Source organism: Oryzias latipes, chromosome 2 (genome assembly GCF_053564925.1).
Source record: "Oryzias latipes strain Hd-rR chromosome 2, Olatipes_Hd-rR_3.1".
Lineage (NCBI taxonomy): Eukaryota > Metazoa > Chordata > Actinopteri > Beloniformes > Adrianichthyidae > Oryzias > Oryzias latipes.
This window is the reverse complement of record NC_136238.1, coordinates 37,123,204-37,185,818: the sequence shown is the minus strand read 5'-3', so window position 1 is coordinate 37,185,818 and position 62,615 is coordinate 37,123,204. Positions and strand designations below refer to the sequence as shown.

The 62,615-nt window shown below is 41.0% G+C and overlaps 3 protein-coding genes and 2 long non-coding RNA genes across 7 annotated transcripts in view; 2 read left to right on the top strand and 3 right to left on the bottom strand.

The window, feature by feature from the left end:
• LOC144988357 (uncharacterized) overlaps nucleotides 1-1,651 on the top strand; it is a 15,297-nt gene extending 13,646 nt beyond the window's left edge. Inside the window, exon 4 of the long non-coding RNA XR_013652236.1 lies at nucleotides 1-1,651. This exon is cut by the window's left edge and continues 2,542 nt beyond it. This is a non-coding gene — a long non-coding RNA (uncharacterized LOC144988357).
• Nucleotides 1,652-11,200: 9,549 nt separating this feature from the next.
• LOC111946277 (uncharacterized) lies at nucleotides 11,201-23,916 on the bottom strand. 2 transcript variants are annotated; one of them, XM_078937026.1, is made up of 3 exons: nucleotides 22,894-23,147; nucleotides 22,499-22,799; nucleotides 11,201-13,274 (listed from the first exon to the last, which is right to left on the bottom strand). In XM_078937026.1, exon 3 carries the CDS (start codon nucleotides 13,255-13,257, stop codon nucleotides 11,752-11,754), a length of 1,506 nt encoding a protein of 501 aa, XP_078793152.1. In that variant the 5' UTR covers nucleotides 13,258-13,274; nucleotides 22,499-22,799; nucleotides 22,894-23,147; the 3' UTR covers nucleotides 11,201-11,751. The 2 variants fall into 2 exon arrangements, with proteins under 2 accessions (XP_078793152.1, XP_023818376.1); XM_023962608.2 differs by lacking the exons at nucleotides 22,499-22,799; nucleotides 22,894-23,147 and adding an exon at nucleotides 23,779-23,916.
• An 11,374-nt stretch (nucleotides 23,917-35,290) lies between these two features.
• On the top strand, nucleotides 35,291-37,659 carry LOC105358786 (G2/M phase-specific E3 ubiquitin-protein ligase-like). The gene is made up of 10 exons (XM_023962721.2): nucleotides 35,291-35,338; nucleotides 35,431-35,513; nucleotides 35,612-35,671; nucleotides 35,747-35,952; nucleotides 36,064-36,163; nucleotides 36,291-36,447; nucleotides 36,525-36,622; nucleotides 36,918-37,062; nucleotides 37,139-37,256; nucleotides 37,335-37,659. The coding sequence occupies exons 1-10, from the start codon at nucleotides 35,312-35,314 to the stop codon at nucleotides 37,622-37,624; spliced, it is 1,284 nt and encodes a 427-aa protein (XP_023818489.2). The 5' UTR covers nucleotides 35,291-35,311; the 3' UTR covers nucleotides 37,625-37,659.
• Nucleotides 37,660-37,782: 123 nt separating this feature from the next.
• On the bottom strand, nucleotides 37,783-42,256 carry LOC144987761 (uncharacterized). Of its 2 annotated transcripts, XM_078937117.1 has the most exons (7): nucleotides 41,695-42,256; nucleotides 39,903-40,573; nucleotides 39,754-39,799; nucleotides 39,542-39,633; nucleotides 39,200-39,310; nucleotides 38,204-38,480; nucleotides 37,783-38,062 (listed from the first exon to the last, which is right to left on the bottom strand). In XM_078937117.1, exons 1-7 carry the CDS (start codon nucleotides 41,713-41,715, stop codon nucleotides 37,853-37,855), a joined length of 1,428 nt encoding a protein of 475 aa, XP_078793243.1. In that variant the 5' UTR covers nucleotides 41,716-42,256; the 3' UTR covers nucleotides 37,783-37,852. The 2 variants fall into 2 exon arrangements, 1 of the variants encoding a protein (XP_078793243.1); XR_013651428.1 differs by lacking the exon at nucleotides 39,903-40,573 and having other exon boundaries at nucleotides 41,695-42,243.
• Nucleotides 42,257-49,248: 6,992 nt separating this feature from the next.
• Nucleotides 49,249-62,336, bottom strand: LOC144988162 (uncharacterized). Its single transcript, XR_013651991.1, has 2 exons — nucleotides 62,195-62,336; nucleotides 49,249-52,225 (listed from the first exon to the last, which is right to left on the bottom strand). It is a non-coding gene; the product is annotated as an uncharacterized LOC144988162 (long non-coding RNA).
• Nucleotides 62,337-62,615: the final 279 nt, after the last annotated feature.

The following is a 62,615-nucleotide window of genomic DNA, read 5'->3' as shown; positions in this document are numbered from 1 at the left end:
CTTATATGTTTCTGTAATTACTTTATTATTGAGGTGAAATATGATCTTTCAGCCTATTGATATGATATGATCATTGTGTTTTACAGTGCTGGTAGTCCTGTTCATTTTCTCTCCTTTTTTATTTGCAATGTCTAAGATGGCTGACTCGTAATCTTTATAAATACAGCAGTGTAGTAAAAATGCACTTGGGAGCAATGATGTATTACTCTGAAATGCAGAATAATGTTGGATTTTAAGTTTTCTAACCAAAATAAAGTCTAAAGCTTACTGACATAAGTTCTGAAAAAACACGTGTGCTTTGACACAGGGGCTTTATCTCTTTATCTTCTTGTTTACATTCTTTTTATTCCAGAAACTATTCAAGAGTTGACACAATTCCAGTGGATTCTTATGTGGAGAAAGCAGCCTCACACTGAGATGCAGCACTGCACAGTAGGGACGTGATTACGTAATCACCTTGAATCAGCTGATTCTGCAGCGCAGAAAAGAGGCTTTGTTACGGTATATCAGGATGACCCAAATTCAGGACCAGACTCCAACGTTGAGGGAAGATCCAGAACTCTTTTCATAAAAAACACCACATTCATTGGTTAAAACCAAAATAACCAGGGGGGTATTCCAGGAAGCTTGTTTAAACTAGCCTGACTTTAACCCTGAACTCTCGCTGAAATCCCCCTGAACTTGCTTACTCTGGGTTAGGCCTGGGCGATAAATCGATCAAATGAATTAATTCGAATTTTTTGTTACGGGCGATTTCAAAAATAACTAAATCGAGTTTTTATGTGGCGCAGTTTTGGCTCCCCAGAGCTTCCGTAGCGTTAGTTTCACGTGGCGACAATCGACACACGAAGCAGCTAGCGACAGCATGGCCACCGGTGAGAGTGGGAAGTTTGTTCCCAAGAATGGAATAAAATCATCTGTTGTTTGGAACTGGTCTGGGTTTACTGCCACAGACGTGGAGGAAGAGACACCCCCCCCCCACGCTGCCTAAAGCCCATCGAAGTCAAAAGCTCTCACACGCGCTCGCGTAGCACGCGCTCAGTCCTCTTAAACACGCACGCGCCCTGACACACACACACATATACTCATGCTACAACGCCTGTATAGTTAGTTAGTTAGTTAGTTGTTACTGTTATTTGTTAATAAAGAATACTGCGTTGTAATTATTAATTGTACCGGTAGATTCATTTGCGATGCGGCCGCCGTAGGATTTTGTTTTCGGAGGAGGCGGCCGCGAGGGGGGAGGGGGGGTTGACCGTGACTCCTGCTGCTTCATCCTCTTCTCCGTGGAGAAGACGGGGTTTCTTAATTTAATTAAAACCTTAGAGCCCAGATATGAGCTGCATTGTTAATCCTTTAGAAAATGGTGCTACTGTCAAGGTGAATGTTTGTCTCCTTTTAGTCTAGACTACAAAGTGGGACTGAAAACACAGCTGGGACTTTAAGTAAGGAAGTAACCTTTATATTTTGGATAAGTGAAAACAAGTTTAGAATAACGAAATTATACAAAAACAAGACAAAAATTATATTAAACAGGTTAAAATTATTTAAACACAAGTCCAAAAAGAAAAAGAAGAAAAATCTTATACTTAACTTTGATTCCAAGAGTGTGTTCATTTATTTATTATTCATCCCAGAAATGGGGGTTACATTTGTCTTGGGTTTTAAATAAAAGCAACATTTGCTTGAACTTGTCTGCCGTTTGTACTTATTGCTTTCCTTAAGTAGGGGGGGGGGGGTCGGGAAAAAATCGGAAATCGAATTAAAAAATCGAATTTATTTTTTAGGCCATATCGCCCAGCCCTACACTGGGTATGTCGGTTCCAAAAGACCGGATATGATTTGGTGTAATAGCGCTGGACTTGGTAATCCTGGGTTAATGCACGTGCACGTCATGTACATAAAGACATTCTCAATGGATCGCCGATTTCTGGAGTCACCATGGAAACGGGTGGTGGAAAAACGAGAGAAAGCTACACTTCAGAGAGACGGAGTCTGAGATTTTAATGATGGCGTATAAAGATTATAAACCCATCAAAAATTCTGATGGATTCTGATTATGATGGACTTCATAAAGTCAACAACCCGTCATCCACAGATAAGGGATGGAGGCACATTTGTTTGATCTAATTAAGCCCGTTTGGACTCTGGCGCTCCACGCGCTGATGAATAGTGGCGTTTGGAGGAAGTGCGGCTGCGCAGTCCGTCACTGAACACCGTCACTGCCTGGACCTCTTTCTGGGTCCTAGTGCCCTAAAGGTTACAGCTCCTGGTTATACAAGAAAAAAGTCCATTCTAGAGGCCACTCTGACGTCATCATTATCAGACAGTGTTACCTAGCAACCATAGCAAGACCATAGCAGCTATAGAGGGAAACCCAACAAACCATCAACGGCGGTTAAAGCAGTCAGACGTTTGTTCTGCAGCTCAGCAAAAATCTCTGCTTTAGGTTTTGGGGAGAAAATCAAAGGAAAACACACGGAGAAGGATTCTGCAAAGGAAATCCCAAGTTCTATTGGTAAGTCAGCGTCCTGGAAACATGCTTTGTTGGTTCTGAAGTGGCATGAATGCAGACTTAGATTGCTTTGTTTCCTTGGATTCTTCAGATTGATTCAAGCTGTAAATGTTGTCAGCATAAAGCAAGTTTGGACTAAACTAAAGCAGAAAGTGGCTTTGAAGATGGTCAGGAGAAATGAGGGCTTTTTTCAGGAATTCTGGGAAGAGGAGGACTTCTCCAAACAACCAGAATCTAGGAGGAGGTTTTTTCAGCATTGAGATCAGGATTTAGCATGAGCTTCAATCCCATTTTTGTTCAATCCAAATGTTTACCGTCATATTCAGGAGTTCAACTCTGAAAGCCACCATGACATCATAGACATTAAAGACCCTGTTACCTAGCAACCAAACACAACAAACTGTAGACTATTCAAACTGGACATTTTGGGGCAACAATTCTTTTCTAACTCAAGTTTTGATGAAAAATCCAAATGATGGAAACAGATTGTGTAAAGGAAATGAGGATCTATTGGTGAGTCACAGTCCTGGGGCCTGTTTCAGAAAGGAGGTTAAGTGTAAACTCTGAGTGCATTAACCCTGGAATCAGGGAAACCCTGGGTTTTCCGTTTCAGAATGGGAGGTTTGTTAAACCAGAGAAAACAGAGTAAGTCAAACCCGTTTCTGAAAGAGAGGTAACTTTTACTCGGAGTCAGTGTCCATGGTTACTTATGCTGTGAACCTAACCTGGTCGGGAGCAGGTTTTATTCTCCAAACTCAAAGTTTCTGCCGGTCCCCTCCCCTTTTTAAAGACGAAGCGGTATGTTTCGCTTTAACCTTCATTGTCCAAATTTCCGTCACACAGAGACGGTCTAAGTGACAAGAATGGCTTGTCCTTTTTTGGAGGACCCAATAGACGAGGAGGCTGCATTAATTCGTAGAGAATTATATTTACCTCGTACGAGGATTTTGAGAAGACTCAATATTTTGTCATTGCTCCATACGTTTTTGTTTGAGCGTTACCGTTACAAAATGAAAACATTAGGTATTGCTATGTATATGTTTCTTATGTCAAATATTGTCAACAAAGCCTACATCCATGACATGCTCACATTTGACCTGATTGAATTATGTTTTTATACTTCAGTTTTAGCTGCTGCCATGTTCTTTTAATTCCTGCAGGATTGCATCTACATGAAAATGAAATCAGGGACATTGAATTAGATTAATGTAACAATTAATTTTTGGAAACACAATTTGCTAGTACTGCTTACTTTCTTAATCCCATATAAACCTATACCACTTGATCAATACAAGGGTAGTGTTGCAGCGTGTGTGTGCTGAGCGGGGTGCAATCCACGAGAGACAAGGGGAGGGGCGAGTGCAGGTGCAGATGGGGGGGGGGGGGGGGTGAGCACGGAGCGAGGTGTGTGCGTGGTATATATTGTGTGTTCGGAGAACGGAGCACTTAGTTAAATAAAGAGAAGGTGTCATTCCCAGAATAACTGCTTTGGAGTCATTCTTAATCCGCTCTGGAGGTTGAGGGTTTCTAACGGGAAGTGAACCCCGAAAGAGAATTCCCTTCAGCCCTGAAGGAAATCTCCCCTGCGCTTCTGACCACGGTCGGAAAGACGAGAGAAAAGAAAGGAGAAGTCTTCGCGCAGCGAAAGGTTCAACAGTAGACAAAAGTTCACTTTTAAAACACAATTGCATGTATTAATATTAAACTGACCAACGTTTGCAAGAGGGGGAGGTTAACAAAAAAGTCCTCTAAACATTACCGCCGTTAAATGCATTTTCCCCCAGATTGGTTCTGTACACTATGCAGCATTTCATGCAATTACACCAGGAATAACACTTCAAAAGTACACCTAAATATCGCCATTTTTTATTTCACACCTTACGCTACTTAAAAAGTTATTACAGCCAATATTTTATAACAATGATTTAAATGCAAACTTAGGCATTAACTTGAGCAGCTATGTTTTCCACGCTAACTGTCTCTGTTTTGCAGATGCAGCGGTGTTGCTTTTCTTCTGGAATATGTGCTCATATTCACTGTAACTCTGCAGCAGCACGTCAAGTTCAGCTGGCGAAAAATATGCAGACCTCTTTGTTTTCACGGTTGCCATGGTGACTCGTAATATCTGCGCTCCATTGATAATGGCTTCTTATAGTCGCGGTGCGCACGCTTAACTCCGAATCAGTCCACTCAGAATTGATTGACCTAACTCGGATCAGCTTCTCTGAAACAGAAAACTCAGAGTTGTTAATCTCTCGATTGACCAACTCAGAGTTCAAGTTTAACCTCAGAGTTGGTTGAACCTCCTTTCTGAAACAGGCCCCTGGAAACATGAGTTGTGCTCTGATGAAGACGCCTGATCCAAATGTGGATTTTTGAAATGTTCTTCATGAGATTCAAACTGATTGAAGCTTTGAATTAAAGGTGTCAACACATTTCTGCATTGGATTCATTCTGTTTCAGTGTCTAAGGTTGGTTTTGTGGCAGAAACCAAGTTTTTGTTGAACAGTAGCGTTTGAAAAAGCAGAAAGTGGCTTTGAAGATGGTCAGGAGAACTTCTTTGAAGAGGAGGACTTCTCCAAACAACCACAACCTTAGAGGAAGTTTTCTGAGCATTCATAGAATGCTTTTCAAATGACTCATCATTTTCCACAAGAAGCTAATGAGTTTTTCCAAATGCATGCTGGATATTCTTAGTTCTAGCTTGGAAAGCACTTTGTGGGATTTCCCTGGAAAACCTGCTTTATCAATCATTTTGGTCTCTTTTTCTTCTTCTAAGTTCCAGCTTGGTGAGTGTGCAGGTAGCCATGGCAACCAGTGTCCAGGTCAAAGGGAGGACAACGGCCATCCAGTCTCCAGGCTTTTGGATTGATTTGGATTTGATAAACATTAGTTTCCCTCATTTTAATAGTAGAATTCAACACGGGACATATAGTGGATTGTAAGAATAGGAACAAAAACAGCAACAACAAAATAATCCTCCTCCCCTTAAAACATGCATTTGACTCTGAACAAGTCTAAAACAAATCCAAGCATAGACCAGCGCTGGGGCTCCTGCTAGTTTCTTTTAGAAGAGCCTGCCTCTTCAAAACATAGAATGTTCAACAACTAGAGCTAAAAATGTCTGTTGGTAGATTTCTGGATGTTGGCCGTATCCCAGCGAGCAAGGCCAAGTCAGCCCCATATGGTTTCAAAGTGGACAGAAAAGGTTTTTAGGAGTTTCTAGAATGTTCAACAACTAGAGCTAAATGAAACTAGTGCATGAAATGACAAAGAACTTCCTGTTTGAAAGGAATCTCATGATGGCTTCCACCTGTCTCTTTGCTTTTCCTTTCTTTTTTGGGTTTCTCCTCTTTGGGAGGTTACACAAAACTGCACTTTAACCCAGAAGGAAACAACAACCGCTCCACAATCCCTGAATCCCCTACAGCCTTTATCGAAACATTTACATTGACCATTATCACACATTTGATTGCATTTTCTCAGAACAACAAGCACAACTTCCCGTTTGTTTGTGTGTGAAATGATTCCAAAAAGCCATGTGTCATCCTGGAGGGACTGGTTTCTCATCAATGCAGACCACCAAGTTTCTCTGCTTTCTGACTATTTGGTGGCTGGTAGGCCTTTTGGGATTTTTGTCAGGGAAAGAAGTGAACCTGGGCTCCAAATATTGGAAGACACTGATCTAAAAGTACTAGGACATCTGGAGAAAGCTCTAGTTCTGCTCCAACTCAGTCCAAAGCACTGAAGATAGATGGAGTTGGATTTGGGAGAGGACTGAGCTCATTCAGATGAAGAAAGAACAAGTCAACAGATGAAGAAGATTTCAGGAAGTTTCCCATTCAACAATTTCAAGTTTCCAGAGAGCTAGTTTAGCATCCGTGTTCTGGACCAAACCACTGTCCCTCTGAAGGTCCAGACACAGAGAGGCCCAGAGTGACCCCCATTTCTCCTTTTTGCTCTCTCCAGTGGCTGACTCCGCCCCTTAGGACGTCCCCCTGTGTGGATCAGTGGTCAGTGTGAAGTCAGTTTCCTGTTTTTAGCTTTAGATTTCTGTTGAAATGTAAAGGTTCATTCAGAATTCCCCAGCGGCCTCATGTTGGAGGAGGGGCTTCATGAAACGCCGCTGGAGGCGGAGCTTGAACACACACCGCTTCCTGGAACCCAAACTCAGGCTAAGTGGAGGAAAAGTTGGGATTTCTGGTGTTTGTAAAGATCTGGAATGGTTTCCTCCCACAAAAAGGCCTTTTTCTAGTTTCCTGCAGATGAATTCTTTTCCTGCTGGGAGTTCTCATCTGGGTTTGCAGATTCTTAGTTGGAGGAAAACTTGGAGCAAATTCTTCCCAGAAAAAGGATTTTCTCTGGAGTGAATTGACATGAACAGAGTGAGTTTGGACTGAAAGCAGCAACAGGGAGGAGATGTTAGAGCTTCATCAGAAAACAGCTTTCTGGAGGAGTTGGAAGACGTCAACAGTCACAGTGATGGTGAGGAGGAGGAGCTAAGACTTCCAAAGTCAGAGCTAAAGATGGAGGAGCAGCAGGAGGAGGTTCTTCACTGAAGGAGAGCACAAGTCCAGCTTGTCAGTGCTTTGCTGATTGGCTAGTTGGATGTGTTCTTTGATGAGCTTTTCAATCTGACGTCTGCTTGGAGGACTGTTTTCATCCTTTTGGATGATTCCACTATTTGAACCAGACCTGGAACTAGAAGAGACTCAATGAGAACAGAAAGACAAGAAAGGATCCAAACCAAACTCTTCTTCTGTCGGGAGCAGGTTTAGTTGAAGCTTAGTTTGTTGTCAGAGAGGTGAAGCAGCATGGCGTGTCGATTTAAAGATGATTTAGTGGATGAAGAAGCTCAGATAATACTTTTTTCACCGTGAGAGGGTGATAAGATCACATATGGATGTTGAAAAATTAAACTTTTTTACTTTTATCTAACATAGTTATTTGCTTCAGTTAAGATAACTCCTTTGTTTGTTAAGTCAGTTTAAAAATAACACGCAGTTATCAGACAGTTATTTTACTTTCATTCAAAGTAATTCAATTAAGTAGATGTAACGTTGGTCCTGCTGTTAGATCGGCACCGCAAAAAATTGTGGGATACCTTTTTCTTTGCCTGTCTGGACGGATTTTGGTTTAAGTGTGGGTTTTTGACCAAATGTGTTTAGTTGTTTAGCTGTTTTACTGTGTTGTGCCATGTTTTGCTGAGATGTTTAGTCCTACTGTGATTATGTCTCTGCACCATGAGTAAGAGTGAATGAGAGGATGATGAGTTTATATAGCACCCCTACTGTTGAGAATCACATCTATCTGATCACAGATGGATTGGTCCTTCAGGAACCTTATCAGACACATCAGGAACCTTCACTAAGCCTCATCCTATGTTTCTCTTTATCTCATTTGCTGATTTTTTCTGTGTAATTTATTTCATTTTAATCAAGAAGTCTGAATAAAATGATTTTCCTAATGTTCTTCTGTCTCTAAATTAAAAAGGTAATGAGTGTAGAAAGAAGAACGGGATGTTTCTGTCACTTTGGATTGAGGTCAGAATGTGGTGATTTCAGGTTTTTGTTGGGACTTTGTGGAAAGTGTTGAGTCACTTTTGAAAACTTTCATCATCTATGTATATTTGTGCAAAAAAGAAAACTGGAAGGATTTTAAGGCAACAGAGAAGACAGGTTTGATGAACTTCTGCTCCCACAGTCGATGCAGCAGAGACAGAAACTGAAGCCTTCATCACATCACCATAGCTGGATTCCAGAGCGCTTTATCAAAGCGCCTTAAGCCCGTTTGGACTCTGGCGCTCCACGCGCTGATGAATAGTGGCGTTTGGAGGAAGTGCGGCTGCGCAGTCCGTCACTGAACACCGTCACTGCCTGGACCTCTTTCTGGGTCCTAGTGCCCTAAAGGTTACAGCTCCTGGTTCCACAAGAAAAAAGTCCATTCTAGAGGCCACTCTGACGTCATCATCATCAAAGACAGCGTTACCTAGCAACCATACCAAGACCATAGCAGCTATAGAGGGAAACACAACAAACCATCAACGGCGGTTAAAGCAGTCAGACGTTTGTTCTGCAGCTCAGCAAAAATCTCTGCTTTAGGTTTTGGGGAGAAAAACAAAGGAAAACACACGGAGAAGGATTCTGCAAAGGAAATCCCAAGTTCTATTGGTAAGTCAGCGTCCTGGAAACATGCTTTGTTGGTTCTGAAGTGGCATGAATGCAGACTTAGATTGGTTTGTTTCCTTGGATTCTTCAGATTGATTCAAGCTGTAAATGTTGTCAGCATAAAGCAAGTTTGGACTAAACTAAAGCAGAAAGCAGCTTTGAAGATGGTCAGGAGAAATGAGGGCTTTTTTCAGGAATTCTTGGAAGAGGAGGACTTCTCCAAACAACCAGAATCTAGGAGGAGGTTTTTTCAGCATTGAGATCAGGATTTAGCATGAGATTCAATCCCATTTTTGTTCAATCCAAATGTTTACCGTCATATTCAGGAGTTCAACTCTGAAAGCCACCATGACATCATAGACATTAAAGACCCTGTTACCTAGCAACCAAACACAACATACTGTAGACTATTCAAACTGGACATTTTGGTGCAACAATTCTTTTGGTTTTGTGGCAGAAACCAAAAGAATTGTTGAACAGTAGCGTTTGAAAAAGCAGAAAGTGGCTTTGAAGATGGTTGGAAAGCACTTTGTGGGATTTCCCTGGAAAACCTGCTTTATCAATCATTTTGGTCTCTTTTTCTTCTTCTAAATTCCAGCTTGGTGAGTGTGCAGGTCGCCATGATAACCACTGTCCAGGTCAAAGGGAGGACCACGGCCATCCAGTCTCCAGGCTTTTGGATTGATTTGGATTTGATAAACATTTGTTTCCCACATTTTAATAGTAGAATTCAACACGGGACATATAGTGGATTGTAAGAATAGGAACAAAAACAGCAACAACAAAATAATCCTCCTCCCCTTAAAACATGCATTTGACTCTGAACAAGTCTAAAACAAATCCAAGCAAAGACCAGCGCTGGGGCTCCTGCTAGTTTCTTTTAGAAGAGCCTGCCTCTTCAAAACATAGAATGTTCAACAACTAGAGCTAAAAATGTCTGTTGGTAGATTTCTGGATGTTGGCCGTATCCCAGCTAGCAAGGCCAAGTCAGCCCCATATGGTATGGCCTCAATCTTAGACATATAAGGGTTCAGGAAGTACTATAATTTAAGATGGAAAAACATTCAATTGAATTGGAGTAATACAACATTAAGTTCAGAATTAGGATTCTTTGTTGACATTTTACATGGTGATACAATGAAATTGCAGCAGCCTTGAAGTGATGACGTTAAATAAAATAAAGTATAGAAAAAAATGAAAGGATAAATGAAAATAGAAAAGTTAGTTAAATATGTAAATTTGAGTTGTATAAACAAATATTGAGTTGGATAGACACAATAAATTAGGTTGAATAAAAACTTAATTAATAGTTACCAATATTTTCTGTCAGTTATTTGTATCCTGTTATATATGTATTCATTTTTTGTGACTCTGACTTTAACTTCAGTTCTTTCAACATCATGCAGCAATAGGGATGCTAAATTAGCTCATCCTCCTCTCACTCATGGTGCAGAAAGAATTAAACATAGCAGGACAAAGACTAGACAAAACACAGTAAAACAACTAAACAACTAAACACATTTAGTCAAAAACCCACACTTAAACCCAAATCTGTCCAGACAGGCAGAGGGAATGATATCCCAGAATCCCTTGCGGTGCCGATCTAACAGCAGCACCAAAGTTACACCTACTTAATTGAATTAATTTGAATGAAAGTAAAATAACTGTCTGATAACTACTTGTTATTTTTAAGGTGACTTAACTAAATATAATTGATTTATCTAAACTAAAGCAAATAATTAAGTTAGATCAAAGTAAAAGTTTATTTTTCCAACATCCATATGTGGTCTTATCATCCTCTCACGGTGGAAAAAGTATTATCTGAGCTTCTTCATCCACTAAATCATCTTCAAATGGACACGCCATGCTTCTTCACCTCTCTGAAAACAAACTAACCTTCAACTAAACCTGCTCCAGACCAGGTTATGTTCAGAGCATGAGTTGTTATGGCAACTTGACATACCCGGAAACATACCTCCATTTCTGGAACCAAAAGCTCAGGTTATCAACTTCCTTAGCCTCAAACTTATCGTGGGAGCTAGCATAACCTGCTTTCTGGAATACCCTCCTGAACTCCCAAGAGAACAATTAACTTATCTAACCCTACAACTACATCTTTAAATAATCCACCAGATGAGCTTCATCCAGATGGAGTTAGGGGACGACTGAGGGTGCAAGACGAGCCAGAGGCAGGATCCACAGCCAGGTGTTAGAGCAGGAGCAGAGCCGACAGAATGTAATGTGCACCCTGTGACTTTGATCATGAAAAAAATGTAGCTTAGGTCACAACTTTAAAAAGGTCTAGACTAAGTTTAACTAACAGGTATTGGTTGATAGATCTATTAATTATAATTTAGTAAAGCTAGTAAATTATAACCATATCATTTCAAATAAACTGAAAAAATAAATTGCCAAATATATTGTTTTATTTATTTAAACGTTTCAATTATTAAAAGTGCAACTGCATCTAACCAAGAAACAACATTTTTGTTAGAAATGACAGACACACACAGAGGGCTTCAGAAACAGCTGAAAATCATTTATTTAGAAACATTTAATAAATATTTTCTCTGATGAACTAACCTGCTTCACTTGGAAACACAGGTGTAGACAAAGGTAAACTAGCTAGCAGGTAACGGTTGATGGATCTATGACTTGGTTATCATTTCAAAATTAATTAATTAACAATATTATTTCATATTAACTCCAATACAAACTAACAAATATTGTCTTTTATTTGACACTTTGTAACAGGATCCTAAAAGCAACTAACAAAAAAAACCCCAAAGTTTTTTGTTCAGAATTGACACACACAAGGTGCTTCTGAAATGGCAAAAAAAACAGTTATTTAGGAACATTTAAAAAACACTTTCTCTAATGAACTAACCTGCTTCAATTTAAACACAGGTCTACTTTACCTTAAAAAATGAACCTCTGTAAACAAAAATCATTTATCACAGAACATGAAGCTTACAGTGATACCCGTAATTTATTTATTTTTTGTGATACCTGCAATTATTTCTCCTGAAAAGGAGGAATGATTGTTGGACTGGAAATACAAAGCTGTTTCTACCATGTGTGGGTTAACATGTGTCGTGTGACAAGAGACCTTTGGGTGAAACCTTTGCTGCATTTTTTACAGGAATAAGGCTTCTCTCCGGTATGAGTTAACATGTGAGATGAGAGATTATACTTTTTCCTGAAATCCTTGTTGCATTCCTTACAGGAATATGGCTTCTCTCCTGTGTGAGTTAACATGTGATGAGTGAGGACAGATCTATACCGGAAACATTTGTTGCATTCTTTACAGGAATATGGCTTCTCTCCAGTGTGGGTTAACATGTGAGATGTTAAATGAGACCTTTGAGTGAAACTTTTGCTGCATTCCTTACAGGAATAAGGCTTCTCTCCGGTATGAGTTAACATGTGAGATGAGAGATTATACTTTTTCCTGAAATCCTTGTTGCATTCCTTACAGGAATATGGCTTCTCTCCTGTGTGAGTTAACATGTGATGAGTGAGGACAGATCTATACCGGAAACATTTGTTGCATTCTTTACAGGAATATGGCTTCTCTCCAGTGTGGGTTAACATGTGAGATGTTAAATGAGACCTTTGAGTGAAACTTTTGCTGCATTCCTTACAGGAATAAGGCTTCTCTCCGGTGTGAGTTAGCATGTGAGAAGAGAGATGAGTTTTATTTCTGAAATCCTTGTTGCATTCCTTACAGGAATAAGGCTTCTCTCCTGTGTGAGTATACATGTGATGAGTGAGCACAGAACTATACCGGAAACATTTGTTGCATTCCTTACAGGAATAAGGCTTCTCTCCGGTGTGACTTAACATGTGACACGTAACATGAGACTTTTGAACAAACCTTTTGCCGCATTTTTTACAGGAATAAGGCCTTTTTCCTGTATGGGTAAACATGTGATACTTCAAACTTTGAGCAGTTGTACAAGTTCTTCCACACTCTTGACAAGAGTACTTCTTCGTTTTCTCTTTTTTTTTCCATTTCTTCTTTGAAGCAATTTTTCTTAATGTTTTGTCATGAACACATTTTTCTGTTATTTCCTCCAAGTTGATGTCACACTGACCTGCTGACATGTGAAAGCTGTCCATACTTTGGACATGACTTCTGTCTCTTCTCTTCCTCTGACCTTTTTTCTGTGGATCTGTCTCTTCATCTGTAGTTGATGTTGGTTCTTCATGTTGGTTTCCTTCTTCATCTTGACTATCAGTTACAATAAAGCTTTGCTGATTGTTTAGATCTGCTTCACTGTTCTCATCTTCCTCATAAGTAGGAATCTCCATCAATGTATCAGTCTCCTGCTTCAGATCAAGCTGCTCTTCACCTTGACAGATGTAGAGCTCTTCTTGCTCCTCTTTCATATGTGGACGTTCTGGTTCCTGCAGTTCGTCTTTAGTTTCTGAAGGTTCTGGTTCCTCCTGTTCCTCTTGAATCTGTGGAGGTTCTGGTTCCTCCTGTTCCTCTTGAATCTGTGGAGGTTCTGGTTCCTCCTGTTCCACTCTGAAGTTCCTCTGCTGCTTGAAAAGATCTTCCTCTTCAGTCATCCAATGCTGGGGGAGGACTGCAGGGACACAAACACAACAAGAAGCCTGTTTACACTTTTAAAACAATTTGTTCTTTGTTAAGTACCAATACAATTTTTTATTACTTCAGTCAGAAGATAATTGCTTTACATTTTTAATTTAAAAAAGAATCCACCCATTCATCCATTTTCTGAACCCCTTTTGGGGTCATGGGAATCCTAGAGTTTATACCAGCTAAAGTTGGATGAAGCCAGGGTCCACCATGGACAGGTTTCCAGTCCATCACATGACCAAAAAACACACACACTCATATTCACATCTACGGGTGCTATGGCGGGGGCACGAGAAGAACATGCAAACTCCTTATAGGAAGGATCCAGCTGGGATTTCAACTAGAGCCTTTCTTTCTGTGAGGTGAAAGTTCGGGTCAAACACCTAACATAAAAAAACTCTTAAGGATTTCTGAAATATTACCCGCCAATTTCAATACCAACTACAGCTCTTAATTCACACACTCCCTACACCAACACACTATGAACACACGTTACACAAGAAGGGATGTGGTCAATGACCTTCTGTCCTCTACGCTATCCCATCTGGGGCATGTAAGACAATATTTTCAAGAACAGTTCGGCACAACACTTAAGTTGATGTCCAACATTTTTTCAGCTTTCATTATTTAGAAAATCTATTTTTTTTACATTGTAATGATTCTCAAAACATTTTTTTTTTCATTTTTCATAGATAAAGCTTTTTAGCACTGAAACCACTCAATTCAGGCTCAGATTATACTTCGGAGCTAAGAGATTAACTAAACACTGTAAACCAGATAAGGAACTACAAACTTATGACTATTGCAGGTAACTAAATCTAAGTGGACTAAATTGTTCAACACACACAGAAACCGCAGGTATTCTTTACAAAACGTTTGGTTTTCATTTTACAAGCCTTCATACGTTCAAGGGAACAATGTTACATAACTTAAAACATTTATGTAAACAGGCCTTCACAAAGGGACTTAACTTGACATCTGACCTCACTATATTCAACGGATTAGGACAAGTATTAAGAAAATTCAAGATGGCTGGACCTTAGTGAAGGATTCAACTGAGCAAACAAGAGAGGAAAAACATTTATATTCATTGAAGAAACCTGCTCAACACATTTTTGTCTTCAGGCACTTACAAACTTGTGTTATTATTGTTTTATCCTGACTTAAGGAATTAAAAGTTTTCTGTAAAACAAACAGCTGAGTAACATGACAAAAGTTCAGCAAAGGTTCAGTAACTTTCACATGGCAAGGCCATAACCTTTTGACCTTTTGTTAGATGCTGTAAATATTTGTAATGAAGTTGCAGTGAAACACTATTAAGACATAAGCGACTCGTCGCATTTCGGGCAGACACTCGGCAGAATTGCAGTTTACTCCCCTAGGGCGGGTCTGTTAATTAACCCACCTGCTTAGCGTCCTATTTAAGTCAGGTGTACAATTGTTCATTCTCTCTTACCTTCAGCGCTCATTCTTCGCCGGTCTCCGAGCCCGCGGGTCTCCTTCTCTTTCGGCGTCTTGCCATGTTCCCCCGTCCTTGGGAAGGATGATCCCCATCTTTCTGATGTGGGGTTTTGGTTTCGCCGCGTCTGCTCTCCTTAATTTCTCCTCCGCTCCGCGGGCGGCTGCCGATCCGCGGGCGGCTGACGGCGCACAGCGCGTTCGTTTCGCCGCGGTCGCGTGCATCTGCAGGGGGTGTGCTTTCCGCAATGTTCGGGATGTCCGTGCCCCCCGATCAGGAGTAGTCGGGTCTTCTCGTCTGCCGTGGTCACCCCAATTATCCACGGTGAGCATCGTGCGGTACTTTTCCCATGTAGTTTTCTATGGCTGCGTCTCACTTCCTGTTTACTTCGGTGACGTCACGCCCCTAAGGACCCTGGGAATTGTAGTTTTTTTCGGGTCCTTTATGATGCACTTCTGATTCTTTTTCTGCTGCGTAGTTCTGCGTCGTCCGGTTGTTTTATTTTTTTTTTTCAGGGGTTGTGGGGTCCTTTCTGTGGTTGTGAAGGCTGGCAGTCCTCGTTTGGACAGGTTTCTCATGCTGGCTGAATTTATCGTGGCTTTTAGCATTTATTTTCTATTGCTGTTTTGTTCTTTGGGAGCTGTGTGTAAATCTTGATTGTCTTTAATTTGATGCTGGCTTTATTATTATGGCGGTTCTTCTGTTTGTTTTCTTCGTTGTTGTAGCTGCTGGTTAGTTGGAATGTGAATCAGTGTCTCTTGGACCCGTCTCTGCGCTATGGACATTTTCCCTTATGATTGGTCTCTCTTATGCAGCGTCTATGGCTCATTTTATTCACTCAGCGATCCTCATTCATTGCCCCGCACGTTCTGCTCCGCCTGTTTTTTCCCTGCTCTGTGTACCCCAGTGGGTCCTGCCCTGTCCTCAGGGACTTGCGTCGGCCGCATTAGTGAGTGTGTCGGTCTCGTCGCGGCCTTGTTTTCTCGGCTGGGGGTAGTTCGATCCTGGGCCGCGTGTTCCTGTTCTGGATTTTCGTGTTTTGCGTTTGATCTTTCCCTCTCTATGCCTGGAGTGGTTTTGTGATGCATGTTGTGTCTTCAGGCTTCCTCCACTTGTTCTCCTGTGTCTGCGCCTTCTGGTTTGGGGGAAAAGGATTTAAGAAGAGTGGTTTTTGTTTGACCGGCCGCCAGAATCTACAGCTCTGATGGTTCTTAAGGGGTCGTCCGGTTATTTCATCCTTGGAGATTATATTAAGGCTGTTTCAATATTGAATGATAGTATTGTGTCATCGGTTGACTTGGTTAATTAACACTTTGAGCAACTTCTACCCTGACCATAGGAAATATATCACTTGCGCTCTCAAGCTTAGTTCAAGAGTTAAATCTTGTGTCCACAAGTCAGTCTTCGGTCTGACTTTTCTAAGCAGATGGCACTCTGCTAGATGCATCCCCATTTGGAGGCTTGTTATACTCCGCCTCTGAATGCTTAAGGTTCAGTCTAGAAAAAATAATATCAAAACCATGATCCCTCATGGCTCTCAAGTTCTCTTTTGCAGTATCCAGTCGCCCTTGGCTAAATAAAAAATCTGAGAACCATTAATATCATATACAAGGCATCAAATCCAGCCGAGCTGTAATCCTCTGCTACGTGGGATGTTGACCTTCCTCATCTACAAATCTCCTTGGCTACTCTTCCCATCTACTACTCCTACTCCTCGATGGCCTCCTGAAGGTGCGTCCCTCTGAAACTGTCAAAGGTTACTTTTATCATTGGAATATATAAAACAAAAAATTGGTGTTAAGATTCCGTGCAGGTCATATATTTCACTATTATTTCACTGTTGGAATTTGTAATTATGGTGGTTTCTAGGGTGCGATAAATCCACAATGGGTCTTTACCTTAACTATCTACTAAATTTCACTTTCTCAGATTTGTTTTTAAAAGCACTGTTATTTAATTTATCTCAATCATTTTGAAACTGATCAGTTTCTGGGTTATTTATATATTCTTGTCAAGACTAATACTGCTTTGTTTTTTATCTATGCATCGCATCCTGAGCCTGCGAACCCTCACGCCCCGATCAGCTTCTCCGTTTCCAGGAAATGATGTCACCCATGCATTCCCTGATCTGGTGCTGCAACGATGACTGCTCAACGTACCTATTGCTGCACTGAAAGTGAAGGGGTGGTGGACCTCCTCTGCGTTCCAAGGACACTTCTGGCTTGAATCAATCTATGTCAGCTGCAGAATGAGTGTGAAATTCTTGGATTATAAATGTTGAAAGAAAATTATTTGTCAGGTGGAAGCCTCAAAATTTAGGTTGCTCTAAGTTGTATCAATTCAATCATTTTAATTGGTATGCCAAATGGGAGAAAACTTTGTGGCCGTTAAGCTCGTTGTGGTATTGTCGTTGGAGTTCGTAATAATGGCAGTTATTAAGCCTGCGTTAGTAGCATGCATGATGTGTATATAATGGCGTCGAGCCCGTCATAGTGTGATGGCAGCTTAGAATAATGGATTTTACTAAGCTTGTGTGAATATTATGCCAGATGAAATGTTTATGGCCGTTAACCCCGTCATAGTATGTGATGGAAGCTTCAAATATGGGGTTATTTCATTCATGGCATAGGATGTCATCGGGAGCATTGTATTGGATGTAAGTTTGTGTCATCCTAGGGTCGTCCATGGCGGCTAGAATTATAGTTCCGCCAGCGTTTTGCGGACGTGGGCTTTACGTTCTAAGATCAGGTAGGAGTACTTCTTATGTCGGCTCCCATTTCATTTCTTTCCCTCTCTCTTTGAGGTAGTATGCTCCCCTGGTGAATGGGAGCGGCCCAACGGTCAATGGTGCCGGGGTAAACACATAGCAGATACACTAGATAGCATGTTCCCTTCGTAGAGTGGTTCTCGAACGGGAGCGGCCCAACGGTCAATGGTGCCGGGGTAAACACATAGCAGATACACTAGATAGCATGTTCCCTTCGTAGAGTGGTTCTCGAAGGGAGCGGCCAAACGGTCAATGGTGCCGGGTAAACACATAGCAGGTACACTAGATAGCATGTTCCCTTCGTAGAGTGGTTCTCGAACGGGAGCGGCCAAACGGTCAATGGTGCCGGGTAAACACATAGCAGATACACTAGATAGCATGTTCCCTTCGTAGAGTGGTTCTCGAAGGGAGCGACCCAAACGGTCAATGGTGCCGGGTAAACACATAGCAGATACACTAGATAGCATGTTCCCTTCATAGAGTGGTTCTCGAAGGAAGCGGCCCAACGGTCAATGGTACCGGGTAAACACATAGCAGTCATACTGGAAAATGAAATGAAGTGAAGTGAAAATGGAATGCAGCCGAAAACACACCTCATCTTATTTACACACTGATTATACATTCACATTTTCTCTTCTGGATGATCTTGGCGTTGGGGGTTTTTGTTACCCTAAAGCGTAAGGAAAATAATTATCTTAAGAGAAGTCCTCCCTCAAGTAGAAGCCGCGAATGATGAGTATAAAATGCATGGTGTTTAAATTGAATCAGGTTGTGTAATCTTGTTGGCTCCCCTCCAGTCTTCTTTTTCTCTCTCTCTCTTCAGATAGTATGCTCCCCTGGTGAACGGGAGCGGCCCAACGGTCAATGGTGCCGGGTAAACACATAGCAGATACACTAGATAGCATGTTCCCTTCGTAGAGTGGTTCTCGAAGGGAGCGGCCAAACGGTCAATGGTGCCGGGTAAACACATAGCAGATACACTAGATAGCATGTTCCCTTCGTAGAGTGGTTCTCGAAGGGAGCGGCCAAACGGTCAATGGTGCCGGGTAAACACATAGCAGATACACTAGATAGAATGTTCCCTTCGTAGAGTGGTTCTCGAAGGGAGCGGCCAAACGGTCAATGGTGCCGGGTAAACACATAGCAGATACACTAGATAGCATGTTCCCTTCGTAGAGTGGTTCTCGAAGGGAGCGGCCAAACGGTCAATGGTGCCGGGTAAACACATAGCAGATACACTAGATAGCATGTTCCCTTCGTAGAGTGGTTCTCGAAGGGAGCGGCCAAACGGTCAATGGTGCCGGGTAAACACATAGCAGATACACTAGATAGTATGTTCCCTTCGTAGAGTGGTTCTCGAAGGGAGCGGCCAAACGGTTAATGGTGCCGGGTAAACACATAGCAGATACACTAGATAGCATGTTCCCTTCGTAGAGTGGTTCTCGAAGGGAGCGGCCAAACGGTCAATGGTGCCGGGTAAACACATAGCAGTCATACTGGAAAATGAAATGAAATGAAATGAAATGAAGTGAAAATGGAATGCTGCCGAAAACACACCTCATCTTATTTACACACTGATTATACATTATACATTTACATTTTCTTCTTCTTCTGGATGATCTTGGTGTTGGGGGTTGTTACCCGAAAGTGTATGGAAAAATAATTGTCTCAAGGAATTGAACGGAGCCTTATGCCAAAACGAAGTTGTGAATCAAATTGTGAATGTCATCCTAAAGATGTTGTGAAATAAATGTTCTTCTGCAAGAGTTGTCTGACTGAAATAAGCGACTCGTCGCATTTCGGGCAGACACTCGGCAGAATTGCAGTTTACTCCCCTAGGGCGGGTCTGTTAATTAACCCACCTGCTTAGCGTCCTATTTAAGTCAGGTGTACAATTGTTCATTCTCTCTTACCTTCAGCGCTCATTCTTTGCCCCTCCCTCCTCCCCGGCTTCCACCTGTGGGCTCCGTTACGGGGGTTGTTACCCGAAAGTGTATGGAAAAATAATTGTCTCAAGGAATTGAACGGAGCCTTATGCCAAAACGAAGTTGTGAATCAAATTGTGAATGTCATCCTAAAGATGTTGTGAAATAAATGTTCTTCTGCAAGAGTTGTCTGACTGAAATGTTTTTAACTAGTCTAAATTAGAGATCACTTAATGATTCTCATCAGTATTGCGATGGTCGCCACAGTAGGCTATCAGTTACCTCAGCTCACCTGTTTAGTACAGACATGGACTTTTGACAATTGATCAGAGTAGTGGCACACCTGCTACTCATTTCTGAATTATTTTCCACCAGTTCAGGGTCTGAAATGATCAGTAGGCGTATTATTTACACGTGCAATCAGCTGTTGTCACCAGGCAACAACATGCTAGCAGAGAAGCGACTGGAGCTTCTCAAAGAGTTACGCTGTCACAGGAGAGGCTGTAGAATTTGAGTTTAGCATCAGGAGAGGAAGGAACGCTACAAGTCAAGCGTCCATCCATCCTCATGGAGAATAAAATATATTTGCCAAAAATAATGAAGGACCTCACAGCGCTAACCAGACTGCAGTAGGAGTACCAGCAGAGCAGTCTCCTGCTGTTCATGGAGACGTGGCTCATGGACCTCACACCAAACTGAGGGAACTCTGGAGGATTTCCAACTAGTGAGAGCGGACTGGTCGGTGGTAGGGAGGGGGCTTGAGGTGTACGTTAATGGGGGATGGTGTAACCCACAAGACAAAAACTGCATCACAGACATTGAACGGTTAGCAGACAGCGTTCAGCCGTACAATCTGGGGGGGTTTCTTGTTATTGTGTTTACTCTTTACATTCCACACTCTGCAGAGGCTAAAGCAGCCTGTGAAGACATATCCACCTCTGTCTCTCAGCTAGCAACAGCACATCCACAGTCCTTTATCATAATATTTGGAGACTTTAACTCCGCCCCTCTTTCTACCCCAACTTCACCCAGTATGTTGACTGCCTGAGCAGGGGCAATAAACACTGAACTTGCTGTTAGCCTACATCTAATCACCTTTACCCCCACTGGGCAACTATAACACAACCTGGACATTCTTAAGCCCCCATTTACCCGCTTGGTGAAGAGGATACACCCCACCACATAGATGGTCAGGCTGTGGATGATAATCGACTTAGGAAGGAAGTCACTTCCTGTTTTATCCGTGAACATCCAGGAAAAGACATTGAGACGTTGGACTCTCAGAAATACCTGGGTGTTCACCTCAATGACAGACTGAACTGGATGACTAACACAGACATCTTGAACAAGAAGGGCCAGTTGACTCCACTTGCTGAGGAGACAAAGGTCTTCAGAGTTTGGAGGACTTTTACAGACTATCTATGATGGCGTTATTGCATCTGTCCTCTTCTACGGCGTGTGTTGGTGGGGAATGGATGCATGGACAGGAACAGGAGGAAGGTCGAGAAACTGCTGCAGAGATCCAGCTCTGTACTGGGATGTTCCCTAGAGTCTGTGACTGTGACGGGTGAGAGGAAGATGTTAGGAAAACTTGAATCCATCATGGACAATCCTCTTCATCATCTGTGTGAGACAATGAAAGCACTGAGGATCTCCTTCAGTCAGAGCCTGAAAGCTCCTTGCTGCATGAAGGAGCATTGACAGATCTTTCTGCTATCAGCTATGAACGCCTCATAGACACTGAACGCTTCATTGTGTTATTTGATGCAGTTTGGTAACCATTATGAAAAAAAAGAAATGTTCAAATAAGCAGGGTGAAAAAAGATTCATGACAATACATTTCATTAGGTTAATTATTGATGACAAACTAAACTGGAAACCACATGTTAGATATCAGCAAACTAAACTGTCCAGAAGCATCTCAATTTTAAATAAAGCTGTGTTCACAGTAATAATTTTAATTCAAAAGAACCTCCAGTGTATCTCCAGGAGGATGACAGTGAATTCTACTGAACCAGATTCTTCTCATGCTGTGATGTTAGTAGTTGGGTTATTATTATTAATGCTGTTATTAATGTTATTAATGCTGAAAACTGACAGTAAAACTCCTCCATATCCTGATCAGTCAGTCACACACAGGGCTTTTATTGAGGCCTGCAGGCGTTCTCGATTGGAACCGAGACACCCGGTGCCAACTGCCGGGTCCACGGTTCCAGCCCAGGAAATCTGAGCCCACTCAGACAGCAGTGTCCACAGAAAACGCATTTCTCAAGCCTCGTCAATTGACCAGGGGCCGCCGTTCATTCAGCTGTGGTAAAGAGACACGAAGAGGCTTAACATACTGGTTAAAACGAAAGCGAAACATTCTCTTTTTCGTTGGGGGGGCTTAACATTATTGAAAAGGAGTGTCTTATTGGAACATGTTTGTTGAAGATATTGCATGGAAGGAGGTTTGGCTAATTAATAATCTGTAATAAATTCTTGATCATCAAGAGTAAAAAGTTCATTTTAAGATTATCCACATATTGTACCAGGCTAAAACTTTTATTCAAATTAGATTTAGATTAAACATTGATAGTAATGATAGTAGTGATGCAACATTATGACTTTTTACAACTGATACGGATACCAATAGTCAACTGATATTTTTTAAAATACTTCTCAAATGCGTCAGCAATAGTCCCCTGCCCAGAAACTTTCCTTTTTTTTTTCTTTGAATGAGTGCTAACGCTTAAAATGGAGTTTTAGGGCAGTTGATAGAATTTTCTTTTTTAATCACGAATTCTGAGTCAAATTTACAAGAACAAAGCCATAGATTAACGAGGAAAAAACACCAAAGTTTTCCGTTTATTGGAGCCTAGCTTAAAGATGAAATATGTGGATCCTTTTGTGAAGCTTTAATTCCAGATAGGTTTGAAAAAAAAAGAAATTCAGAACCTTTTGACGACTCAAAATCCAATTATTGTCAGTGTTGGTAAAGCAGAGTTTCATAAAAAAAGGAGCTCAAAGACACAATGGAGTGTAGAGGACAGCAGCTTTATTTTCTTTCATTCACATACCCAGAAACCCCTTTGTCACCTGACGTCATTATCCGGTTATATGCAGAACACCAATGCGGAAGGAAAACAGTGTTCCATATGCCCCCTCCTCCAGATGAAACATCCTGTTTCAACACAAAACAACAAGTTGAATGAAAATAGTCTGATATATTAGCATTAGAACGTTTAAAAACCCAAAAAGTCCTCCTCCTCAGATGGAAAAATCCCACAAATGTAGAGATCTGGTCTTTGGTGGAGGAAGAAAGGATTGAAGTGGACATCTGCAGGGACACCAACGGCTTAATCAACGGCTGTAGAGATCCTGCAAACCATCCATCAATAAATAAAACATTAATAAATCCTAAACAAAGGAGCTTCCAAGCATTTGAAACGTTATCAATAAACATTCAACTCACCTGTAAGTTTAGTCGGTCTGCTCTGCTGCTGCGTGGCGTTCACTTGCTGCTCTGTATGCTCACCTCCACTTTAATCTCTTAAGTTTACAAGTTGTTTTTCTTGTAAATCTACAACTTTATATCTTGTAATTTTTTTGGTGGCCCCTAAAACTGCAATGATAGCAGCTTCATATTCTTTCCACACATCGTGGTGGTGAATTTCCAAATATCTTGTGAGATTTGTGGTGTTAAAGCTTGACCTTTTACCCTCTTTGTGACACTTCTGTCGAAGACGTTTTGCAAACAGCGAGTGAGTCGTTGGTCTCAGAAACGCTAAAATAAGCCCACATGTTGCAGACGGAGGTCTTTAGAGCAGGCGCTGAGATGTCAAATACCATTTTCTTCATCATTTTAGTTCAGTGACAGAATAATCAATGTTGAAGTAGAAAATGAAAAAGCATGTTGGTGGATTGCTTTTTCATTTTAATTTTGAGTCATAAAATGCAGCTTCATTTTGAAAATGAAAAAGCATTTATGATTTTGACTTTTATTTTTAATTATGCTACAGAATCGCTTCCATACAAAACGACAACAGTTTAAGCTTTTAGTCATTGGTCAATAATCAGGGAACTTTTTTCTTATCGGAATCATCTGCAGGACGTTGTACTGTCCAACATCGGCCTACAATTATCAGTATCTGATGCTATCATGCTATCAACTACTCTGTAGTTTTTGCTGCAAAATTCCACTGAAACAGTGATCCATCTATTCTGATATTGTCCTGAAGTTAAAGAAGATTTATGCTAAACTGATTTGCTTAAATTTCTTGCACATTTTGGCCAAATTTCATAATTGTCGCGTGCGTGTGTTGTTCAATTGTGTGTTTCTCTGATGAAGGTGACATACCTATGTGGTGTAGCTGCAGCTGTGGTTTCCAGATGACATCCAGCAGTCTGCGCTGACGACAGAGCTCCTGCTCGTACTGGAAGACGGTTCCTTCACAGAGTCTGCAGATTTCTTCAGCAGCAGCAGCTAGTCGCTCGCTGATCCAACTCTCTCAGAGACTGAAGGGAAGACATGGTTCCTGCTCCGATCTTCAGCTCCAACTCCCACAAACACCTTCTTTACGCTGCTTTTTCACTCGAAACTGACAGTTCGTATCCTCCTTTGGGTCCAAAAACGTCACTGTTGTCCAGACAAAATCGCCGCCGGTCTCTGAACACAAGCTAGCTACAAGCTGCTAGCGCCGCGCGCTGCTGTTTACTTCCGGGTCACGCTGATAACTTCATTCTGAAAAAGCCTTTTACATTTCGATTATCCGAATATTTATTTTTTTTACGAAAATAATTTACAACCTTTTTAAGTCACGAAATATATTTTAATAAAAAGTATGAAAAACAAAAATAATTTTGTCAAAAATGCTTGGTAAGCGGATATGACGTCACAAGAATTTACGATGTACTTTTTTTTAAAACGATGTACTGGAATTAATCACAAAACCAAACTGTAATCAAAGATGTGAGCATAAAAGGACTGTTTAGGAGATGAAGAACTGTTTACAGTTGAGACTTAATACAGACTGAAGCTTTTTTGTTTTTAATATTTAAGAGAACTTTTACATCCAACCTCAGTTTATCTGAAGTCTCACATTAGAACAACAATAATTTCTGGTTTTGTTAGACCCTTTGTCATTGTCTGCAGGTCTGCAAAGCAGAAATACCTGATGTTAAACTGAATAAATTCACTGTAAAAATTTTTTTTATTGTTTTCTTCTCGTGTAAAAAAAGAAAATAATGATGGAGCTACGGCAGGATTACTTGGCTCAGGTTTTTTTTTTAATAATTACGAAACTCTCGCAGACACAACCACCCAATGATTCAGAGCACATCTCTTCACAAAAAACAAAGAACAAAACAAAAAAATCTATACACATAAAAATATAAAAAAAACTTTCAGAATAAATTAAAATTTAAGGCAATCAACAATCTAGACAAGGGGTGCCCAAACTTTTTTCCTCAAAGGGCCAAAATCTAAATGTGATCGTGGACCGTGGGCCAAATACAATACGTTTTTTGTATGTCATTAAATAAAAGCAGAAAACAAAGAATATGCTTTAATGTGTTTATTTTGATTCTGTATTCATCAAGGTAACACAAAAATAAACATTCTTTCAAACCATTAAACATAACAGCAAGGCCTCACTGGCAATTTTCAACTAAAAAACAAAAACAAACTAAAACAAACTTTTTTCCAATGAAAACAGCAAACTGCGATCCTTAATGAGAGACATGGAGCTGGTCTTTTGACTTAATCAGTGACTGAATGTTGGGCTGCAGCTTACTCACTGATAGTGTTAGTATGTCTTGCAAGTGTGAGTCTGTGAGGGTCCCCCTGAGTTTGATCTTGTTCAGGTTCATGAGACTAAATGTTTGCTCACAAATGTAGGTGCTGCCAAACAGAGATAGCATCACTTGTGCATTTTTTCTCATCTGTGGGTATCTTTGTTTTGACACATGTGGATAAAAATCCCTCAAGGGTAGTGATACAAATTTGGGTCTTAGCTCTGTGTCACATTGAAACTCAATCAACTCCATCTGCAAATGCTCTGGAACTGAGTCGGGACTCACGCTGAAGGGCTGAGAAAAAAGCTCCATGTCACCTGCAGTCTTCTTAAAGTCCACAAAGCGCAAATCAAACTCCTTATTTAAGTTGCTGAGAAGTTCTCTATATTCTGGCAACCTGTCCACCTACACATTCACGTCTCTCAGGCTGGGGAAGTGTGCAAAGTTTCCTGAAGAGACAAAGTCAAATAAGAATGCGTCCATTAGTATAATTAGCACTACTATGAGGTACATAAGCTACAGGACACAAAATACAACAGAGCAATGAAAGCAAACCCACAAAGACAAACAGTTACGTTTTCTGTCAAACAGGCGTAAGCACCACGGACAGCGACACATCACAGCGACGGACACACATGGAGCAGCACGTGTTACAATCACAAATAACAAACAGCCAAAAGTCTGTGTGCAGCATGTTAATGACTTACCTGCTGAAAGATGCCGGCAGAGTAGTTGCAGCTTCATTTGGAAAGCCTTGATGTGGTCAAACAGCTCCGTTATGATCTGTTCTTTGCCTTTAAGTTTAACATTCAGATTGTTGAGCAGGTCGGTGATGTCCACCATAAAGGCCACGTCGAAAATCCATCTTTTATCAGTGGGGATTTGTGTGTCCCTGCTCGCACTCGACAGAAACTCCGCGATAAGTTGGCGCAACTCAAAAAATCTTTTGAGCACAGTCCCCCTGCTCAGCCAGCGAACCTCCTGATGGTAAAGAATATCTTTGTATTGCACATCAACTTCATCCAAAAATGCGCTGAACTGGCGGTGTGAGAGTGCCTTTGAGCGGATGCAGTCAATGATTTTAACGACATCGCGCACGACGTCTGCCAGTCCGATCGTCTTTGCACACCGCTGTTCCTGGTGCAGGATGCAGTGGTATTGCGCTACCTTTCCCCCACACTCTGAAACTTTTTGGGAAATGAGAGCAGTGAGGCCAGCTTTTTTCCCAATCATGGCAGGTGCACCATCAGTTGTTATTCCAACCATTTTGTCCCAACTCAAGTTATATTTGTCCAGGACTCTTGAAACCGCCGCAAACAAATCTTCGCCTTTTGTCGACCCTCGCAGCGTCTCAAGTCCCGCCAACTCTTGTGTTATTTCCATGTCAGCGTTAATTCCCCGAACAAAAACCAAAAGCTGCGCTGAATCAGAAATGTCTGTGCTCTCATCACATGCCAGTGAGAAAGCAACAAAGTCTCTTGACTTTACTGTTAACTGATCTCTAATGTCCCGAGACAAATCTTCAACGCGGCGGGTCACTGTGTTGCGCGAGAGGCTAATTTGGGAAAAAACTCTTTCTTGGGAAGGGCACATTATTGAAGCAGCTGTGGACAGGCACTCCTTAACAAAATCTCCCGTTGAAAACGATCTCCCACTCTTTGCAATTAGCACCGAAATTTCGTAGCTGGCCTGTGTGGCGCAGTCTTGTGCTGTCGAGGGCCTCGTGAGGGTGGCTTACTGTGACCGAAGTTTCGATAGCAGCTCGCTCGATTTTTTCTTTCGCGCCTCACCTTTGTATCTGGAGAAGACCGCATGTTTAGTTTCGTAGTGGCGACGTGTATTATACTATTTCAGTACAGCCACGGATTGCTGGCAAATAAGACAAACAGCCTTAGAAGAGATTTCTGCAAAAAAAATAATCATCCTCCCACTTTTGTTTAAAATGCCTCTTATCCGTGTGCCACTGCCGTTGTCGTTCCATCTTAACAAACTGAAAAAGTCTTAGAGTCTTAAATCTTCTCCAAAATGTAAGGATTGCCCTATGGTGCGGTGAACTTTATGTGTTTATGAGACTTCCGTAAAGAGGACGTGAGAGAGGACAGCACAAGAACGGTATGCAGAGCAGTGAGGACGTAAAAGAAGACACTCAGTGCATGGGGTTGAGAGGGGGTGGCAGCGGTGGGCAGCAAAGGTGCTAACAGCGCCATCTGGAGAACAAAAGTAAATTACAGTCATAGACTTTTCACCATCATAGACAATGGATGTGAGGTTAAGGGGTTTTACAAAAACACGGCGGCTTGCGCAGCCACGACTCGGCGGGCCAGAAGAAAACCTTTGGCGGGCCAAATTTTGCCCGCGGGCCCCACTTTGGGCACCCCTGCCTTAGCGGAAAAGAGGAGCTGCTCAAACTCAAACTTTATTTATTTATATAGCGCCTTTCATTTTGGTTAAAAACACAAAGCGCTTAACATAAAAACAGATAAAACAGTCATAAAAAATGAAAGTTGTTCAAAACAGAAAACAAAGGACAATCCCACAAAGAAGGTACCCCTCCCTCACCACCCCCCGCCCCCATCCCCACCCACCCAGTTACCCCAGTAGAACAGTGAACAGAAACAAATAACTGCAGTTGAAGAAGGTCTGGCTTGGTACTGCTGTGAGGAAACGATATCATGGGGATCCAATCATTCCAAGGCCCAGCCCGACCACAGGGGCCATTACCGCAGCGCCCGCCCAACACAGGGCAGCCCAGGGCCCCATCCATGGCTATTAGACCACAGAGTGGGACCCCAGCCCGCCCAACCAGAACGGGCACCACAGCAACGGCACGCCCTACAGGTCAAGCTGGTGGTGCCCAAGAACGATGGATCCCCCAGAGGAAACACTGGAGTAAAAAACATCAGAATAAAAAATAAAAATGATCATAAAATAACAACAATAAAAATAGAAAAAGATAAAAAATAAAATAAGATATAAGAATGTTAGTAATTAAAAAATAAAAAACGTCAGTGATTAAAACATAACCTAAGTATCATTGGTAAAATAACAATAAAAAGATTTGCATATTAGAAACAAAGATAATAATAGTCCTTACAAGAAAATAAATAAATAAATAGATAAATAAATAAACAAATAAATATGTAAATAAATACCTCAATTAATAAATAGATGAATAATAAAAGACATAAGGAATGATCAAAGTCATATAAAAGCCAGACTAAAAAGGTGGGTCTTGAGCCTCTTCTTAAAAACCTCTACAGTCTCTGCGGCCCTGAGGTTCTCCGGCAGGCCGTTCCACAGGCGAGGACCATAATGGCAGAATGAAGCCTCACCATGTGTCTTGGTCCTTACCTTAGGGACAACTAAGAGGCCAGTGCCAGAGGACCTCAGGGTCCGCGAGGGTTCGTATTTTAAAATAATATCATTTAAATAAGAGGGCCCAAGACCATAAAAACATTTGTAAACCATTAAAAGAACTTTAAAATCAATCCTGAAACGCACAGGGAGCCAATGCAGCGATCTTAAAACCGGTGTAATATGTTCCCGCCCTCTGGTTCTCGTCAGAACTCGCGCCGCTGAGTTCTGTAGAAGTTGTAGATTTGAGATCGACTTTTTGGGTAAACCAGAGAGCAGGGCATTACAGTAATCTAAACGACTAAAAATAAAAGCATGCATTAGCATCTCTGTGCTGGCAAGAGAGAGGAACGGGCGGACTCTGGCAATGTTTTTGAGATGATAAAATCCTATTTTCACAATGTTTCTGATGTGAGGGATAAAATTCAGCTCAGAGTCAAAAAGAACGCCCAGGTTTCTCACACACTGAGAAGACTTAAAATTCCTAAGTTTGGGTAAAATCATCTCTCTCTTGTCTTCAGGACCAATGATTAAAACTTCAGTTTTGTCCTGGTTGAGCTGCAAGAAGTTTTCTGCCATCCACAGCTTTATATCTAAAATGCAGTTTAAAAGAGTGTTGACAGGTTCAAGGTCATCAGGAGACACGGCGATGTAAAGCTGTGTATCATCAGCATAGCTGTGAAAGTCAACGCCATGTCTCCTGATGACATCCCCAAGAGGCAACATATACAAGTTAAAAAGTATTGGACCCAAGATTGAACCCTGGGGAATCCCACAACCTATTTCATGGACTCCTGAGGAACGAGTATCCATACTAACAAAAAAGTGTCGATCTGTGAGATAGGAGTGAAACCAGTTAAGAGCAGTTCCTGAGAGGCCGACCCGACTACTAAGTCTGTCAAGTAAAATCTGGTGATCTACCGTATCAAAGGCGGCACTCAGATCCAGCAGCACCAGAACAGAAAGTTTCTGCGAGTCATAATTATGTCTGAGATCATTTAAAATTTTTAAAAGGGCCGTCTCAGTACTGTGATTTGTCCTAAAACCAGACTGACACTTTTCAAGAACATTATGTTCATTTAAAAAATCATGTAATTGAATAAAACAAGTTTTTCAATAATTTTTCCTAAAAATGGTAAGTTGGATACAGGTCTGTAATTGTCCATGATCTTTGGGTCCAAGTTACTCTTCTTCAGAAGGGGCCTCACCACCGCCGTCTTACAGGCAGAGGGGAAGACCCCCGTCTGAGGAGAGCAGTTAGCTATGTTTAAAATCTCTGACTCAAAGAATTTATAAAATGCTTTAAAAAGAGAAGTGGGAATAGTGTCTAAAAGGCAGGTTGTAGTGTTTGCTTGGGAAAAAACTCGACCAAGCATCTCTGCATCAACCAGGACAAAACTCTCCAGTGTTTCCTCAGGTAAAGACAATGCCACTGACCTGCTAGGGTTAGTGTTATGTACCGGTTGAAGGTTGGATCTAATAGCATTGACTTTACTCCTGAAGTGGTCAGCAAAGTCCTCACATGCAGTTTATGAGTGAGGCATGATAGATTTATTAAAATCTTTGTTTAGTAAAAAATCAATAGTCTTAAAAAGAAACCGGGGGTTGTGTTTATTGTTTGTGATGAGATTTGAAAAATAAAGTGTCCTTGCCTGTTTAACGGCGTGGTTGTACGTTTTTAGTTGATCCTTTAAAAAGTCATAGTCGACTGTTAAATTAGTTTTTCTAAATTTTCTCTCTGCTCTCCTACAAATTCTCTTCAGATTTAAAATATCACCGTTTCTCCAAGGCATCTTCGGTTTATGTGTCAAGATTTTTGTTTTCATTGGAGCGGCTGAATCAATGGCAGACTTAAGTCTGTCGTTAAAATCATCAGTCAGAGAATCGCAGGACAAAGGTAAAATCTGAGCAGGAGTTTGTTTTAAAATGTCAATAAAATGTTCTGCCACTTCAGGAGTTATATATCGCTTCATCACAGTTCTCACTGAGGCCTCTTGCTGGATAAAACCAGTCACCTTAAAAAACACACAATAATGATCTGACACAGCCAAGTCAACAACAGAGGACACACCAGCAGACAGGCCGTAGGTGATGACCAAGTCCAGGGTGTGTCCTCTATTGTGAGTCGGCTGTGACACATGCTGGGTAAAATCCATACTATTTAAAAGATTTAAAAACTCAGAGGCAAAAGGATCATTCGTGTTGTCAATATGAATGTTAAAATCTCCAGTTATTAAAATCCTATTGTGCCTCAGAAGAATGACAGATAAAAGTTCAGAAAAATCTTGTAAAAAACCAGAGGGAGGACTTGGTGGCCTGTACACAGTCACTGCTAAAATAGGTGGATTGCTGAACAGGAAGGAATGATGCTCAAATGAAGGATAATCAGTTAAAATAATGGTTTCCATTTTTAAACCTTGTTGAGCAATTGATGCTGTTCCACCACCTCTTTTACCTTCCCTTACAGAAAATAAAAAATTAAAATTAGGTGGAGAGGCCTCAGTGAGAGTAGCTGGAGCATCAGTACCAAGCCAGGTTTCAGTTAAAAGCAAGCATTTTAAATCATGGTCAACAATCAGATCATTAATTATAAAAGACTTGTTAGAAAGAGATCTGATGTTAAAAACAGCCATATTCAGTGTGGCAGGTGAAACCAGTGATTTTGCAGTTAATTTTGGTTCTGTATTTGGTGCTATGTGAACAGGACGGAGACATCTGACAGAAGGAATGGTTGACTTTGAATGTGAACGTTTGTGATCTCTGCTCGTGATGTGTACTGGAATAAAGGATATGGAGGGAATGTGTGTGGTTTGATCGAACCGTCAGCTGGAAGGAGCAGTGCAGGAGAGGAGGGTGAGATCTATGTTCATCCCCAGAAGATGGGAGCCTTTATGGTTTGGATGTAAGCCGTCTGGTTTGAAAAGGTTTGGTCTATTGTAAAATGTGGTGAAATTGTCAACGTAAAGGATATTTAGGGAGTGACAGTAACTTTTTAACCAGATATGGAGCTGACGGATTCGAGAGAATTTTGTGTCTCTGTAACGGGGTGAAGGTAGTGGTCCAGATATAATGCATTGTAAATTTAACTGCTGGATGTGATAAATAAGGTGGATGAAGTCCGCTTTCAAAGTCTCAGATTGCTGGAATTTAATGTCATTGGTACCTGCGTGGATTATGAGGGTTGAGGCAGAGGGGGGTTTACTGGTGAGATGATTGTGGATGTCCATTACTGATGCCCCTGAGATGGAGTGTGTGTGGCACCTCTTGATGCCGACTTGCCGGATCATAGAGTCTCCCAGGATGAGAACTGGACGGGGCGCTGATCCCGGATCCGGTGCGGGGCTCCCATACCTGACAGCCGGGTTTTGCGAGGCCGCAGAATGCCCGAGAGACAGCGATCCCGGGTCAAGCTTAGGAGGAAGATCTGGCAGAGGATGATGATCGGGCGAAATGTATGGTGTCAAATTCATGCCTAAACTATTTGGCATCAAAACTGTAAAACCAGGAATCAAAACCCGAATTCTGCGAACCAAAACCCATAATTTGCAACCAAAACTCAAATCTGCAAATCAAAATTCATAAATTGAGAACCAAAACCCATAATTTGCAACCAAAACTCAAATCTGCAAATCAAAATTCATAAATTGAGAACCAAAACCCATAATTTGCAACCAAAAGCTATAACCTAAAGCGCAATCATATTTCTCAGGTGCTGATTTGTTTTCTCGCTGTTCTGAAATCGCCTTTTTGAGTTGCGCTTTTATTTTGAAATCGTCTTTTGAGTTGAGCTTTTTTTTTTTGCGGTTGCGATTCTAAAACCTGTCACACACGTAAAAACAGCGCCACGTCAGTCAACGGGAGGGGAGGCGGGACATCCCCGACAGCCAGTAGCTCATTGGCTACCGAATGACTCCGAGTCTTACGTCAGCGTCCACCACCTCAGAGCGCCAAAATCGTACCAATATCAGAGACAGTCATGGCGAACCAGCAACCGGAGGTAAGTTTTTCACATCTCAAGAACAATCAAACGTGTTCTCTGTATAATCGGAGGACGCCAGCATAGTCAGATGAGCTCCACCAGTGACTGCTAGGGAAAAAAATTAAGATGTTGCATGATAAATCATCACCACCACTCATTGTAAACAGTGAGCTAATGTGCTAGCTTAATGCTTACCCCCCCCCCCCCCCCCCCCCCAGCAAAGTAGATGGTTTATTGATAATTATTTGAGTCTTTGCGGAGGGTGTCCGCTCCTTTTTAATGCTTTTTTGTTCTCATGTCATTACTTGTAACCATTTCCATTTACTGTAACCAATGTTTGCCTGTGCTAGCCGTGTTAGCTTAATGCTAGCGGGTTATTCCGGCTCATTTCCTGACCCACCCCCCTCCCGTAAAAAAGTACCGGTAGTTTATTGATAATTATTTGTGAGTCTTTGCAGAGGGTGTCCGCTCTTTTTTTACTGCTTTGTTGTCATTTCATGACTTGTTTGGATAAAACTAAGTCGATTTTTACGACAGTGTCAGGATCGAGCATACACGACAGTGTTAAGTCCACGGTGGATAAAAAATTCTGGAGGAGATAAAGTCGTAATGAAGGATACGGTCAGACGAACTGAGACCGGTGTATTAGAACGATTACTGTGGGTTTTTTGGGGCTCTTATGCAATCTTTACGGGTTTGACATGACTACAGCACAGTGAAATCATCAACGGGGCAGTTGATTATACAATATTGCATATTGTGTTGAGCTCTTAAGCAGAAGTGTAATCCGGTGCGGTCATTGGTAGGCTAGAAGTTCCTAAGATAAAAGCATAATGTTTAATAATAACCTTCTTTCTTTTTTTCTTTCTTTGTGTATTTATTTATTCATGAATGAAGGAATTATTGGAAATTGTAAATCTACTTTTTTTTGCAATCGCCAGAATGGATACTCTGAGATACTGTCAGCTGTACAGACCCTGGTGTCTGCCCTTCAGCAAAATCTACAGCAGAGCCAAGCTGCAAACAGGGTGAACCAGGGACCTGGTCCAGTAGTACAGCAACAGATGGCTACTCCTCAGCATAGCCAGACACCACACCAAAGTGATCAGGGACAGAGTCAGAGTCTTTTAGCACAGCAACGGACCACATCTGTACAGCAGGAAATGAGCAGGTTCTATTATAATTGAAAGTTCTTTGTCCTAAGTATTTTAGTGTATTTAACGTTACAGTCACAAATTGAAGTATTGAAGTATTTGTATTTCCATTTATAATTACTAAAATTGTTGACATATGTTAAAACAGAAATATAATTATGAAGTGCTCATTAGTATGTGGTTTCTTCTGTCTCAGGTCTTTTCCAGCTCTCTTCCGGAGGCAAAATGCTACTGGAAAAAGACGTTTTCCAAGTGCCTCAAAAATATGCAAAATGTCCAAGTTAATGAAAGCGTTTTCATGCAACTTCTGTTTGCTCAATACAAATTTAAAGTACACCCCCTCTCCTTCAGAGGAATTACAACTTTTTCAGGCTGGACTAGGCAAACGAAGCATCAGTCTTTCAGAGAACCTAAGTCATTCTGAGGTATGTCTATGGTACAACCATATCACAAGACCTAAATTTAGGTGGTTAATAGTAACATAAAGTAACTATCATTGTTGTGTTTGTATTAGACTTTTGCACAAAAGAAATTTGAATCTCTGAATTTGTCATAAGCAGGTTGTTTCCATCTAACTTGTTCTAATAAGTTTCTCTTGTCCTGTCAAACTTCTCCAAGAAAAAACTTTAGTATAACATCCCAACTTTGAAGATGGACAAAGATGCCTTTTACAAATGATTGATTGCCACTACTGCTTTTGAGAAATTTGTCACTGGATGATCATTTAAATGGTTATTATTCAGGGCTAAGGCTAATGTGTAATGCAGTAATAATATGTAGTTCAATAGCACGACTCCATCATATAAATGAGGCCAAAACCAACTGGAAATTGCTTTTACTAAATCCAGCAAATAACCAAATTATTGGAAAGCCTGAAAAATTGAGATAGAAAAGGGTTTCTTTATTACTTGGAAGTTTCTTCAATATTTGTTTGTGTATTTTGTATGGGTATTAGAAGTGCACGTAAAATTCATGAACATTAATAAAATGTATTTCATGCTTCTCTTGTTTACCTCAGCTGCAGAACCTGTTGCATGAAGCATTTCCAAAACTGGAGGCGTTAACAGGAGGATGGCTGCTTCATAAATCCTCAGGTTGTGTGTGGGTTTTTTTTCTTCCTAAACACTAACTGCTTATTACTTGTATTTTTCCCTTTTTTATTCTAAAATTGAATATCAGACACCCATAAAACTTTGTTCACTTTCACACTCAATTTCTGGGTAAAGTTGCTTCTTTGCAGCCTGAATGTTTAAAGCAATTCTTTGTTAACTGTGTAACATAATTTGTCCTAACCTTTATAGGAAAACTGCAATTCTTTCAGAATCTCAATGTGTCAATATTTCTTATAGGTGGCAATGGAAAGAGACAAATGATACTCATAGCTCCAGATAGCGAAGGCTATACAGGGGCACAAATAAAGATGGTCTCCCTCAGTGGTAAAGCAACTCTTTATATAGTTCCTCTACAAGACGAACTCAACACTACTCCTTTACCCCCTGAAGCGAAAGAATTTGAGAGCATGCCTAAAGCAGCATGCAAAAGTTGCCAAAAGTTGCCAAAAGCTATTTCCACTGCAAGTTCTGGCTCTCCATGTACATTCATGCCCAGTGATGTTAAGCTCATCTGATGAGGAAGAGGTAATGAATAGTTATCCATATTTGAGCATTAGACATATCTTAAAGGTCATATGCATGTCATCAATACAACTCATTTTGTATACTATTTTCAGCCTGGTGAGGGTGAATGCCCCATATGCCACGAAACGTTTCCATTTATGGACTTAAACATTCATGCCAGTTCCTGTGGAGAAAGGTGAACCCTTTTCCATAGCTTAAACATTTTGTGCAACATTAATTGCATAATAGTTTTGGCATAACGTCAAATTCACTGCTTTTTCATCATTTCCACAGGTCTGACAACAGTCTTGAAACCAACACTGCATCAGATACACTTTCTGACAAGATTTCTTGGCAAGTAATTATATGCTGTGAAATTGTATAAAAAGCTTACACGTCTTGATCCAAATCACGTAATTTTCTGAACAGTGAGGAAGATGTTTTACGTTGGCTTGCTGCCCAAATTGACCACACAAAAGAGTTCAGCCTTTGTGTGGCACGAGAACAGTTGGTGGAACGGGGTATGATGCTCTGGAAAAGACAAAAGCGAAGTTCCCCCATCAATCCTCTTAAAGTTACTTTTCTGGGAGAGTCTGGAATTGACACTGGGGCACTGCGTGTGGAGTTCCTGACAGGTACTTATGTTTGAGGAATGAAACAACATTTTATTGTTGTTTATTGTTTATTGTGCATTCCTATGCATTTCTGTATCACCTACTTGAATGTCTTTTTTACTTTTGTTTTAGAGTTGATTTCTGGGATTGGTGACAGGCTCTTTGAGGGTCAAGAAGGGAAAGGAAGAATCCCAAAGTATTCCCTAAATGACCTTGACAATGGTCTCTTCAGGTGTGTAATGTTATCTCAGATTCTTCCCAGAAATTTAAAATGAAATAGTGCAGTGTAGAGGCCTTCCTTCATGTACATATTTAAATTCATAGTTGGTTGAACATTTTTCAAACTTAGAGTTTTTAAGAGTTGCAGGGGAAGTCTTTGCAGCGAGCCTTGCACAGGGTGGTCCAGCTCCATGTTTCCTACAAGAATGGTGCTACCAGTTCCTGGCAACTGGTGAGCTGATACCCATAAGCAAAGATGACATCTTTGACTTGGAGTTGTCACCACTGATTGAAGCTGTAAGATCAATTTATTGTTTGATATTTAATTTAGGTATTAAACAAGTTTGTTACTAAAACACTTTTTTTTTTTGCAGATTGACGAGGCGAACGATATGACAAGCTTCACAGACCAGATTGTTAATTGTGGCTACACTGGTCCAATAAATGAGGAGCATAAAGCTAGCATAATCAGGTTTGTCTGCAAAAAACAAAATTCTGGTTTGTTTTTTTGTCGTCATTTTGTAAACGTGCCTCTGCATTATGAAGACTGGCATAATCCTGGTATGAGTGGTACAGAGCAGAGAAAATTACTAGCAAAAACATACTTTGTATGGTTTTATTCCTGTTTATTCCACAAATAAATAGTAATTATTAAATAGATTATTAAATAAATTATTTCACAAATAAAGATCCATAGAAATAGTTATTATAAATTAGGTGGTGGTTTTAAAATCTAACTAATCCTGTATTTCTGTGTTTCCTGTAAGGGCAATTGTCTTGCATGCCACAACAAAAAGGACAGCGATGCTAAGCCAGCTACGACAAGGCTTAGATGTCTATGACTTCTTAAAGGTCATCAAAGGAAATCCAGAACATTGCCGTGGTCTGTTTGTTGCAGGCAATATTGAGAAAGTAAGTTTGACCGTTTAATTAGCTAATATGCTCTGTGCTCTTTTTAAATTGATACACACCCTCTGCATTATTATAGGTGGATTCACACTACATTGTGTCCAGACTTGCACCGGAGTTCAGTAGCTCCACAGTCAACCAACTAACAGAAAAAAAAATCTTAAACTACTTTCAAGATTTTCTGCTCGAACTTGAGGGTAGGTTAGATCTCAATTTTTCTCTCCCTTTATTTCTTCGTTAATTATTGAAATTCTGTTTTGTTTTTTTCTTTCAAGATGCAGAACCCGAAGACCACGACGAGCCCTCTGTCCCCGGTGTGATGCAATGGCTTTCTGGCCAGGCTCACAGACATCTCTTGTTATCAGACAGGGAAGCATTTAAAATAGTTGTTCGTTTTAACCACAATTGCTTTGACAACATGCCTGGTCACACCATCTGCTTCCCTGTTGTTAGTGCCTGCACACAAACTGTGACTTTTCCAACAGCTCATCTCAACTCTTTTGAGGAGTTCAAAGAGAGTATCTTGATCTCTCTGAAGTGTGGCGCAGGATTCCACAGAATCTAGTGTTTCAACAATTTTTGTTTTGTTAAAATGTAGTGTTTCAACAATTTGTTTTGTTAAAAACTAGTGTTTCAACAATTTGTTATTTTGCAAAACTTACTGTCTTTTGTAAACAAAAGGAATTTAATGGATCAAACATAAAAAATTGAAGTTATACAAAATTCCAGTGGTGGTTATTGACCATTTATTATTTTATTTTGGTTGAGATCTGTTCATATTGGTAGTTGTTTTTTACATTCTGCTGTGATGACATACATAGTTAAGTACAGAAATGTAGATGTCTTGGCCATGGTTTTCAGATGTCCCACAAGGGTTGAAAAGTTGGGACAGTTGGGACAGGTCTGAGTCAGAGAGGGGACAAGCCACAGACGGAACAACAACTCCAACCGTTTCCTGCTCGGCCTGGTTTGAGTTAGACTGTTGTCCAATGTCCACAGAACCCTGTACACACAGAAAACGAAAGTTAAAACGGGAATATATATATTAACAATGCATCGACTGTTAATTTACAAATTCTATTTTTTTGCCACAGCATTATAAAAACAGCACAATTGTAGTTAAAACTGCTTGTTTTTGTTATACCTGCGCATAGACAGGTGGATTGATGGGAGTTTGAGCTCGGCCCATTGCCCACAGTTGGTTGGGGGTTAAATTTTGTTCACTGCGAAGGGAGTGGTTATCCCACGTGGAAATGAAACTTTCCAAGTCAGCTTGCAGTCGTGGCAAAAACACATAATGCGCAGCAAAGAGATGACGACTGTCAGACGGGTCCAGCAGTCCATCTTCTTCCAAACAGTGAAACATGTTGTAGTAGATGACGGTGACAGACATCCACACATCCCTCCACAAACGTTCAATTCTGTAAAAAATACATAAAATGACTCCTTAAAATACAATTTCAATATGTTATGGAGTATTTCAGAAATGTACAGCCACAAATATGGCCTAGTAAGTACAGTGGGACACAGAGAATTGCTACCTATCTTAAATATGTTGTGAACTTTATGTGCAGCATTATGTTTATTATTGTACACAGTACAAAATTAAATCTCAATTTATTTGGATTTTATCCAAAAAATGACCCAGGTCTAAACAGTTAAAAACATTATGATTATGGCCCACATTTTCTTTAAATTACTTATTCAAATTATTATTCGCAGTTAAAATGCAGTTGACACATTCTTCACAAAGCTGTACTTGGAATATGGGAGCCATGTTTTTTAATACTTGTCCTGTCCAACAGCTGAGCAAACAGATGAGAGCTGAAAGCCTTTTGTGTTGAATATATTTTACTGTTACAACAGGGGTTATGAATCGTCAGACACACTAGGTGTATTTTTGAGTTAACCCCTTTTATAATTTAGACTAAACTTTATTCATATCTACATTTGCAACAGTTTTTGTTGGACGGGACAAAAGAAAAGGAGGGGGGGGTAGAGAGAAGGATGCTAGAGAGGGGGGATAGGAGGGTGATTATAGAAAATGTGTGTGTGTCTGTGTCTGTGTGTGTGTGTGGGGGGGGGGGGGGGTCAAATCATAAATCATGTTTATAGTCATTATATGGGAGCTATGTCTTACCTTTGATTATGAACACTTTTGCCAGCCATGAAACTGCCTCTGTCACACCCACGGACTGCAAACATCCATCTTGCTATGTCCACATTTTCACAACCTTGGTCTGCTCTAACCCTTTAGATGCACAAAAAAATATTAGCTGGTTAAGTTTCAAGTAAAACATAGAGGACAGAACTGCTCTAAACTGAAATATCACCTCTGCTCTCAAGCATTTAAAGTAAAACGTTTTGTAAAAAAAAAGGTCCTGTGACAGGAAGTTACACGGTTCTGGTCTAAATAAAGCTTAGTGGCTTTCTACACCTCTCAAGTCTCCAAGAGAGAATTTAGGTACTGACAGCCACAAACCTATTAGGAACACCGTGGTCCTCCACTGAGCGCAAAAAAAACCCTAATGCTGTTGAAGCTTTGTTGTTTGTTGCTGCTCCCAGGTACATTATCTGTGGGGTGAGATAAAAAGGGGAAAAATGTGGGAAGAAATAAATATATGCCAGTTAGGTGATATTTTAAACACAATTAGTAAAATAATAGTATGAAGGGCAAACAAAACAAACCCTCACCTTTCGTGAGAAGCCATCTATGGCTCCAAATATAACAAAACCATACCTGCAACACAAATTCAAAATAACATTTTTTATACTATTTCAAGTGCAACAGATGAAGTATAATATCTTGCAGATTTTCTTAGATTAGATTGAATCTGACTTGCCTTATCAGCTTATGGTTTGTATCTAGGTGAACTAGGGATAGTGGAGCAGGTACACTGTACACACGCCTCTTTACACATCCAAAAGTAGATCTTGTTAGTCTGCCTGAGACACCCGCCCCATCTACACGTCTCATAGATTTCCATATTCTGGTCCATGTAATGCGATGTCCTAGAGCCCGAAGTTTGCCTTTCATAATTCTAAAGCCAATAGTGGGGTTGCTTTTTTTGATGCTGAAAATAAATTGATCCAGCTGGTCATCTGATATATTGCTATATGTGCTCTTAACTGTCAATCCATGCCTTTTCAAAGCCCGATTGATCGTTCTCTTGGATACACCCATAAGGTTTGAAATGGATGGGATCGACAAGTCGGTTTCAAGGTATTCTCTCAACTTTTCTTCATTCACCATGATTTTAGGATGTCCCACATTGTTGTTCAAGAACTCAACTTCCACAGCTGGGCCATGCTGTTGCTTATATTGTGTCAGAAGTTCATGCAGATTTATGAGAGCATTACAAACATCTTCAGGAATGCTGACTTGGTTTGAAACAGAGCGAATGAATGCCAGTTCATGGGTACATGTAAAAAGTAGATGACCCAAATCCAGCGGGTGTGAAACTGCTCTCTCTATGTTGTTCAATACTCGTTGCAGCACTTCCCTCTGGAATTCCTAGAGAAATGTTGAGAAACCCAATTTAGGTTATACTTTCTTTGACATCTTAAAACATATTTTGATTTATCGTGGTGACAATTCACTGGTTCTTACTCCTAGGTTAGATATGACCAATCCTGACACTCTCTTAAAAATCGACAAACCCTGTCTCCGAATTACCACCCTATGCCCTATATAGTGTACTATATAGTGCGTTCGCCATTTTACATTGTCGGAATCTACAATTCTAAATTTGAGTACACTCGAAAATTTCCAAGAATTCTCTACGAAAAACCAGTGTGAATCGATGCTCACGTCATTGGCAAATGTAGACCACAATGCATTGCGTTTGAATTTTTTTTAAAACGACGGGCGCATGCCTGATGAGAATGATTAGTAACTTGGCGGTTTATTTCTGAACAAATACAATAAATCTACACCAATGTGTCACGTTCTTCGTCATCACAAAACAGTATATTCATAGTCTTCGTAATATGTTCATATTTATTATGTTATTAAAATGGATATTGTCATGATCGGCGTAAATGCAGTCGTAGTTCCCCTCCAGACCAAGTGGTGGCAGCAATGCGCCTTTATGTTTCCTTGTCAAGCGGCATATAAGCAAACACCCAAAGGATAAGAGTAGCGAGCATGGTGTCCGAATTGCTTTTAAAACTCCAAAACACTATATAGTGCCGCACTATATAGTGTTTTGGAGTTAGGGGTTAGGGTGATTATTCGGACACAGCATCAGTTTTATTAATACAAGTCATGAAATGAGCCGGAATAACCCGCTAGCATTAAGCTAACACGGCTAGCACAGGCGAACATTGGTTACAGTAAATGGAAATGGTTACAAGTAATGACATGAGAACAAAAAAGCATTAAAAAGGAGCGGACACCCTCCGCAAAGACTCAAATAATTATCAATAAACCATCTACTTTGCTGGGGGGGGGGGGGGGTAAGCATTAAGCTAGCACATTAGCTCACTGTTTACAATGAGTGGTGGTGATGATTTATCATGCAACATCTTAATTTTTTTCCCTAGCAGTCACTGGTGGAGCTCATCTGACTATGCTGGCGTCCTCCGATTATACAGAGAACACGTTTGATTGTTCTTGAGATGTGAAAAACTTACCTCCGGTTGCTGGTTCGCCATGACTGTCTCTGATATTGGTACGATTTTGGCGCTCTGAGGTGGTGGACGCTGACGTAAGACTCGGAGTCATTCGGTAGCCAATGAGCTACTGGCTGTCGGGGATGTCCCGCCTCCCCTCCCGTTGACTGACGTGGCGCTGTTTTTACGTGTGTGACAGGTTTTAGGCTACGTTCACACTGCAGGGCTTAATGCACAATTCGGATTTTTTGAAAAAATCCGAATTGTTTGCTAGACCGTTCACATTTCCAAGTAAATCCGAACTTTTGTGATCTCCAGTGTGACCGTGACACGACCCAAACGAGACCCGCATGCGCAGAAGCCAGAAGAATACTCAACGGTGAACGACGTCACTTGTTTGCGGAGCAGATGTCAACAACAGTGTTGTCAAAAGCGGAGCTCTTTTTGTAATATTACATTTATTTTCACGAAGGAGCAGCACAATTACAATCTTCTCATTTTAAGAAGGCAATGGAGTCGGGATCGTCTGTACCCACTGTAGTGGAAGAGGAATGTGTATGTGTTGGAGCCGCTCGCCCGTGTGTGTGTGTGCAAGCGCGTGCCGCGATAGAGAATAGGGGGGGGGGGCAGTGTGGGCGCGCATTCATGTTGTGTGTTACGGAGGAAGGAGGACGGTAATAAAAGAAGGTTTCCCCCAGAATAAATGCTATGGACTCTTTATTAACCCGTTCTGGAGAATCTAAGGATCAGAACAGGGAGGAGGAGTAGGATCGCCTCGGGTTCCCCGCGCTTCTGAGCACGGTCAAAGGGGAGAAAGAAAAAAAAGTCATCGCGGTAAAGGTTCAACACCACGCTCTGCCATTTAGGTGGAATCTTTTTCAAAAACCGTCCAGTTGCGATCAGAGCCCTGGAGTTTGGCCTGAAAAGAGCGATCACCCCAAATATTAATCCAATCAGTGACCTCGCTTCCCTTCCACGGTCTGGTCTCAGCAGCATCGTCCACCATGGTTGATGTTTACGTTCTCGTTCCCGCCTACTTTAACGCAAAATGATGACGTTTGTTGCGTGTCGATGACGTACGGTTCGGAATCAAGTCGCCTGGCCGGTCAGACGGCGGTCGCAATTGAAAAGAACGGCTACAATTCGGAATCAGGACGGCTAACCCACGGGGCCTGGGTCGCAATTGAAAAGATCGGATCTGTGTCATTCAGACTGTCATGAAAAGATCGGAATTGGGCCACTTAGGGGCAAAAAATTCGGAATTGGGTCGTTTCAGCCTGCAGTGTGAACGTAGCCTAATCGCAACCGCAAAAAAAAAGCTCAACTCAAAAGACGATTTCAAAATAAAAGCGCAACTCAAAAAGACGATTTCAGAACAGCGAGAAAACAAATCAGCACCTGAGAAATATGACTGCGCTTTAGGTTATAGCTTTTGGTTGCAAATTATGGGTTTTGGTTCTCAATTTATGAATTCTGATTTGCAGATTTGAGTTTTGGTTGCAAATTATGGGTTTTGGTTCGCAGATTTTGGGTTTTGGTTTGCAGAATTCGGGTTTTGATTCCTGGTTTTACAGTTTTGATGCCAAATAGTTTAGGCATGAATTTGACACCATAGTTTTCCATCTGTGTTTTCAAACCTGCATCAAGAATTATCTCATGTTTATTGATTCACTTTCTTTGTTAGTTTGGCTTCTCTGATGAACCACCAGAGGGCGACAGAGAACTGTTGATATTATTAACACAACAGTTAAAGAAATCAACATTTAGCACAAAGTGAACAAACTTAGGTCACGTGCTAACGTTCTGATTCTGATGGAAAAGCCTTTTAATTTTATTTCTTCAGAATTTTGGCTCAAAAAGACCAATGACAAATGAAACTCCAATAAAGTTGCTTTATAATGAGGAAATGAAATGTTATTTTTATTGAATTATGAAATGGAGACTCAGCTTCAGGTGATAAAAAAGGTTGGTGCTATTTCCAGTTTTAGAAAGAACATGCCTTCTGCACAGTTTGCAGTGAACGTTACTCATTTCTGTCAGTTTTTAATGAACTGAAATACCTCCACAAGAGATGATATTTAAGTTTTGATAACATATAAACACTATTTTACACAGAAATACTTTAGACTATTTACTTTTTGAACTTTTCTGTGATTTGTTTAATGAAAATAGCATCACATCACCGTCACTGCCTGGACCTCTTTCTGGGTCCTAGTGCCCTAAAGGTTACAGCTCCTGGTTCCACAAGAAAAAAGTCCATTCTAGAGGCCACTCTGACGTCATCATCATCAAAGACAGCGTTACCTAGCAACCATACCAAGACCATAGCAGCTATAGAGGGAAACACAACAAACCATCAACGGCGGTTAAAGCAGTCAGACGTTTGTTCTGCAGCTCAGCAAAAATCTCTGCTTTAGGTTTTGGGGAGAAAAACAAAGGAAAACACACGGAGAAGGATTCTGCAAAGGAAATCCCAAGTTCTATTGGTAAGTCAGCGTCCTGGAAACATGCTTTGTTGGTTCTGAAGTGGCATGAATGCAGACTTAGATTGGTTTGTTTCCTTGGATTCTTCAGATGGATTCAAGCTGTAAATGTTGTCAGCATAAAGCAAGTTTGGACTAAACTAAAGCAGAAAGTGGCTTTGAAGATGGTCAGGAGAAATGAGGGCTTTTTTCAGGAATTCTGGGAAGAGGAGGACTTCTCCAAACAACCAGAATCTAGGAGGAGGTTTTTTCAGCATTGAGATCAGGATTTAGCATGAGCTTCAATCCCATTTTTGTTCAATCCAAATGTTTACCGTCATATTCAGGAGTTCAACTCTGAAAGCCACCATGACATCATAGACATTAAAGACCCTGTTACCTAGCAACCAAACACAACAAACTGTAGACTATTCAAACTGGACATTTTGGGGCAACAATTCTTTTCTTACTCAAGTTTTTATGAAAAATCCAAATGATGGAAACAGATTGTGTAAAGGAAATGAGGATCTATTGGTGAGTCACAGTCCTGGAAACATGAGTTGTGCTCTGATGAAGACGCCTGATCCAAATGTGGATTTTTGAAATGTTCTTCATGAGATTCAAACTGATTGAAGCTTTGAATTAAAGGTGTCGACACATTTCTGCATTGGATTCATTCTGTTTCAGTGTCTAAGGTTGGTTTTGTGGCAGAAACCAAGTTTTTGTTGAACAGTAGCGTTTGAAAAAGCAGAAAGTGGCTTTGAAGATGGTCAGGAGAACTTCTTTGAAGAGGAGGACTTATTTTTATTTTAATTCTAGAGATTTTTCATTTCTCTCTATTTCTGACACAGAATCTGAACAGTTCAAACGTTTAGTTCAAAATGATCCAAAGCAGAGAAATCCCTGAAAACAAACATTTCTCTTTTTTCAGGAACTCTTTGACTTTCCAGAACTCTGCTGTGTCTCCAACATCACCCCCCCACAGTCCAGCATGGAGCGTCTCTGGACTCTGTGGAGGAGAGTCCTGCTTTCAGAGACGCTGTAGAAGGACAGAACAGCTGCTCTGTGATCCAGGTCCACTCCTCCTCTGGAGGAACCAGGAGCTGAGATGGAGGTGAACATGCTGTTGTGGAGAAATGAGAAACTGTCTGGAAAACAATGGAATGACCAAGATTTAGCATTCAAACCAAATCTACTGGCATTTCCACTTCTGCTGATGTTCTTGAAAAAACATCAAATCCTCTCCTCTCCACCTCCCAGTACCAACGTCCTGTCAGACTCTCTCTACTCAGAACAGATTCAGTGAATCTGTCTGGATGATCAGAATCAGACTGAGCTTTTTCCATCAATGTCACCTTTCTGTTCTCCTCTGACAGGAACAGATAGATGTTTGCTGGCTTTGGATCCAGTGACCTGAATATCTGAGGAAGTCAGCTCTGATCTTTGGTTCTGGTTCTGGTTCTGACAGGAAAACGTCCACATGAGAGACTGTCAGTGAGATGTTTGTCCATTCCTATCTCAGAATGTCCTGCAGTTTGTCTCTGAGCTCTGACAGCTGCTGTCTCATCCTCAGAGTCTGTCAGAGGACGGACATGGATGCTGGCTGAGGGGGGGGGGGGACTCACTGAGGGGGGGCAGGGAGGGGGGGTTGGGCAGAGAGTGGCTGAGTGAGAGCTGCTTCATCTCAGCGTCCCTCCTATTCATCAGCGTCTCTCCTCTTCATCTCAGCGTCCCTCCTCTTCAGCCATGTCCTGCTCCAGCTCCTCCAGATGACCTTTGACCCGCCTCCCTTCAGTTTCTGCTGGGATCTGATCTGCTGCTCCACATCACGGCTTCTTTTCTGGAGGAGACGGATCATCTGAGTGAAGATCTTCTCCCTGTTTGATCAGCAGAGTGATTGACGGCTCCACCTCCTGTTGGAGCAGCTTCACCTCCTTCTCTCTGTCCTGGATTCTCTGCTGGATTTGTTGCTGACTGTGGACGTTCTCCTCTGCATCCCACAGTCCTTGAAGACACTTCCTGCAGTAGCTGTGTCCACAGGGAACAGTCAGCGGATCCTTCAGCAGATCCAGACAGATGGAACAGCAGAAGCTACAATCATCCAGATCCTTCTGCTCATTTGGCTGCAGAGTTCCAGTTGAAGAAGCTGCAGTTCTTTCTGCACTGAAGGTTTCCTCACAGCTTGTTTCCCTTCCAGACTCTGAACTTTCAAAGGTTTTGTCATCAGGAGGATTTCAGGATCAGAGTCCAGGACAGTCTGGGATTTCACTGAAGACTTTACTGCAACTCAGAAACATTTATTGGTTTAGCTGTCAGTCAAAGATCATGAAAGAGACAAAGTCCAAAGTTCTTCATGTTATCAACAAACGTGTTTTAGCAGAAACAGTCAGACGTTATTTAATTTAAGACAGACTCTAGAACAATGAAGGGATATTTCTGCCACTAAAATGAGAAAGACAGACAGAAAAATCCTATAAATTCTAAAAATCTTGATTTGTACTGAAACAAAGTCTTGTTTGTTTCTATTCATCTTAACAGCAGCAGTAAATAGGAAAAAGGATGGCGGATTTCAGACAGAGTTCAGGGTTAAAGTCAGGATAGTTTAAAGGCTGCTCACCTCCATCAATTACTGTCCCTTTCCATCTTTATCCAGCTCAGCAGCAGCATTGACGATTGCAACACTGCTTTCTTCTGAAGCATCAAGTGGTCCAGATCTCACCTGCTCACATAGCCCCACCCCCACACACATTCCACCACTTTTCAGCTCCACTGGCTTCCTGTCAAATGCAGGATTGACCTCAACCAGTTCAAGTGCTGTGTGTCATTCAGATGAAGAAAGAACAAGTTGTGAGAAACTTTATTTCGGTTAAGTTAAACAAACAAACTTAAAAACATCAACATAAACATTGACACTGATCAATGTCAACATAAGCATTGAAAATAATAATAATAATAATAAATAAATAAACATAACATAAACATTGAACAAAATTAACCGAAAAAGGTGTTGGGTGAAGCCAAGGCTTATTTCCCCAACCCTGAATACAAACATTACATCTACCTACAAACTGTTAGAACCTTAAATCAGAAAAGAAAAAAGATGAAAAAACCAAAAACAAAAAACAAAACAAACACTTCTCAAAATGACCTCACAACCACCAAAGTCTCTCAGTCCAGAAGGTATTTTTGAAACATTTTAACTTTATACATTTTCTTAAAGTGCAGTATGGATTTTGCATTTTTCAGTTCGTCTGATAATAAATTCCACATGTTGACCCCCTGAACAAAAATACTATTCCTTAATGCGTTAGTTCTGACCACTTTCTTTTTAAACATATCTTTACCTCGAAAATCATAATTATCAACTTTTATTTCGAACAAACTCAGTATTTTGGCAGGTACACATTGTTTTTTAACTTTAAACATAAAAATTCCAGTACTAAGATAAACTAAATCATAAAATTTTATTGCCCTTAATTTAGGAAATATTTGTTTTGTGGATTGATTGTATGAAGAGTGGTTTACAATTCTAATTGCTTTTTTTTGCAGAATAAAAATAGGTTTTGTATTTGACTTGTAACTATGCCCCCAGATTTCTAAACAATAGGTCAAATAAGGAATCATGAAGGAACAATATAGAATATACAATGTAGCTGTGTTTAAAAAATATTTGACTTTATGTAGGATGGCTAATGATTTGGACAATTTAGAGAGAATATAAGTTATGTGTGGTTTCCATGATAATGCATGATTCAAGATTACTCCCAGAAATTTTATTTCATTTACTTTACCATTTATTTCATTTTCAACAAGTCAACAGATGAAGAAGATTTCAGGAAGTTTCCCATTCAACAAGTTCAAGTTTCCAGAGAGCTAGTTTAGCATCCGTGTTCTGGACCAAACCACTGTCCCTCTGAAGGTCCAGACACAGAGAGGCCCAGAGTGACCCCCATTTCTCCTTTTTGCTCTCTCCAGTGGCTGACTCCGCCCCTTAGGACGTCCCCCTGTGTGGATCAGTGGTCAGTGGGTTGGAACCTGCTGCAAATGCAGGCTCTGGTTCTAACTGCTGGATCAGAAGTGGAATGTGAGCTGTAGTGGTGTGTCTGCAGCTGGATGTGGAACACATCAGGGAGGGGTCAAAAGTCAGTTTTTCTTCACGTAACCCTTGTGCTATCCCAGGCACTTTAACATTGGGAGTTGGGTCATCTAGACCCACTAGACAGTGCTCTGAACCTTTTTTCTTCAATGATTTGTGAACCTCACTGGTGTCCGAGGATTACATGAAATCTTTCCACCTTTATCATGGTAGGAATAACACGTCAATGCAAGGGTGGGGTCATCTAAGATAGCACAAGGGTTAAAAGGATTCCAGCCAGAGACTGCTGCCCCCCCAGTGCAAAAAGGCCCATTACCGGAGGTCCTTTGTCCCAACAGCAGTCAGACTATTCAACAACATGGAGATCAATAAAGTCTTGAACATTGAAATGTTGACTCAGACAGACTCAGGCTCCATCCATATCCATCAGGAAAATGGCAGCTGAATTGACTTCTTTTTATTGGAGCTGGAAGTAAGAAATTTTTTATGGGTAACATCAAACTGGCTCAGTCCAGATCACTTATACAGTCAGTGGGTCCTCCTTTGGGTTGTCTCTGTCTGCACCTGTACAGACTTCCTCTTTAGGTCAGAATTGGACAAAAACAACAAGTGGAAGAACAACAACACTATGGAAAACAAACAAATCTCTATGCAGAATACAGAAAAGTGTGGTTTCAGTGAGTGGAGAGCATCTTCACACTGCTACTTCCGATGGTTTCAGTTTGGAACAGCTGGACGTTCCTTCATGAAGATATAGAATAAAACCTTCTCTGCTAGAGAAAGTAGTGTTTGGTAAATAGTTGGAGATGTTTCAGAGCTGAAACAGGCAAATTTAAGAAAGACAAAATGGTCAACGTGACTGATGAACCAATCAACTGATTTGATGAAGCTCTGTGATCTCACCTCAGTCATGGGTTCAGCAGTCAGAACTGGACCTGAGGAGTCCAGCTTTGGAACCAGCAGAAAATCACCAAACAGTAGAAACCCACACTGTGGGAAAGACTCCACACTTCTGACTGATGTTCACGTCCACTTTATTCTTCACAGTAAAGATTGGAACAGAACACTGAGAACCAAAAAGAACAGACGAACAGTTCTAATGTCTACTAGAAAGCAGGAATCACAAGAACACCAGACACAAACACCAGTCTGGTTCTTTATAATTTTATATTTTAAACAATACTGAAATATTTATGAACCATATAGTGTTAGATTTAGAGATGTGTAAAATAATTCTAGTTTCGTCATGGTAACACAAAGACTTAGACAACATTGTTATCGCTTATACCATGGTCCGGGTAAATACTTGATTCTGATTGGCTGCTGGGTATAGATTAAAAAGTGATAATCCACAGGGATAAACACACGCCTAAAAAGAAGTTCTGGTCACATAGCTTCAATGTTCTACATCACTGCGCTGGCTTCTTTACCACAACCTTTAGCTTAATCGTATGAACAAAAACAAGCACTAAGAGGTGAACTTTATCTCTGAACTGATTTTATTTAACACATCCTGATGGTCGTCATAGTTATCCCTTTCCTTTGCAGCTGTAGTCAAAGTCAGTGCTGGCCCCACCGGTGCGTTGCGTTACAGTGACAGTGTGCCACATCACGTAACAAATAGTTCGCTTTTTGAGAAAAACGCAATTTAAATCCAAAAAATAACAAGAAGAAAGTACTAAAAACGGATTGAATATTTCTTTCTTTTGTAAGTGACCATGGTGTGAGCAGGTTAATGGCCTTCAAAGTGTGCAATATGAGAAATTAACGCACGTTGCAGAAGAAACAGATCGGGCTTCCACGGTGTACAATAATACACACTTCGTCTGTCAGTGTCCCGGACATAAACAACAACCACAACAGTTAACTCAAAAACTTTTAAAAATAACATAAAGTACAAAATTCTACTAAGAAATATCAACCAACAGAAATTGAACATTATCAAAATTTTTAAAAAATCAAATCTTACCCTCAATTCAAAACAGCACATTTCTATTTAGCGGTATATCTAAAAGAATTAATTTCATGAAGTTAAATAACTTAAAAAGTGAAACTCATGATGTTTAGAATCATTACACAATCCCTGATTTGAGATATGTGAGCATAGTGGCTTATAAATGACAAACACCTACAAATAATGTCTAAAAAATTACAATTTTAAGTCAGAAGAATAAAAAAAATGGTTTCAGCACTCAGATTCAGTAAACTGTTCACTTCAATGCATCCAATAATCACTTCTGCCTCCTTATTACTAAATAACTGCATCAATGTGGTATGGAGGCCATCAGCCTATATACATTTAAATGAAAGATCAGGATGCTTTGATAGCTGATCTCAGGTCAGTTTCTCTTCTGCATGAGTTCTCTGTTTTAAGGTCGAATACATCACTAAAACTTTTGGCAAATACTTTACACAAAAAAGGGGTGATTTGAGACTAAATACATTGCAAAAACTTGTTTTATATTGTTTAAACAAAAAGACTAGATACAGAACTAAAATTGTTTATCACATTCTTTACATGAAAAGGGCAGTCCCCTTTAATGTGTTTTCATGTGTGTCTTGAGACTGGATGTTTGGTTAAATTTCTTTTTGCATACTTTACAAGACAAAGGTTTCTCTCCTGTATGAGTTCTCATGTGGTTTTTGAGATTAGATAATTGACTAAAACGTTTATCACACTCTTTACAAGAAAAAGGCTTCTCTCCCGTATGAGTTCTCATGTGTGTTTTGAGATTATGTAGGAAACTAAAACTTTTATCACATTCTTTACAAGAAAAAGGCTTCTCTCCTGTGTGAGTTCTCATGTGTTTTTGGAGACTAGATGAATCCCTAAAACGTTTATCGCATTCTACACAAGAAAAAGGCTTTTCTCCTGTGTGAGTTCTCATGTGTGTTTTGAGAGTAAACACATGACTAAAACATTTATCACATTCTATACAAGAAAAAGGCTTCTCTCCTGTATGAGTTCTCATGTGTTTTTGGAGACTAGATGAATCACTAAAACGTTAATCGCATTCTATACAAGACAAAGGTTTCTCTCCTGTATGAGTTCTCATGTGTTTTTTGAGATTAGATAATTGACTAAAACGTTTATCACACTCTTTACAAGAAAAAGGCTTCTCTCCCGTATGAGTTCTCATGTGTGTTTTGAGATTATGTAGGAAACTAAAACTTTTATCACATTCTTTACAAGAAAAAGGCTTCTCTCCTGTGTGAGTTCTCATGTGTTTTTGGAGTCTAGTTGAATCACTAAAACGTTTATCGCATTCTACACAAGAAAAAGGCTTTTCTCCTGTGTGAGTTCTCATGTGTGTTTTGAGATTATGTAGGAAACTAAAACTTTTATCACATTCTTTACAAGAAAAAGGCTTCTCTCCTGTATGAGTTCTCATGTGTTTTTGGAGACTAGATGAATCACTAAAACATTTATCGCATTCTATACAAGAAAAAGGCTTCTCTCCTGTATGAGTTCTCATGTGTGATTTAAGATGACATGTTTGACTAAAGCTTTTGTCACATTCTATACAAGAAAAGGGCTTTTTTCCTTTGTGTCTAATGTTTGTTTTGAGATGAGATAAATAACTAAAAATCATCCTCTGATCTCTGTTCTGTGGGTCTGTCTCTTCATCTTTAGTTGATGTTGATTCTTCATGTTGGTTTCCTTCTTCATTCTGACAATCAGTTACATTAAAGCTCTGCTGATTGTTTAGATCTGCTTCACTGTTCTCATCTTCCTCAAAAGTACGAATCTCCATCAAGGTATCAGTCTCCTGCTTCAGATCAAGCTGCTCTTTATCCTGACTAATGCAGAGTTCATCTGGCTCCTCTTTACTTTGTGGAAGTTGTTGTTCCACTTGTTCCTCTTTAATCTGCGAAGTTTCTGGTTCTCCATGTTCCTCTTTAACCTGTGAAGTTTCTGGTTCCCTGTGTTCCATTGTTAAATTGTTCTGTTGGTTGCACAGATCCACTTCACTCTCATCATACTGAGGGACAACTGTAGGGACAAAAAGACAAAAAAGGAAAACTTTTATACTTTTAAAGGTATACTGTGCATGTGTATTGTCAAGAAATAGTCTGTCTTGGTTCTCTTTTACAGATAAGACAGTTAGGAGTGATGTCAGTCTTTCAGTCTTCGGTAGGTTAAACACCTAATTAAAGAAACTCATAAGTTTTCAAAAAAGGTTACTATACATTTTAATAAACACACACTCCCCACACTGACAAACTCATCTTTTACAGTAATAAGGTGGTGGTCATTGATCTTGTGTTTCCTACGCCAGTGTTTTTCAAGTGGAAGATGGTCAAGTGTGCTGTGTGAAATTGCCCTCATTCACGGATCTAAAAACATTTTACCATCTCCAGGATATCAGCTTTGTTCATCCAAACAGGCTCTGATGAAACAGAGTAGTTAGGAATATTAAAGATCGTAAAATACTTTTTTTTTGTGTTTTTTTATTCTATTAAAGACATTTAGATAAGAATGACGGTACCGCGATTTAGCAATAGCTTCAGACGTTTTCGCAAAAGTACTGCCCCTTTAATTGTCTCCAGCAATCATTTTTGGAGGTTTAATCACATGTCATTAGTCTGACCAATCAGAAGTGGTTAAAGTCTTCACTTCTTTGTCCTGATTCTGCTCATAAAGTCACTAAGTTTCAACAAAAATACCAGCTAACGCTCATCTTTAGCGGTGCAGCTTTCCGCGGGATCCGGTGTCAGACCATGGAACAAGTGAACAAACTATGAAGCTCAGAGAAGCGAGTCTATCTGCGTTCGCCAGCTGTTTACACTACATCTCCCAAGATGCATTGGGTGAAAGTGACAGCGTTTCAGCGCACAATTAGTCTTTTTCTTAAATGCATTGAAACCACAACGAACACACATCAAACAGTTTTTAAACCTTTTAACTTTTATTACAACTTTTAGAAAAAACAGATGGATGCTGGTGTGCCGCGGGATTTTTGTCAAGTGTCCCGTGGCTCAAAAAAGTTGAAAAACACTGCCCTACCCCATCTCTTATGGGGGGAGTCAGACACTCAGTGGTGGTGGTTGTGGCCCGGGGGCGAATGGCGGCCCACAGGAAGATTTTTTGTGGCCCTCAATAAATCATAAATTAGGGTTGTGCTGAAGAACGGTGCCAGAAAGAAGCCAGGGTTAGCAGTATGCTAACACGGGCTAACAACATTAGCATGAACATAAATCCATGCAGGAAAGGCTGCAATCTGCATCCTGGCTGCTCGTAAATATGTGGGAATATTTAGCCTTTATTTTGTCGGGACACGACTGGAAACACAAATCCATGTGATTGAACGGTTTCTAAGCACTGAGCGGCCTTTCTGCTTTGAAGCTTACACCGCCCCACAGCCGCTGAGTGAGCTGGCGCTCCGAGCTCTGCCGACACACACTTTTACCGGGACACCATGTTCTCTTAAATTCAGTAGCTCGTCCTAAGTCTCCCACACGTAACAAAGCATCCCCAATTCCCCTTAAACCCAAAACTGTAAGTCCGTCTGCTCTGCTAGAGACACAGTCGCTCGCTCCACCGGTCCACCTGACTAATCAAGTGCAGGAGCGCACCACTTCTTTTCTATTTTGTGTATTTTATTTATTTTTAAAAATCACTTCCCTCAGTTTAGACTGGATCATCATGGATGAGTCATTATTTGGGAAATAAAATAAAGTAATAAAGTAAAATAACAAATAAATAAATAACAAAAAACTACCCAACCCCCCTGATATCATCGTCCATCCCGATGGTTGACTGCAAACATAGTCAACTGCCAATTTAAGGGACATCAGCCAACCCTATCCTAAATGATCGTTATTAAACCAGCTGTACATTGTTTCAGCATTTCTGGTCAGATCCATGACCGTCTTTGTTTTCCTCGTCTGAGCTGGAATCTGGATCAAAACAGTATGGCTAGGGGAGAGGTGAGTCAAGATGGAGTAGGGACGTGCGGTTTGGAGCTCCTGCAGACTTTTGATCATATCTATTTGAAAAGCGGCATTGTCTGGTAGGTGTTGTGTAAGCCCGGCCTTAAACAATTTTAATCTCTGAGGAAACCAACATAAGCACAATGGCAGAGAAATCCCGAAAATACAAGTTTGACAACGGTGCATCTAAGCCAGCAAGAACGGCGAGCCTGAAAGCTCGGTCCAGGGTGAGGACATTAAAGCAGAGATTCTAGTGTCACTGAGGGATGATAAATCGCAAATTACCAGAGACGAACTTCAGAGTGTGCTGTCAGAAGACTTTGAAGCTTTCAGGTCTGAACTACAGGCTGTGCGAGCAGAAATTGCTAGCAATGCCTCAGCTGTGCGAGCGTAGCTGGCCTCGATGGAAACGGACATGGAGTATGTGAAAGGCAGACTGTCTACGTGGTCAGTCTACTGTCACCGAGCTTCAAAGTGAAATTACAACACTACGGGATAAGTGTAAAGACATGGAGGGGAGAATGACGCGGGGAAACATTCGCATAGTCAGTGTTGACGAGCGGCTGGAATCCAGCAGCCCAGATGAGGTCTCCAAAATGCTCAGAAAGGTGCTGAAGCTGGAGCGAGACATACAAGTCAACCGATCACACCGCGTGCCTGCGTCCAGGAAGATGGGAGACAAGAGACCCCATGTCATCATTGCCAAGCTACGTGGCGTCGTGTGGGTGAGCGGTTTTCTGATGTCAATGTTGTGGATCGAGTAGCCCATGGTGGTGGTGGGGTTATGGTATGGGCAGGCGTATGTTATGGGCGAAGAACACAGGTGCCTTTCATTGATGGCATTTTGAATGCACAGAGATACCGTGACAAGATCCTGGGGCCAATTGTTGTGCCGTACATCCAACAACATCACCTCATGTTGCAGCATGATAATGCACTGCTCCATGTTGCAAGGATCTGTGGACAATTCTTGGAAGCTGAAAACATCCCAGTTCTTGCATGGCCAGCATACTCTCCGGACATGTCACCCATTGAGCATGTTTGGGATGCTCTGGATCGGCGTATACGACGGTGTGTTCCAGTTCCTGCCAATATCCAGCAACTTAGAACAGCCATTGAAGAAGAGTGGACCAACATTCCACAGGCCACAATAGACAACCTGATCAACTCTATGCGAAGGAGATGTTGGTTATTTTGTGTATGTGGAAAATGTTTCACATCTTTGAGTTCATACCATAAAAAATGGGAGCAATAAAAAAAGTGTTGCAATTATATTTTTGGTCAGTGTATATAAAAAGATCATGGAATTGTGAAAATCTGCACACAGATTTTAAGTTAGCCACTTTATTATTAAATATATTTAATTTTGCTTTAAAAAACCTGTTCATTATTTTAAAACAGCATTTTAAAATATTTTAAAATCCTGCGAAGCTGCCCTCTTCTAACGTCTCCACCAAGCTTCTCAGTATGTTTTATCAAACAGTGATTGAAAGTGCTCTGCTGTACGCTGTGGTGTGCTGGTGCGGCACAAGCAAGAGAAACCTGACCCGACTAAACAAGATCATCAGGAGGGCTAGCTCTGTTGTGGGACTGAAGCTGGCCACAGTGGAGGAGGTGGCTGAAAAACAAACATTGTCCAGACTTCAGGCAATTATGGACAATGTGACACACCCTCTGCATGAGGCCTTCAGTGAGAGGAAGAGCAGCTTCAGCAGCAGACTTTTATCCCAACGCTGCTCCACGCAAGACTTAGAAAGTCATTTGTCCCACAAGCCATCAGACTGTACAACACTCTGTGTTGAGAGCTTTTAGTCTTGTTTTTGATTAAGCTGAATTTCTGGGAAACTTGACATGTTTTTAGGAATTGTTCATACTTGCTTTTATCCTTTTTATCCTCTTATATTTTTAGCTATTTATTGTGTTTTTATTTGTTTTAGGAATGATTGTGTCTTCTTCTCTTCCTGCTCTTGTCGAGGATGGACGATTTTCTTCTCGCTCCTTCTGTATCAGCCCCCCCCCCCAGCTTTTGTCTGTCTTCCCTGGAGCTCCATCTTTCTGCCTGTTGCTACTCCTGCTCTTTTTACACTCTAAAGATGGATTTGATCAGCTGGTCTTTGAATTCGATCGACAGAGTTTTTTCCACACTAAGGAACGGACCCTTAAGCGGACCCTTCCTGCCCAGACGGCACCCACGCGGCTGGATACACCAACGATCCATGGGGCAAGTGGAGGCTGGTGTGCCTGGCCCAGCTGTCTGTGGAAGACGTTGAGGATGTGTACCTCTTTGGAGTTATGATAATTGGAGTCCTCATCATTGGGATCGGAGGATTTCTGATCTATCAGGCAGTCTGGGAGCAGAAGACGGAGAGAGGCGATTCGTCTGAGCTCTGTGGAAGGATTCTTCGGGGAGGAGAGACTCAGTACGAGAAACTTTCACAAGTGGATCAAAAGCTCTGTGCTTGTCGTGCCCACTTAAGCAGGATGCTCTCGATCTTTGAACTTGTGCAGAAGATGGATACCAACTTGGAGTGCGTTTCTGCCCGAATTGAGTCTAGACTGGTCTAAATTGCCCACATTTTGGATCAAATCTGCCTCTCAGTGCAAGACCAGTCAAGGACACAGCCAGCAGAGCAAACAACCTGCTGGCGCCGGAAAATCTAATCCAATCGGACCCCCCCTGAGCTGAGACTCCTTGGCTCCAACCAAAACATCATTCGCTCTCAGAGTGTGAAAACCGCTGACGCTGCTGCTCACCCCCCCCCCCCCCCCCCCCTCGACCTCGACATTCCTCGGAACTCACCCCCCCGCCCCCGAGTGAGCACTCCTGGAGACGCGAGTGCCCGTGAGGAGCAGCTGCGACCGGAGTATAACAATCCAACCTTCCCAGTGATCCTTGTGTACTGCGTGGCCGTGAGAATATGTGCTTCTGTGTTCAGACGGTGTTTTTTTCTTGTATCTACACATTGTATCACAGTGTTGAGATACAACCTTTTTTTGTCACCAATCACCCTACCCACCTATTGTAACCATCTTTACCCATCCTAAGAAAAAGGTGCGCAGTCGCTGCAGCTGCCTCAGTAAAACTCGAACTGTATGTGTATTTGTTGTATGTCTGATCTTGTTCGGGTTGCACTGGAAGTAATTTCGTATGTCGGTGTAAAAGCTGTGCGTATGACAATAAAGGATTCTGATTCTGATTTAAGTATGGGCAGTTGGCCACTTAAAATTTCCTTCGGGATAATTAAAGTCTATATATCTATCTATACTAATTTTAAAAATGTTGAATATTATTATAATTCTATGGCTTTTTTCAGGACCTTGGATTTCAATTTTAATATTTTTCAAAGAATCTTTGTTTCTATTTCACTTTGCTGTTTTTCAGAATTACTTACAGTGAGGTCAATAAGTATTTGATCACCCTGTGATTTAGCAAGTTCTCCCATCAATTTATTTGTATTTTACTGTGACAAATAAGTATTTGATAACTTGATTATCAGATAGATTTCTGACCAGCAAAGACCTGCTGTTCTGCTTTTAAATAGTCCAACTCCACTCTGCTCATGATTCTAAATTAGTGGCATCTGTTTGAGGTGGTTAGCTTGTATAAAGGTACCTGTGCACCCCACAATAATTCAGAAGTCTAACTACCAACATGGGCAAAACCAAAGAGCTGTCAAAAGACACAAGAGACAAAATTGTAGATCTTCACATAGCTGGACGTGGCTTCGGGGCAATTGCCAAGCAGCTTAGTGAGAAAAGAACAACTGTTGGAGCAATTGTCAGAAAATGGAAGAGGCTAATGATGACTGTCAGTGTCCCTCGGACTGGGGCCCCTTGCAAGATCTCACCTCGTGGGGTATCGATGATGGTAAGGAAGGTGAAAAGTGAGCCCAGGACTACATGGGTTGAGCTGGTCAATGACCTGAAGAGAGCTGGGACCACCGTTTCCAAGGCCACTATAAGTAATACATTAAAACGTCATGGTTTAAAATCATGTATCGCACAGAAAGTTCCCCTGCTGAAGTCAGCCCATGTCAAGGCCCGTCTGAAGTTTGCCAATGACCATCTTGGTGATCCAGAGGAGTCATTGGAGAAAGTCTTGTGGTCCGATGAGACCAAAATAGAACTTTTTGGTCGTAACTCCATTCAGCGTGTTTCGAGGAGGAAGAAGGAGGAGCATCATCCCAACAACACCATACCTACAGTGAAGCACGGGAGTGGAAGCATCATGCTCTGGGGGTGTTTTTCTGCACAGGGGACAGGACGACTGCACTGTATTAAGGAGAGGATGAACAGGACTCTGTATTGTGAGATATTGGGCAAAAACTAGGGCTGCACGATATGAGGAAAACTTGCGATATGCGATATTAGTGATCAATATTGCGATAACGATAAATTTGCGGTAAATAAACAAACAGAAAAATAAACAAAAATATCATTCCCATTTCATTGCAACAGTTTAAAAATTATACAGTGATCCCTTGCTATAACGCGGTTTACTTTTCACGGTTTCGCTACTTCACGGATTTGCATCGTGCATTGTGTTCTGCATTCTGATTGGCTAAAAAAGTCACTCCGCTTCTTCTCTACCTGTGCGTCAATAATGTTGCAGTTTAATATGTACACGTACGTAAATCAGCTTTCCAAATTACGTACATGCAAATCATCTTGCAATTTCAAGTTTCTCTAAAACCCATAGAAAAAGAGCAACACCAACTGTCAATCACTATGTTCTTCTCCCGAACAAACACACACAGCTGCACCGTGGGCTTGAGAAGGAGAAAACACTGCAGCTTCTCAGACTGAAGAGCATTGAAATACACCTGAGCCACTATTTGTCCGTTTGTACTTTGTATTTTTTTCATGATCATTTTAAATTTTCTCCCGTTTAATTTAATTACTCTCGGGTCGCGGTGGGCGGGGCTTATCTCCGCGATTTGAAGCCTTCTGTTTACAGCGATGTTTCAAATTATTATTTGACAGTATAGTACAGAAGTTATTTGTTGAAAAATAAACGTTTTTAAAGTACTTTGATTTGTGAAACAATTGCTTGAGCCTGTAAATTGGTTTGTTCTTTCTTTTCAATGTATAATAGAGTATTTAATTGTATAATAATTGTTAAAAAAAATAGAGGTTTCTACTTCACGGATTTTGCCTATCACGGGTTCTTTCTGGAACGTAACCCCTGCGAAAAACAAGGGTTTACTGTACTCCAAATGACCCTCATCGACATGGGGGACAAACATCTAACATAATAGGCCTCCATCTGATTGGTCAACAATGGGAAGGCGTCCATCTGATTGGTCAAAGCATAAAGGGATTTATTTGATTCGTTAAATGCTTCAAGCTGCTAGAAGATTGTTTTAACACATTTTGGATTTGCGATTTAGTGCGATATTCGCCATCTTTTGCGATATGCATATTGCAGAGCTGGATATTGCGATAACGATAAATTTGCGGTATATTGTGCAGGCCTAATGTGTGGAGAGATCTCCATCCTCTACAAAAAGCTTACAGCCACTACTCTGAAACTCATTCAGTCTAGTCCAGGATCGATTACTTCTTCATGCAGAAAGAGCACATGAGCACAATAATGGGGTGTTACATTGGAGTAGCTGATGTATCAGACCACAATGCCATTTATTTAAAAATTAGACTTAAGGGAAGGCAAAGAAATACTTTATGAAAGCTGTTCTCTCTACTACAAACCAACAGGTAGAATCAAAATTAACGGCTCCCTCACAAATAGATTCATGCTGGGAAGGGGGACTAGACAGGGCTGTTGCCTTAGCCCTATATTTTATCCTCTATATAGAACATTTTGCCCAGATGGTGAGACAAGACACGAGGATAACAGGAATAGACATCGGTGGACAGGTACATATCATAGGCCTGTCCGCAGATGACGTTATGGTATATTTATTAGATCCAGTCAAATCATTTGGTAATTTGATGAAGATTTTTGATAGATTTGGTCAAAGCTCAGGATACAAAATAAATATAAATAAAACTCAGATACTCATTGTTCAATTGAATCAAATCAAGGTTTAAAGGAAAGGAAGATAAAATGGGATGCCAAATCAGTTGAGTACTTGGGGGTGAATATACCTTAAGACCCAGCAAAACTATATCAGGATTTTCTCCACGTGTTTTAAGTTTGTCTAAGACTAATCTTGTTGTCGCTCGCACATGTTTAAAGTTAAAGCCCCGTTAGCTGTCACGCATGTAGGTGTGGGACATTCATTCACCGCAGCTACCCGGCTCCTGCGGGGGCGGAGAGTCCTGTTTGGTCTGGGTTGATACGCTGCAGCGCCTCACCATAACCATAACCGTAACCCTCCTCCAGGTCTGTAAGGCCCAGAGAAAAGTTCAGCAAGGACTGCATATATTTATTTATTATATAAAATTACGAGCGAATATACACTTTCTAAAAAAGAAAGTAAGGAACTCCTTAATGTGGTCCGGGGAGGGGCATGTCAGGTTTCCTGCCTTAAATGTTCCCTTGCTTTCAAGCCCGGTCAATGTCATGTACTCCACTGTGATTGTTTGCTTTGTCAGCTACGGGCACGACAACGAAAAAGTGTCATTCATATAAACTGGCGGGCCGCATTAACATTAAACTTTCATATTAAGGCGGGGGCCTTAAAATATCATCTTAGGGGCCGCAAATAGCCTGTGAGTTTGAGACCTCGGCTGTAGACTCTGGCACTGGTACACTAGCCGCAGGTCGGAAGAACGAATCATTAGTTCACTTGCTCATAGCTCAGACGCACATATCAGGTTGTGATGATATTTGTCTCCGTTTCCTTCCCACAGATGTTTACGCGCGCTCGATTATCTCTAGGCCCCTCCCCCTCCATGCATTTTAGCCACTTACAGCTGCTTTCCCTATTCTTCTCACACGCATAAGCCGCCTCACAGACAGGCATCACACAATGAAACGCGAGTGTGTGTTTGCGTCTCATTGATTATTTCATTGATCATTGACGTGCCCCTTCCACGTTTAATGCATAGAAAATACAGAGGGTGGGGGAGGCAAATTTACTGGTAGCACATGTGCGACTGGATGTAAAATTCAGGTGCACACTCTCAATTTTTGGTCGCAAAATGCGACCACTTGGTCGAAGTCTGGAGCCCTGCACATCCACCCTGCGAATAGTATTGCAAAATTCAATTTCAGTTAGCATTTACAGGAGAGACGTGGGGTGATAATGTCAGTGCATGTTAGCCCAACCAGCAAACGCCAAAAGTTTAGCATGGTGAACTCTGTTAGCATTAGGCTAATCCAAAAATACTGGCATTGAGTCTGTGTCCCAATATTTATGGACCTGACTTGCATTATGGGACAAGTGTGATGCATGATGGGATACATAGCATAACCCTCAGACAAAAAGCTCATTAAAATTTTACAGATTTCAATAAAAATTCCCTCAAAATCAGGATTTTTGCAGCAATTATTAGATTAAATGAAAAATAGATTCATTAAATTACTTAATAACAGGTAATGATTGATAAATCACACAATGAATTAATCTCATGACAGTTCTGATAATACTGTCATAATTAAAATACATTTTTAAAAGCTACATTTTATAAATGATTGTCTTAACAGCCAGAAAAACAGAAATAAAAAGTATTTTGTTAAACAGTGAAGTGGAACTTTGTGGCTCTTGTTGGGTTTTGGTCTGGAAGAAACTGGATCAAATGGTTCTTTTAGTGTTAAAGGTTCCAGACTCTTGATCTCCACTGAAGCTATGAGTATGAAATGTCATTCCACAGACAAACCATCAACAAAATGATCCTGATGCTGCTGAGGTTCTTATGGAAGTGAAGCAAATCTCAGCAGAGATGCAGTTTTTCTAAACTGAAAACAATGTCTTCTGTCTTTTCAACTGGAAGGGACAGAAGAGACTCTTCCAGGACACACTGTTGATGGACTGCATGTTTGGAGAGCTTGAAGCTCAAGATAGAACCGTTGTTCAAGTGAACATACCGATAGTGTGGAGATGAAGATCAGAGTCACACTGACCTGCTGACATGTGAGAGCTGTCCACACTTTGGACATGACTTCTGTCCCTCCTCTTCCTCTGATCTCTGTTCTGTGGGTCTGTCTCTTCATTAGTAGTTGATGTTGATTCTTCATGTTGATTTCCTTCTTCATCCTGACTATCAATTACGTTAAAGCTCTGCTGTTCCTCTTTAATCTGCAGAGGTTCTGATTCTTCCTGTTCCTCTTTAATCTGTGGAGGTTCTGGTTCCTCCTGTTCCTCTTGAATGTGCCGAGTTTCTGGTTCCTCCTGTTCCTCTTGAATCTGTGGAGGTTCTGGTTCCTCCTGTTCCTCTTTAATCTGTGGAGCTTCTGGTTCCTCCTGTTCCACTCTAAAGTTCATCTGCTGGTTGCAGAGATCTTCCTCTTCAGTCATCCAATGCTGGGGGAGGCCTGCAGGGAC

What these genes read in the sequence shown, in the direction of transcription:
- LOC111946277 (XM_023962608.2), bottom strand. Translation starts at nt 13,257, where the DNA reads ATGACTGAAGAGGAAGATCTTTTCAAGCAGCAGAGGAACTTCAGAGTG.
- LOC105358786 (XM_023962721.2), top strand. Translation starts at nt 35,312, where the DNA reads ATGTTAAGCTCATCTGATGAGGAAGAG. An exon ending in CATAAAGCTAGCATAATCAG is followed by an intron (nt 36,623 to 36,917) that starts GTTTGTCTGCAA and finishes GTTTCCTGTAAG; the next exon opens with GGCAATTGTCTTGCATGCCA. An exon ending in TTTTCTGCTCGAACTTGAGG is followed by an intron (nt 37,257 to 37,334) that starts GTAGGTTAGATC and finishes TTTTCTTTCAAG; the next exon opens with ATGCAGAACCCGAAGACCAC.
- LOC144987761 (XM_078937117.1), bottom strand. Translation starts at nt 41,715, where the DNA reads ATGGCGAACCAGCAACCGGAG. An exon ending in TAGATGGCTTCTCACGAAAG is followed by an intron (nt 39,634 to 39,753) that starts GTGAGGGTTTGT and finishes CTCACCCCACAG; the next exon opens with ATAATGTACCTGGGAGCAGC. An exon ending in GACCACGGTGTTCCTAATAG is followed by an intron (nt 39,311 to 39,541) that starts GTTTGTGGCTGT and finishes GTGCATCTAAAG; the next exon opens with GGTTAGAGCAGACCAAGGTT.